General features: G+C 38.9%; 1 non-coding gene across 1 annotated transcript; it reads left to right on the top strand.

Moving 5' to 3' along the window:
- Positions 1 to 42238: 42238 nt before the first annotated feature.
- Positions 42239 to 42357, top strand: LOC118147644 (5S ribosomal RNA). The gene has a single exon (XR_004734085.1). It is a non-coding gene; the product is annotated as a 5S ribosomal RNA (ribosomal RNA).
- Positions 42358 to 72089: the final 29732 nt, after the last annotated feature.

Raw genomic sequence — 72089 nt, forward strand, 5'->3', positions numbered from 1 at the left:
AAAGGATTAGGGTCCAGTGTTTTGCAGTCTTTCTTTCACCATAAAATTCGTTGTTCAAATGAAATTGCTGTTGTTAACATTTGTTTAGCTCGTACTCTAAACCAGCAACTGAGCTCGAAGTTTACACATAAGTCTTCACAAAAACACTAGGAGGTCGGTAGAGTTATTGTTTTCATTTTCCAGATGAGGGAATTGAGGCACGGAGGAGCTTTAAAAGCTTGCCTGAGGTAATACCCGAAGAAATGGTAGAGCTTAGATTGGAGACCTGGCAGCTAGTGTCAGAGCTGCTGTCATGAGCCAGACCTGATGGGGATGTCCTCCAGATATGTGATTTTCACTTCAGTATTCCACTTAGGGAACTAACCAATGAACAGAAAATTAGAGGGCTGCTGTGGTTAAAGCTGGGATGTGCTGTGGCTCAGGCCTGACCAATGCACCTCCACCACCTCACCCCAGGGGAGTTAAGGAGAGTTAAGGGGAGTCAAGCAACTTCTGACCTAGGAGCGTCTTCGCATGTTCTTGGTTGACGAAGCTAAGAATCTGTGTTCGGAAGGTGCCGAGCCTCAAGCCCAGCCATCTGGAGTCTCAGGTCATTGCCAACAAACCAAATTAGAAACAGCAGCACCAAGAAACTTGACTGAACCTGAAATCCTGTTGTACCAATTTCTCAGAGCTAATAATGATCAAGTAGGCCACACCCAAAGAATAACTACAGTGTTATATGTACACAGAATTATAGTAGACCTAGGAAATGATATCGCATCCTTCCAATACCCTCCCAACAGCAGATGCAGCAAGAGTTTTTGTCCAAGGCTGGGTCTCCCAAAACAATGCCCACTAAATGCTTGAGGCTCCATTCTCAGAATTTCTTACACAGTCCCAGATGTAACCAGGGCTGTGTTCTTCAAGATCTCACCTACTGTGTTCTTCCTGCCCTGCTGGCCTTTAAAGTCTGGTTCAGTTACTCTGCTATGCAAACAGCCGAAGAGCTCTTCTAGAAGACCTACTTTAAACATTTTTTTTTTTGAGACAGTCTTGCTCTGTTGCCCAGGCTGGAGTGCAGTGGGATCTCAGCTCCCTGTGACCTCCACCTCCCAGGTTCAACCAATTCTCCTGCCTCGGCCTTCTGAGTAGCTGGGATTACAGGTGCACACCACCACCATGCCTGGCTAATTTTTTTATATTTTTAGTAGAGATGGGGTTTCACGATGTTGGTCAGGCGTGTCTCAAACTCCTGACCTCGTGATCGGCCCACCTTCGTCTTCCAAAGTGCTGGGATTACAGGGGAAGACCTACTTTTTAATAGGACATTTACTTTTCGATTTTCTTCTCTTCTTACTCTGCTTTCTCCTTCTCAAAGCAAAGGACTTAATTGTTTTGTATTTGAACAATCTGCCCTGACGTTAAAAAGGTGTTTACTTAATTAGTTGCCTTCTATGCATGTCCAAAGAGTTAATGCCTCAGTAACTCTTTTCTGTTCCAGGAGAAAGGAGAAAGGGCCCTTCAGAATAAGAAGGGTATAGGTAAGATCTGGAAAAATACTTGGGAAAAGTTTGATTCTCTTTTGTGTCTCCATGCTGTACTCCCATTATGAATGCTGTCTTACCTAAGGCCAGATCTGAGGATACAGGAGTAAAGGCTAAATGGTTGTATATCTTTGAAAGGAAAAATTAATTTTTTTTAACTTTCAAAAGTTCTTTCTTGTAACTAGGGTGGGCTTTCTTGTAACTGGCTGTTTCTTGTACCTAATGTGACCTGTGAAGTTGTACAGGACACCAAGTCCAGAGGACTCTTCACTTGGTTTAATGCTCTGCTGTCACCATCTTGAAATTCTTAATAATTTTAGAACATGGGGCTCTGCATTTGACTCTTGCATTGGGTCCTACAAATCATGTAAGTCATCCAGCCTGCAACGCAATTTGGGATACATGTGTTTGTTTGTGGTGAAAGTGGGTTGGAAAATTTATGTTTGTATGGGAGTTATGACCACTCTGGTGCCAGCCTTGCAATGAAAAAACAAACTGTTGTGGCATAAAAATATGTTTAATTCAGAGTTAAAAACAACTATACTATATGAGAACCATGTGGTTATACTGAATTTGGTATCTCACCTTTATAAGTTGAAAGACTAGTTCCTTCTCAGTGCCCTGTGCTATTTTTGACTTAACAGATCCTGACACTCTAGGGTGTGACCTTTTCTAACCAACGCTTGCCTTGCTGGCAGTGAGGTTACCATGGGTCAGGGCCAAGCTGCTTCATCTGTCATTTTCCCCTTGGGTACAGAATGAGACTTGGTAATGAAGTAAGTCAGGAGTTTCAGTATAGTTTTATCATCCTTCTGGTTGATAATATTTAAAGTAAATGACCAGATTATTCTAAGATATTTCAGGTTATTACGTTCCAAAGACCCAGTGTTATTTTACAAGGCAAATGTTGAAAAATGCCAACATCATAAAAAATTAGTTTATTCACATAATCTTTAGTAAAGTCACAATAAAATATGTTTGAGTTTTTCAATGAAGATATCAGGAAGTTAATGTTTCATAATATGGTTAAAATTATTAGCAAGATTATAAATATCAGATTTATGACAGTATAATGGAGAAATTATAATAAAATGAAAGCATGAGTAGCTAAATTTTTTTAAAAGTATAATATAATCCCTAATCTGATTTGTCAAGTAATGTCAGACGTCAGAAGTTGACTTTGTTTTGTAATTTAAAGTAAGGCAAGGGCCAGTTTGGCTCCATAGCTATTGTTGTTTGTAAGTATATTCTGAGCACTGTGCATGGTGGGTCACTTGGACCCGTCATCTGCCCTCTCAGCCGTCTTAGAGAAGATCAGAAAATGACTCTCATTTTGGGAGATGGTGCTATGTGCTCAGGGGTCCTATGGTTTCTTCAGTGTGGACAACGAAAACTCAAGTATCTACAGGGGCCAAGCAGGCTACCAAGATGGGTGGTGGCCCTGGGTGGGGACTGGGTTGAACCAGAGAGCCATGTCCAGTCTCAAGTGAGCAGCGTGTTCAGCAACTGCCATTAGCGGAGCTGAGCAAATACAGTTGTCAGAGGTTCTGATGTTTCAAAAGTTCTGATTTCTCTTCACTGGAAGATTTAAAAAGCTATCTAGTGAATCAAAATCTGAAAATTTGGCGACCTAAAACCATCTGTGGCTGGTTATCACCATGGATTGCCCACACTCTGCATAAGTGCACTGCTGTGGGCTGGGGCACTGATACAGGAAGAGGGGAGGTTATTTTCAGGACTCACATTATTTTTTTAAACTAGAAGAAACCAATTCCTTTTATATTCAATTACAGGGCAATCCTTTTTCTTGTTCTAATTTAGTTGACACTGGTCTCATTTGATTCCTTCTTTATGGTCTCCATCTTCCTAACTACAAAATAGTAGTGAAAACCTCCTGATTTTTACTTCAGATGGAATATGAGAAAATATAATAATAGATACAGATTTCTGGCTGAGAAGTGTGCAGTGAACAAGATCGCCTAGAGAAGAGAAAAAAAACTTAATTTTTTGGCTGTTAATTGACTTAATAGACATGAAAAATGTGCATATCATTCTGACATGGCTTATGGAATGGGCATATCCTGATGGGAAAATGGTCTAAGTGACTGCACCTTCTCTCATTTTCTTTCAATCCTGACATTTTGTAAAGTCAAATGATTGATTTTTTTTAAAGGATTTATGGGCTATTTTCTTTATTGGTGACCTAGTTAGACCAAGCTAAGAATTTTTAATCAGATTAGTAAATAAAATATCTTTCAAAGTCATTCTCACTTATCTGTGTATGGAATTATAACCATTCCTGTATAAAATTTATAGTTTGAGCTATTAAATTTTATGGTGTCAAATAACTAGAATATTAGAATAGCTTGTGTCTTCCACCAGCAAATTTTATAGATTGCCCATCTTTCTTTGTTCCAAAAAGAGAACCTAAATTGGTTTATTTTGCTAGAAATGTGTATATGTATGTGATGTGGTATGTGTGTGCTGTGGCAGTATGTGTACATGCCATGTGTTTGAGTGTGTATGTGCTGTACATGTGTGGTGTGGTGGTATGTGTGTATGTTTGTGAGGCGGTATGTGTGTGCTGTGTATGCATGTGATGTGCGGGTGTGTGTGTGCTGTCTGTATGTGCTGTATGTTGTGGTGTGGGGGTATGCGTGTATGTATGTGAAGTGGTATGTGTGTAGTGTGTGTGCTGTGGGTGTGGTGTGAGTATATGTGCTGTGTGTAGTGTGTGTGTGTATGAGGTGTGGTGTGTGTGTGTTGTATGCATGTGTGTGATGTGGGTGTGTGTATGCAAGTGCATGTATGTGCTGTGTGTACATGTGTGCATGTGCTGTGTGGGTATGTGTCTGTGATGTGGTGTGTGGGTAGTGTGTCAGTAGGATGTGCATATGTGCTGTGTGTGTGCTGTGTAGGTGTGTATGTATCTATGATGTGTATGTGTAGTATGTGGTGTATGTATATGTATGTGAGGTGGTGTGTGTAGTGTGTGTATGCTGTGTGTGTGGTATGGGTGTGTGAGTGTGTGTGCATATATGTGATGTGGTATGTGTGTAATGTCTGTGTGATATGTATGTGTATACACTGTGTGTGCTGTGTGTGTATGTATGTATGTGAAGTAGTGTATATGTGATGTGTGTATGTATGTGAGGTGGTATGTGTGTGGTGTGTGTATGCTGTGTGTGTTTGTGATGTGTGTGTAGTGTGGGGTGTGTGTATATGTATGTGAGGTGGTGTGTGTAGTGTATGTGTGCTGTGTGTGGTATGGGAGTGTGGTGTGTGCAGTATGTTCACATATAGCATGTGTATAGTGTGCATGTGCTGTGTGTGTGCTGTGTGTACTGTATGTGCTGTGTGTGTCATGGGTGTGTATGTGAGGTCATGGGTGTGGTGTGAGTGTGTGGTATATGTAGTATATTTATATGTGGTGTGTGGGTGTGTGTATGCTGTGCGTGGTGTGTGTCATGTGTATGTGCTGTGTGTGTGGGTGTGTGTGTATTTGAGGTGGTGTGTATATATGTGGTGTGGGTGTGCAGTGTGTATGTAGTCTGTGTATGCTATGTGTGTGGTGTTGTCATGTGTTTATATGTGCTGTGTTTATGTGCTATGTGTGTACTCTGTGTGTGTGTATATGGGGTGGTGTGTGTGTGGTGTGTGTAGTGTGTGTATGTGCTGTGTGTGTGGTGTGTATCTATGTGACCTTCCCTAAAGAGCCACTTTTGGTGTTCACAGGCTCAGTGCTATGGCCCCAGGTCTTCCTCCTTGCTCGCTGTTTTGGTTTCATGCCATGTCTGCTCCTCTATCTCACGAGCTTGGTTTCTTGTCTCCTAGGAACTTCTTCAAAGCCAACTGCAAATCTGCTAATGATTTGCTTCTTTCTCTCTAGCTTTCCCTTTCAACCCTGTGTTCTGAACCACAATGGGCTTCTTCCCACTGTATTTCTCCTGTTTCTTCCCCTTGGCTGCTTCCTTCTTAACTCTATACCTCAGATCTTTCTCCACTTCTCAAAATTAAGTTTACTCCTTCCTTTAACCCCACCTATTCAGAAAATTTCTCTCATTCTTAGATTTTTTTCTTGTTCCCAACGCATTTTTCTTTTTGTTCAGACACATGTTCTTGCTCTTCTAGGCCCTGTTGGCTCCACTGAGAAATTAACTCACAGTTCCTCTCTCCTCCTTTTCTTCCTGCTCTTTAACTCTCTCCTTTTCTTCGTTTTTCTAGCCTTCTTCCTCTTTCAGCTGTTTTCAAAAAGCAGTTAAGATAGCTGGCAAAAGTGTTTACAACAGAGTAAAAGAAAGGAAGAAATTTAAAAGTGAGGCACAAAAAGAATCAGTATGTGACATGAATGAGGAGTGAGGTAAGTACACAAACTCAATCCAAGAGATGGATTCCACAGAGACTCCCTTCTTTTTCCTCCTGCTTGCCTTGCTGATTTTTCTTCCCCGGAAGCATGGCAGAGAAGGCTTCCCAGAGCTCAAAGGTCAGAAGACACAGCGATCACTTAGCCACCAGTTTGTTGGTGCCAGAGATAAAGGACAGGTTGAGAACAACTGGCCTTTGAGAGTATACAAATACCAACCATTTTATTACTGACACACAGCCCTTACTGACAACTGCTTGTCAAAGGGAAATGCCAGTCATGAAGAATGAGCTGAGTGTCACCCCTCATCTGCATTTAGGTCTCATCACATGGTAACCCAAGAGTGGCTCATGCATCATCTGCAATTGATATCATGTCACTTCTGCAGGACTGCGCCTGCCTTTCCTTTTCCAGTTTTGCAACAGCTCCATGAGAAGCTTTCCAAGATCCCTTCTGTCATATCCCTTCAGGCTGGGGACGAGATGCCATTTCTACCCCTGGAGTTTTCTGAGGCTTGGGAACATTGCAATGTCTTGATGGCTGGCTCTGCCATTGATCTTGATCTCCTTAATCATTTCTCCATCCTCCTTCTGAAAATGTATGCCTGTTTCTGGCTTCCGTACTCACTCCCTCACCCCCATCCTTTGTGAACATTCAGAGAATTAATTTAATTTTTTTTTTTTTGCTTCTTCTGGCAATAAATTTTCCAGTGACCTCTACTTAAAAAGTCTGATTTATTTTAACCTCTTATGTAATTTATCTTGTGTTCTTCCTCTACCTTTGCCTGTGTTACTAGTTTTTTATATACTATCTTGAATTTTCTCTGTAATAGTAGAGGCCCTTCTCGACCTAGTATACCTGGTGGAGATGCCCCTCCTTGCCTCTGACAGATCTTTCCACCATCGACTTCTCTGCCCTCATCTCTTCCCTCTCCTGTGCCTTTGGTATTTATTACCACACATTCCCTATTTGCTGGTAATCACTTATCTTGCTTTTCTATTTTTTCTTCTCCCTCCCATTCTATTGCTTTATTTCCACTGTCATTCTTGCCATAATTTTTTTTAGCCAACTAAGCATATTCTGACGAGATGATTTGCTGCTGCTACTACCCTAGGCCCAGTTCTGACACAGAAATCAGGCCCACCCATCTCTTCCTCCTTTCTCCTTGTAGAAAACAGCCAAGTTCATTCAAGTTCCTATCCGTCGTGTAAGAAATCACTCTCCAACCATATGGGATAACTTATGGCTGCAAATAAAAATTTTCCAGTGTTTGGCTCTCGTGAGTTTTCACTTCCCCAGCACAGCTTGGGTAAGCCCCAAGATGTTAACATTCTTAGGGAGTGCATATTTTCATGAAAATCCACTCTCTGCTTCTAGAATGTTTCTTCTACTCATAGAGACTTAATTTTTCAATAACATTATAGAACAGCACACATTTTCTCTTCCACCCCTACTCTGACCCCTGCCTGTCCTTCTTTTTAAAGAAAGGCAATTTTGAGTTATCAACTTCATTTGTTTTCTTTGGTTCATGGGATAGAGGAATTTTTCTATATAAATAAAAGCTTTAACCTCTTTTTTACTCGAACTTATAAATAACAGTTCACATTAAAATTAAAAGGCTCATTTTATTTAAGCTGACTCTGTTTCTGCAGATTTGAGTGATTGTGAATAGGGCTACTTTCTACATGATTTGCAAAGGTAGTGCCTGGCATTACCCCAGACACAGCTGCACATGTAAAAAGCCAGGGCTTAATAGCTGTGGGTGCCATCTGGGGGCATATAGATAATCTGATTTTCTTCCAGAGATGTTATGGAAGTGCTTTGAAATGATAGTTAGGCACAAGATAGACTTTTGTGGTTTATGGATTATCCAGACAACCTCTACGATTCATTCGTCATTCCAGAATCTTTCAGATGATAGATAGGTCTAACCATATAATCTCTTTGACCTAGTCGATGTCTCCACAGTTTGGTAGAACTATTTTTCCAAGGACATGGTCCACACCCATTTGTTAAGTCTTGACTTTATTACTGTTGACTTTTTTGAAAAGAGATTTTCTGAACTGTGATTTCCTGTGTAATAGTTAAAGCATCCATTGCTTGTGGAAGGGAGTCAGTGGGCATGGGTTATACCCTCAGTTCCACTCTTGGGTTACCTCACAGTAAATGACTTAATCCTTGGTGTCTGTTTCAGTGATTCCCTGTGAGTGAAATAACAAGGCCTTAGAAAGCAATAAAAAGGTGGAGCAGGGAATGGGTCATTGCTATTGGTTAAGTAGATTTGTATTTGTGTTAAAAAGTTTAAAACCTAACCTGGTAGATTTCAAGTCACCACTTATATGAAAGCTATGCTCTAAAGTTTTCTGGGGTTGGCAGCATATGGTCATTAGGTTGATAGGGCTTACCTGTCCTGATGTCTTACAGAGTGTTTTAGAAGCTAGGGACTTTTAAATTTTTTGATGGCGGGCCAGGCATGGTGGCTCACGCCTATAATTCCAGCACTTTGGGAGGCCGAGGCGGGTGGATCACGAGGTCAAGAGATCAAGACCATCCTGGTCAACATGGTGAAACCCCATCTCTACTAAAAATAAAAAATTTAGCTGGGCATGGTGGTGCACGCCTGTAGTCTCAGCTACTTGGGAGGCTGTGGCAGGAGAATTGCTTGAACCCAGGAGGCGGAGGCTGTGGTGAGCCAAGATCGTGCCATTACACTCCAGCCTGAGTAACAAGAGAGAAACTCCGTCTCAAAAAAAGAAAAAAATTTTGGTGGCTATCACTTACATTTTTTTCTGTGTCTCAATTACAAACCTTCAAAATGATCTGTTGTAATACATTGCTGAATTATCTATAATCCTTTAAAGGATATCTTGAATATACACAATACAGTGGCATTCCTTTCAATACTTGGATGGTCTTTTAAATGGTAGCACAATGTCTGGGATATGAGAAAATTTTCCGTTTCCTTCCCCAAGAAAATAATTGAAAAACTCTTCCATGTTTGTTGTAGTTCCTGATTATTATTATCATTATTTTGTAGGAAAATATTTTATTCCACAATTAAATATAGGCTTGCTATGAATATATCCCTAGGAGGAATGGAGTAACATAGAATTAAATTTAGACTAGGGCTTAAGTGACTGCCAGTGGATTTTTGTGGGCAGATTTTGGATATGCCTGTGTGGTGGAGAAATATCCTGGTTTCCTGGAAGGTGGGAGAGAGATCTAGAGCAAAGGCAGAGTGTAAACACAGAAAGGGGACCTTGGGAGCTGAGAGAGCTGAAAACAGATTCTTTCACCCTTACTAGTTGGCCTCTGCCCTTGCCAAGATGTTGTTCTGAACATCAAGCCCTCCTTGGTGTAAAATACCCTTCTCTCTTGTCCAAAACCAGAGGAACGAAGCCAGCCCTGGCCCAGGATTAAGAAGGAAGACTGTGAGGGGCTACCTTTCCCTCCAGAGATCATGGCATCGACCATGCCCACTGAACTATTGGATTCCAGTGCTAAGAGGTTACAAGAAGTTAAAAGAAATAGTGATATGAAATTAACATAGTCTTGGATGGGGTACTAAAAAATAAAACAATTCATTACAAAGTTCAGTGTGAGAAGGAATAAAGTATTATGTGGGGAAGGGGTTGCAAATGCAGTTTCCTATGTTAATGTTCTGGTTATGTTTTATAATTTGCTAATATTAGGATGGGGCAGGGAAAGAAACCCAAACCAGATGAAACTGAGATAAACATGCATAATGGAAAAAGCTCTGACCCAGCCACCAGGAGACTGGATTGTTATCCTTTTTCAATCATAAGCAGTTTTGTGGGTTTGGGGACAAGTCACTTTACCTCCCAAGCCTTCACCTTCTCATGTGAAAAGAATTGCAGCAGAGCCTAAACTGCTTATTGTAGAAAGCTGACTTGAGATAAAATATGTAAGAGCATTTTGTAAACTTGAAAGTATTATCTAAATATCAGGGTTTATTATTCTTTCTTAATCATGCCATTCCACTGTCCCGTCCTCTAAAAGAACAGAAAAATATTGGCACAGGACAGTTTTCACAGTTTGGAAGGAGGAGTAAGTTGTTGCCTTTGCACCCTTCACTGCTAACATCTGTCACCCCCCAGCTCTGACAGCTGCTTCGAAGTTTTCACTGTGAAAGTAACAAAACAAGATAGGGTTGGCCCCCAATTCCTACTCTACCATGTTCCAAAGCTTATTAAAAAATTAACATCTCTTTCCCCCCACCACCCATATGCTTGGAAAGAGGCCATGAAAGAAAGCTCTTGGCCATCTTTTTATCCTATTTTTCATCTGGTTTGAGTTTCTTTCCCTCCCCTAACCTGCTATTAGCAAATTATATTTAAAAAAACCCAGAATATCAATATAGGAAGGCACATTTTCAGCCCCTTTCCAAGTAATGCTTCATTCCTTTTCACAGTAAACTGTGCAATGAACTGTTTTGTTTCTCAGTACCCAATCCAAGGAAATTTCTCATTCAATAATATTAATAATAATATATTTTTAAACCTTGACTTAAAATTACAGTAAGTGCCAAGATGCTCTAGTTGCTATTTTGTTGAAATAATATCAGGTTTCCTGTGATGCTTTACATAGCTGTCATCTCTGTGATATAATATGTCCATGATTTATTGACCTACTAAAAGTGCTGTCATTGACTTGTCACAATAAACTTTTCTTAAAATATTAAAGCCTAGAACGTTGAGCAATAGCTCAAACCAGCACAGAGTCTCTATCTGGTTGTGAATTTGGATTCGGTGGCCCGAAGTTTGCCTTTTATGTCTTGAAAATAAGAGCTCTGCCTTGGCCCCTTCCCCTTCTTACTCCTGCTCCTTCTGGACTCTTTGTCAATAAACAGGCTGGCAGAGAGCAGGGGACGGCATGTGAGGAACTCTGAACATGAAAGACTGACCTCAAGCTTCAGTCCGAGGGTCAGTGCCATGTCTGTAAAGACTTTCTGGACTCCGTAGAGAGGAATCTAAACACAGAGATCCTCACCCAACACACCTTTGTGAACAGGCATTGCATCCACTTCATTGCGGGGAGCGGTGAGGGGAGAGAGTGTTGATATTTTTTAGAAAGAGAAAAATGCCTAACCCTGGAATCTGAGTTTATTTTTCTTGGATATGAAAGCAGGAAGGACTTTTGAATCAGGGAACATGCAGACACAATGGAGACACATGGAAGACCTGCAGTCAAGGCTCTGCCTCTCTTTTAGGGACCTGTACCTCTGGCTTTGCCATGCATGTTGGCTGGTCCCCTGACTCTGATACTAAAGGAGGATGATCCTGGTGACCTGGCCACTGTTCATTAAAATATTCATACCCTGGTGCTCATCTCCCCAGGTTGGGCAGGATGTTCTAATAAGCTTGTGAGATGCCCCCTGACATGATACACATGTATTTCAGTTACAGATTTGGGAGGCCTCCCTAGCTAATTTATTTATCATGAAATTAGACCAATGAAAAAAAGGTGCAAGGCTTAGATTCCTAAGATCTAGTATTGAAGTAAAATTGGAAGGTAAGAGAATAAGGGAGATATTGAGAAGGGAGAGGTAAAGGTAAAGAGAATTTAAGATATGTAATACATATCTTTGTACTTCCATTACACTTTAAAGTTATTTTCTCAGGTTAGAAGCATAAATATATAAGCATATTTAAATATATGAAGAAGTTTTAATGTTCACAAAATGATCATGTTTGGTTCATCTGGAGAATGTGAAAGCCCAATCAAGACTCCAACAAAAAATGAGCATGTCTGGAAGAAAGTATGCTCTACCCAGACTTGCCTGCTGACAAGTAAAAGGTCAACGTTTGGAGTAAGAGACATGAAATGTATGTACTTCAGTATCAGAAAGCCAAAAAAGCACTTGAGAAAGATTTCTGATTTTTTCATTATGATTTTACATTTCTAGGATGATTATGAAAGGGTACAAAAATTAACTTTCCTCATTCAGCTAGCTCTTTCACCACAAACGGTTGGTGTTGTAGTACCAACGGATCAAAATTGTCAAGGGTATGTTCTGTCATTTTCATCCAGATTGGGATCCTAAGAAATCAGTCACTAAACCTATATCACAGAATTGCAAAGGGAATGATGTACAAAAAGGATTTTTGGGGGAAGGGGATTTTAAATGACTTTATAAATATAAAAGATAACATTTTTAGTCACTATTACTGGAAGTATGCTGAACATGGTTACCTTCTGACTAATCTAGACCTTAAGCCTTTGAGAATAGGCAGGAGTCAATCAGGCAGTCAATATGATGACTGGGTCAAGGTGATACTAGGCACTGGTAGGAAGCTTTAATTTTTCCTTTCTGTGCAACAAATATCTATTGAGCTTGTATTATCCTCTTGGTCCTCTGTTAAACATAACCAACACAGCAGTAAACAAGTCTTAAGTGTCTTCATAGTATTTGCATTCTAATAGAAAGGACTGATAAGACATATAATATTTTTTAACCTCAAACTGCTTATATGCTGGACTGGAATGAAAAGGAGCATATTTGAAATAGCACGTACAAATGGTACACAACAAAAAAATGCATGTTTGTACACTTGGAACTTCTGAAGAATGGAAATCCACCAGCTAGAGCATTTTTTATATTTTTTTGAGATGGAGTTTCACTCTTGTCACCCAGGCTGGAGTGTAATGACATGATCTCAGCTCACTGCAACCCCTGCCTCCTGGGTTCAAGCAATTCTCCTGTTTCAGCCTCCCAAGTAGCTGAGATTACAGGTGCCACCACCATGCCCAACTAATTTTTGTATTTTTAGTAGGGGCAGGGTTTCACCATGTTGGCCAGGCTGGTCTCGAACTCCTGACCTCGTGATCTACCTGCCTCGGCCTCCCAAAGTGCTGGGATTACAGGCATGAGCCACCACATCCAGCTAGAGTATGCTTAAGAGATGAAGGAGATTGGGAAGGAAAGAGGCAAGGAGTTTTTGACAAGAGGAACCACACTGTGAAGAAATAAGAATGAAGCAGCCTGTGCCATTTTTCTACTCAGCAGGTCTAGTTCAGTGCCAAGGACTTGACAGGTATCATACAGGGGTGGCAGACTCCCCTGCTCCTCCTTGAGCTTCTGCACACTTCTTATTGTTGGCGGAATGAGAAAAAGGCTGGCTTGAAGCACATGTTAGTGTTGGCAATATTCGTGCATGGTGACACACTGGGGATGCCTTTACCCATACTTGAAATCAATGCCTTGTTGACAGAACTTTCTTAGAGCTAGAATGCAGAAGGTCTCATGGGTCTCGTGTTGCTCTCTCCTGGAAAAGCTGGTGAGAATCCAGTGCTGGACTCAAGACTCACAGGGAGCCTGGCATAGGACACAAAACTCATTCAGGGAGCGAATTGAGCATCAGATAAACCAAATATCAAATGCAAATCCCATGCTCTTCTGCAATTACCCACCTCAGTATTCCTCAGGACTGAACTTAAAGGCTTAAGGGGGTCTTTTTTTCCTTAGAGAAGGGTTAGGCAAGGAAGAGATTATGTAGGGGAAAAGATGTCAATTCTTCTTTTTTTTTTCCCCAAGGATTCTCACATGGTGAAAGAATATGTAGGTCCAAATAGAAACAGAGGGAAACATGATTAGTTTAGAAAAAGTCAGTCAAACCCTTTGTTTGCTGTTTTGGAATTAAACAACTGCTGGATTGAATGATACAAATATTATATTTTTATTCTTCAACAGTGTCTTAAAAACATATAGAGATATGGCCTAAGTTTACACAGTCTTAGATTGATTCCATAGCCTATATAATATGTATAAAAAAAGTGAACTGCATTGGAGAAAGTCCTAACACTCTTAAAGGAAATGTCTGGCATCTATACGAACAACACAGAAAAAATAAGCTTTCTATTAAAAAAAAAAATCAAGAAAAAGAAAAGTGAAGATTAAACTACCAATTCGATAACTTACACAGTGGCTTCATGAAGGACAGGCATGTGTCTTCGAAGGAGGTGTGGTGAGTCTTTGCAATACAGCATGAGCTACTGTGTTTGCTATATATACTATGATATAAAATCCAATATATAGAGAGAAGCAGCTAGGAGAAAGTATTTATTAAAAATAGGGACAGGGCCGGGTGCGGTGGCTCACGCCTGTAATTCCAGCACTTTGCAAGGCTGAGGCGGGTGGATGACGAGGTCAAGAGATCGAGACCATCCTGGTCAACATGGTGAAACCCCGTCTCTACTAAAAATAAAAAAAATTAGCTGGGCATGGTGGCATTTGCCTGTAATCCCAGCTACTCAGGAGGCTGAGGCAGGAGAAATTGCCTGAACCCAGGAGGCAGAGGTTGTGGTGAGCCGAGATTACGCCATTGCACTCCAGCCTGGGTAACAAGAGCGAAACTCCGTCACCAAAAAAAAAAAAAAAGGGACGGGAGCCAGGCATGGTGGCTCATGCCTGTAATCCCAGCACTTTGGGAGGTCAAGGCAGGCGGATCACAAGGTCAGCACTTCGAGACCAGCCTGACCAACATGGTGAAACCCTGTGTCTACTAAAAATGCAAAACTTAGCCAGGTGTGGTGGCATGTGTCTGTAATCCCAGCAACTCAGGAGACCGAGGCAGGAGAATCGCTTGAATCCGGGAGGTGAAGGTTGCAGTGAGCCTAGATTGCTTCACTGTACTCCAGCCTGGGCGACAGAGTGAGACTGTGTCTCAAAAAAAAAAAAAAAAAAAAAAAAAAGGAGGAAAGCAACAATTGAATAAATAAATAAAGGGGAGAAGGGCAAATATTTCTTATAGAGGAAATCCAAGTAATATAAGTTGGATAGCCACTCTCTAGGAAACGGAGCTTAATTCTCTTTCTTTCTCCAAAAGAGAGTTGTATGTAGTGACTTGCTTCTGGAGTATAGAATATGAAAAGGGAAAAGTAACTTTACAGTGGAGAAGACTGGCAGTCACCACCTTAACCAAGTGATCAAGGTGAATATCACTAGTAATAAACCACGCTGATATCCTTATAGCTGCTGACATGTTGCAATGACAAGGGTACTTTACCTATGTGGTATTCTTTCCAAAAATCCATAGCCCCACTTTAGTAATAAGAAAGCATCAGACATACTGAGGGACCTTCTACAACCTACCTCCCCAGTATTATACAAAATTGTCAAGGTCTTAGGAAACAAGGCAAGACTCAGAGGCTGTCATAGACCTGAAAAGACAAGGAGGCAGATGACTAAATGCAAAACGGTATATTGGGCTGGGTCCTGGAACAAAAACTGAAAAATACAAAATGCAAAAATAATATTAGTAGAAACAAAGGTAAAATCCAAATGACATCTGGAGGTTAGTTAATAGTCATGTACCAATGTTAGTTTTGCAGTTTTGCAAATGTGTTGTGGTAATGTGAGATGTTAACATTAGGGGAAACTGGGCAAAGGGTATATGAGAATTCTCTATTGTCCTTGCAACTTTTCTTTAAATCTAAAATTGTTCCAAATGATTACTCCTTTTTCTTTTTCCTATCTCTTCTCCACCCTAGACTTTATGAATCTAGGACTTACGCCTTTACCTAATCTCCTTGTTCCATGAGAAGAGAAGTTATTCTTTGCTAAATAAAAGCAGAAAATGGAAATTTGTTCCTCATCTGAAAGCTCTTTTGCTTTTTATTTTCCTGCCTTTCTCTTTGGTGCCATGGAGTCCCAGTATACTCATAAAATCCCTGTTATCTTTATTTGTAAAGTAATGTGAGAGTAAGTTTTTATGAATTTTTTAAAAAGTGATATATCCATTAAAGATGAGATTCAAAGGAATATACATAGCTAGATTCTCAAGTAAATTTTTATTGAAAGTGAAATACCAACTGTATTTTGAAATGCCACCAATCTTGAGGTTCTGTTACAGATTCTTACATTCTGGGCATAATATCCCAGAATATCCAAGCAAAGGACAAAGGATCAAAGATATGCTGTCTTCTTATTCAAAGGTTTTCTTTCATTTTATTGTAGGGCCTTGGGGTGGCCTCTCAGCATAGCCCAGTGTTCACCAATCAGTTGCTAATAACTGGAGCTGAAAGAGGGCTCTGCCCTAATGCCATTATGTTCAAGAGCCATGATTGATTGTGTTATAGTATGTTTTTGAAACCTAATTACTGTCTCAGTGAGTATCTGAACTCATTAATCTTTAGTCCTGTAAATAAGTAAAATTGACTAAATAACTGGATTTCTCTAATGATGGCTTAGTTTATCTTTGGACCTATTGCCTTGCCCTAGCCTCTTCGGGGCAGCAAATTATTTTGCTTAATGGTAATTGCTCCCCAGTTTTGAAATCAATTTGTAAAAATCGGCTTATAAAATAATTTTCCGTGTTGCCCTGTGATTGCTTAGTCCCTACTCTATCTTTGTGGTATAATGAGCACATCTTGTGATGTGCTCACAAACCATTGTGTTCACTGATGACCCTCCTTTGTGGGGCAGGTCACATCACTTAATGAAATAAGAGGCTTAAGAGGGGTGTTGGCTTTGTTTTCACCTTACTGAGCCCTACCTCAGTTTCTACCAAAATAGAAAAGAATTTTATTTAGCATGGCCTATTCTATATACTCCAAAAAACACAGTAAGTAGTAGTGATTATTTTCTTCTCCTTTCTCTGCTAGACAATTCCAGCATAACTAGGGTGTGTTACTTCATAGTACGTTCTTCCTTCTCTGCCTTTTTAAAAATGTTTTTCTTACTACTATTTTATTATCCATTAGAACTGTTCCCCAGATAGTAGCTTGAGGAGCAGTAGGGTTAGGTAATATTTATAAGCACCATGTGACTTCTACTTCCAACCAAGATGGAGTAAAATGAACAGACATGCTCTTCTTCCAAAATTATTAAAAATTTAAAACCAAAACAAAAAAGCCCACTTTCAAGACACTGGACATTAGTGATTGAAAGACAGATTGATTGATTCCTGAGAGACTCAAATGAGTTGAGCCCTGTGATTGCTGCAGCTTACAAGCTTAAGAAAATTTCCAGGCTGTGGCACAGGTGGAGGAGATGAAACTGAGAATCTAGGGACCCCAAGGTGGTTAGAAGTCATGGAGCAGAGTGCCAGGGAGGAATGTGCTGCACACAGAGAGAGTCATATAAATCTGCAGGGAGTCCCTTTGAATATTTGGTTATATATTGATTAGCATATGTGTATGCCAAAACTACCCAGGAAGAAGAAAGAACAGCCTGGAATTATTAGAGGGAATAGTGCCTGGCACTTATACAGGCAAGGAATAGTGCCTGTTCTCATCAGCCAGACTCAAAACCTTCATGATTTCTGGTCACTGGATAGAATCTTCACAAGACACTTGCTTCAGTATAAGGGAATAAATAGTCCTAGACCTAAGAATACCTACTAAGCCTAAAAGCAAGCCAGCAATGAATCAAACTTTCCAAGTAGCTTCTTAGGTCTCAGAACAAAGAATATTTATAGGAACTACAAAATAGCCAGCACCCAACAAGGTGAAATCCACAATGTCTGGCATCCAATAAAAAATGGCTAGGCATGCAAGGAAACAGGAATATATGACCTAATATATGAAATAAAAATAATTTATTAGAATTCACCCCGAGCTAACAATGATGTTAAAATTAGATGGCATGGGCACTAAAAACAGTTATGGTAAAGGTATTCTCTGTGTTCAAGAAGCTAGAGAAAAGGTTGAGCATGTTTGTTAGTAGAGACATGTACTAACTAGATGTAAAGATGACCAAACCATATCAATCTTTAAAAGATGAGAACTACAATGTCTGAGATAAAAAGCAAACTTGACGAGTTTAACAGCATATTAGACATTACGGAGGTAAAAATTAGTGAACTGAAGACAGCTATAGCAGCTATCCAAAAGGAAATGCACAAAGAAAAAATGCTCAAAAAACAGATGAGATTTACCAGTAAAGTGGGAAACAATTTCCATTAGCCCCGCCTACATACTACTGTAGTCGTCAGAGGGTGTTGTTGGCATATAAAACTATGTGAAGAAATAAAGGCCAAAAACCTCCAAATTTAATGAAAACCATAAATCCATGGATCTAAGAAGCTGAAAAACTCCAATAACAAGAAACATTAAGAAAATGCTAAATACATCACAATCAAATTATTCAAACCCAGTGGTAGTGAAAATTTTTAAAACAACAATAGAAAAAATATATGTTGTATACAGAGAAACAAAAGTAAAGGATGATGGCAGATTACTTACTGAAAACAATGTAAGTAAGAAGACAGTGGAGCACTATCTTTAAAATTCTAAAGTAATAAAACCTAGAATTCTATACCCAATGTAAACATCTTTCAAAATGAAAAGAAAATAAAGACTTTTTTAGACATAAAAAGGCTGAAATAATTTTTTATCAGTAGACCTATTCTACAAGAAATGCTTTAAAAGATATTCTTCATGCATAAAGAATGTGATACCAGATAGGGTTCTATGTAACACAATGAAGAGAATTGAAAACAGTAACACATGGATAAATATATGTGTTTTTTTCTTATTATTTGAATCTCTTTAAAAGATAGTGGGTCGTTAAAAATAATAGTAACAAGGCAGTGTGGGCTTTATATGTAGTAGCAAAATGTACAATAACAATAGCACAAAGGCTAAGAGAGGAGAAATGGAAGTTTATGTCTGTGACTCTGTTCATAAATTTACAAGTTCTGTTTAGTAAATGTTGCTAATACTGTTTATTGAGCATCTGCTATGCATTAGACACTGTTCTAGTGGTTACAGAGGCAATGAAGAGCACAAGAAGATATGATGCCTACCCTCATGGATTGTACATTTTCACTGATTTGGTGGATATAGACAAGTAAACAAATTAACAAAATAATTACGGACTGCCGTGCCATAAAAGAGGTAAATAGGATCCTATAATAGAGAAAAACAAGGTGGACAGGAATATTTTCAGTAGGATGACAAGCAGGTTCTCTGTGACAGGAGACATTTGAGCTGAATCCTGAGGGGTGAGAAGAAGCCGGCTGTGCTGAGAATCAAGAAAGAGGATTTTGGGTTGAGCTAACTGTCCAGGCAGAGGCCCTGGAGATGGGTAAGAACTTGGCCATTTTTAGGAGCTGTCCAAGGGCCAGTGTGGCTGGGGTGTAGTGAGAGAGGGGTAGATAGGTGTGAGATGTTACTGGAGATTGGGGCAGAGGTCAGATGATTCAGGGCCTTCAAGCCATGGTCAGGGGTCTGGACTTCATCCCAAGCACAGTGGGAAAACATTAAAGAGTTTTTGGCATGGAAGTAAGATGATCTGATTTACTTTAAACAAAAAGATAATTGTGTTTAGTATAAAGAATGAAGGGGAAGGAGCAAGAATAGAAGCATGAAGCCTAGGTAGAAGGCTGTCTTTCTGGCTGAAGTGAAAGATGCTGGTGATATGAATAAACACAATGGCAGTAAAAAGAAAAGAAATTAGATTGAATATGTATTTTGTAAGGAAAACGGGCAGGGCTTCATGACACATTGGATGTGAGGGCCAGGGACAGGAGGAATCTAGTAAACAGTGGCGATGGGACTTGACCCAATTCTGCCTCAGTCTAGAATTCTCTTTGTATTCTGTATTGCTATGAAGAGGTTGAACACCCATTATGGATGACACATATCACTGATGACAAGAATATAGAAAAACATGAAAACATTCTCTTTGCCATCAAGGACAATAATAGCTGACAATGAAAGAAATATACTCTGGGAATTCAATGACACCGAAAGGATTACAAGAGTTCAAAAGTTAAGGATGATGGCAGATTACTTATTAGAAACAATGTAAGCAAGCAGGAGGAGGATGGGCCAAGGACTGTAGACACACAGGGGTGTGCTTTGATAGGAAGGGGAGAGAGCGTGTGTGGCGGGTAGGTGGTGTGAGCAAAGAGCTAGAGGTGGGGATCCACATCGTGTTTTCAGAGAAGAATTAAATCAGGATGGCTTATTAGCAAATAAACCATGAAGAGAGCTGGGTTTGAATAGGTGGCTGTGGGTGAAGCTGAACAGAGAGAGTGATTGAATGATAGTGCAAAACCTTTAAATGGCAACCTTCAGATAGCCCAATTTGTCATCATCCTGGAGCTATTGATTAAGATTGAAGAACTGATGTCATACATTACATGCACCATAGCAATCATTTTAAGTAAAAGTTAGAGATAGAAGGGTTTTATTGCCAAGTAAATAGACACAGCCTGAGACAAATGGTGAAAACAGAATTTGAAAATTTTTAATTTGAAAATTCTATTTGTTTGCAGTTTTTCCTACCACTTCATATAAATGAAAGCTGTGTTTCTTTTCTTTCCCTCACCCTTTAACTCCTTTCCTTTACCTTATTCTTTTGATAAAAGCAGACTAACTATGGGTTCTTCTGACTGTGGCAGTCACATGTGATCTGTGAGAATTGGAACTTTCTTGAGCACCATCAGAACATACAGATGCTGTAAGAAGCAGTAGCCTAACCACTGAGACTTTTCTGAAATATGTAGCAGACTCCAAGGGCATCAAAGGTTAACACAGTTGGGTGACTCATAATGTTGGCCCTATGAAGGCAACCTCAACCTTGGCCAGTCTTATGGAGTCAGGGAGAGCGTCTACAGGGGAGCGATCCACTGTAATCCCGCTGGTTTGGTTCTGTAATGGAAAGGAAGACATTGGCAATCTTAGGTCTCAACCTCAGGACTGGAGGTCTGAAATTCACAATTTACGAGCTCAATAGCAAATTACTTCCAACTGAACCGTCCACAGTGAAACATTCACTTCTTTCCATGTGTTTCCAGCTGTGCAATAAGAAGAAATGAATCATTTCTGAAAAAATAACAACTGAATAAAGTCCTGTTTTTTTTTTCCCATCAAACTCCAAGCTGTGTTCAAATGAAGGACAGTTGGCATCAGAGAACTTTCTTTTTATCTCTGCTTGCAACCCACTCCTGGTTGTCTGAGCTTGTCTAGGTTCTAAACACTTTCTTATCTATAAATCACTGGGCTAGTGTACTATTCATTAGGCTCTGGCTGTGCACACAAATATACATATACACACACACTTCACAATTCCTGGACAACATTCTCAATCCAATCAAATGATTCCTACTCTGAAAAAAATAAATCAAATCATTTATTTGAAAACATTCATAGTTTGAAAGTTAATTGTATAGGTATTTTCTTTTGAACTTTATGACTGGTTTGGTAATAGCAGATGGAGGTAATGAGATAGCATTTTAGCTTTCAAACTCATGCAATGTCATTAGCTCTATATAACAAAAAGTGTTAGAACACGCGAGTAAAGGAATGTATCACCACAGACTTGTGTTTATTTTATGTAAAAATCTCTCACTTCTTTGTAAAGGATGGATGTTTTAAATTTCTTTCTGTTTTCTTTCTTTTTTTTTTTTTTTATTTTAAAGACAGAGTCTCCCTGTCACCCAGGCTAGAGTGCAGTGGTATGATTTCAGTTCACTGCAATCTCTGCCTCCCAGGTTCAAGTGATACTCCTGCCTCAGCTTCCCTTGTAGCTGGGATTACAGGCATATACCACCACGGCCAGCTAATTTTTTGTATTTTTAGTAGAGACAGCATTTCACCATATTGACCAGGCTGGTCTTGAACTCCTGACTTCAGTAAATTTCTTGCTTACCAGAGATGATAATGCAAATTTCTGACTTCATTCATATTACCTGTCAGGCCACAGTTTCAAGGGAGGTCACGGTACATGAAATCCACTGTATAATACAAGCAGCTTCTCTTTGGGAGGTTTGTTCACTGGTAATTGGTAAGACCCTTCTAAGATCTGTGTGTGTTCAAAGAACGATGACTGAGTCTCTGTATAGACACTGATGAGACAGCCCCCTAAACCTGCTCTGAGTGACATGCATCTGCTCCTGGGTCTTGAGCAGGTCTTGGGTTTTTTCACCTCTGCACATTTGCTGAACCAACTTCACAATTATAAGATCTTCTGCTTCTTTTCATCTCTTCCCATTCTTTCCCCTAAGCCTTCCAGGTCCAGTGAAAATCCCACTTCCTTTGCAAGGCCACCGGACCAGGACAGTCTGACCATTTCACGGTCTCTCCTTTGGCCTTTTGCCGCGCCAGTTGTTATCTCCTCATGTCCATATGTTCAATCTCCCAACTAGATGTAGGTAGGTGATATCAAAAATGTTAAAGCAGGTGGTCATCTACTCCAAGCATCTGTTTTCTGACTCCTAATCCAGTGCTCTTTTGACTGTGCCATGCTATCCCTTTTGAATTTTCTCATGCCCATTAATTTTGGGGGGTGGTAATTTATTCATTTGTTGAGTCATCATTAAGCAAATATTTATTGCGTGTCTACTAGATGTCAGGCTCTATCCTAGGGACTGGAGATACAGTAGTGAACAAGACAGACCTTCTCCACTTTCTTTAGGAGCATGTATTTTAGAGGAGAATACAGAAAATAAAGAAGTCAACATACTAGATAATCTTAGAGAGTAAGAAACACTATGTATAAAATTGAAGAAAATAGATAGGGTGGTAGGCTAGAGAGAGAAGATAGTGAAATGAGCATCCTACTTTAGCGAGGGTGGGCAGCAGAGGCCTCTGAAGAGATGGAACTTGAGCTAAGGTCTGAGTGATGAGTTGGGGGTGATTATGGGGGATCTGGAGAAAAGCAGTGCATGCAGAGTGAAGAGCAGGTGGCAAGTAGCTAGGTCAAAATAAGCTTGATACATTAGAAGAGAAAACTATCAGGGTGGCTGGAGGGGAGTCAGCAAGAGGAAGTGAAGCACAGTGGTGAGTAAAGAGTTTGCCGAGGTAGACAGGGCTCAGGATATGCAGACCAAATGAAGGAGTTCACTTTGCAGGCCAAGTGAAGGGCTTGTAGATCATTCTCAGAGGAAGGAGAAATCCTGGAGGGCTTCATGTAAGGAAGTGACATTGTATGATACACATTTGATGCAGAGGACTCTAGTTTGTAGTGGGAGATTCCTTTTTATTTTTATTTTGCTTTTACTTCTTTTTTTTTTTTTTGTAAAATTGGTGTATACTATACATAAACTAGATACATCTTAACTATCCAGTTGCATAAATTTTTACATATGTATGTACCCATGTGTCTGCAACCCAAGTTAAGATACAGAACAATCCCAGTACACCCCAGAAGAGGAATGACCCCATGCCCTGCCCAGTCATTCCTCCGCTACTGTCTTGATACCATCTATCACCACGGATTAGTTTTGCCTTTATTTGAGCAACATGTAAGTGAAAGCTTATAGTATGTACTCTTTTGTCTTTGGGCAGTATTGCTATGTACTATCCCATCATATGAATATGTCACAGTTTATTCAACCTACTAGTGGTAGACTTTGGGTTGTTTTCAATTCCAGGCTATTATGAGTAAAGACACTATGAATGTCCTTGTACATTGCCTTTGGTGGATGTGTGCACTCATTTAGGTTGGCCAGGAGTAGAATTGCTAGGTCTTAAGGTTTATATATTTAGTAGATACCATGAAACAGTTTTCCAAAGTGGTTGTACTAATTTATACTCCCACTAAAAATGTATGATAATTCTAATTTCTTCTTATCCTTACAAATACTTGGTATTATCAGTCCTTTTAATTTTATCCATTTTGGTAGGATTATAGTGGGTGGGAGTCCCATTGTGGATTTCTTTCTCCCCCAGGGGAAAGAGAGTTTTAAAAAAATACGTACTATTTGTTTACCATTCCTACCTCTCAGGTATCAATAATTGTGGTGTTAATTATGTGGTTTGATTTTAAAAGTTCAGATTTCAGGCTGCCTGGCTTGCATTCCCCATTTCCAACAACACATTGTTTTTTCCTTGCAGTGCCCCCAAAAGCAGTATAAAACCCAAACATGCTGACATGACATCATCAGTTCATTGTCTTTTAAGAATGTAATATTTCATCTTTTATAGGGTGACCTTATTCCAGGATAGAAGGGAAAATAGAAAACAGGACTTAGAACTTGAAAGAGAAAATTTGGGTCAGCCTCCAGCTTAATGCAGTTTCCATTCTTGGAGCCAAAAGGTCGTCTAGTCAATGCACAAAGAGAGTCGCTGGAGGAGTGGGGACTGCTGGTTTCATTACATGCTCATTATACTACTGTATCAGAGTGGCTAGGATTTTGCCCTAATGATGAAATTAAGAGTGTTAGGCTTCATTTCCTGTTTTGGAAAACAGAGTCTTTGACTTAAAAAAGGCTAATTGCATATTGTTTTCAAAAATTGGGTTGATTCATCGTATCATAATTAAACTAATTAGAGTACTATTATTTTCCAACAGCTTTAATAAGTTCTTCTGCTTGGCAGGAAACCCGTGAGAACAAATAATATTGCCATTTGTGAAAAGATGGAGGAACTCTATTCATTTGCGTTTTGGTTAATAAGATTTATGCATTAATCCAGTTATACTTTATTCTCTTGAGTTCGGCAAACTTCTAAAATTTTCCAATTTTTTATCATGTCTCTCCTTCTTCCCCACCTCCCATCTCTTCCTTAGAGAATTCTTGGCCTCTAAGTTGAAATAGGTGGAAACATTCTGTTTCTAGCCCAGGCTCCCCAGCTTGGTTGGAATGCTGGTCTGGTTGTAATAGAGCCTGCTTTTGGCCAGCAGCTCTTAAAATAGCTCCTCAGCTTATAAAGCAGAAAATAGAAGTTTGGGCAGCCCAGTGTTTGCTTGCAGGGTGGTTCTGGCCACTTGCTTTGGGGGGCACTGTTGCTCCAGCGTGAGAATTCCAGCAGGCTGTGGTGAGTGATGGCTCTCTGTTGCACAATTTTGTATCTGCACTCCTTGTCAAGTAATCATTACAAATGTTTCGTGGAGGAATGAGCTGGCTCCTAGCAAAAGTCTGCCTCTCTTAGAAGGGAGGGCCTGAGGGGTAGGGATTGGTCTGTCCGTGGTAAAATTTCCCCCTTTGACAGTGTAATTAAGTGCTAATTAACTAAATGAGTGTAAATGTTGAAGGCTGAGATAAATATCTACATTTCCTTAATCTTATTTTTCCCTCTAAAATTTGATAAAGAAAATTTGGATTTAATGGAGAATATATGTCAAAATTGTTTTTAAAGATTGCAAATCTGTTTAGAAGGAACTCGGTTTGGGTTTCTACAGGAAAAGTTAACAGCATATAAATATAGAAGAGGTACAATAAAATGCGGATGTGATATTGCAATAATTATGTTAAGGAGGCTTAGTGGAGCTACCTTTTTAAAACATCTGGTTTGTTTCTGTTCTTTCCACATCTGCAGATGTTGCTGAACCCATGAAATATACTGACAGGAGAATACATTAGCCTGCGAAGTTATTCCAATGAATAAAGCCAAGGGTAGCCTCTTCACTTTCTAAAAAAAATCTAGTTAGAAAAGAATTCTGCTTTCAGAATTCAGCAGGCAGAGATTAGGCCAATAATTGAGAGGGGCCCAGGGCCTTCTAAAAGTGTCAATAGTGATCTGTTCTTGCCAAAGGGGAAAAGAGAGGCTTTGTGGAGGGGCAGTCAGAGTAATAAATGGGAATCTTTGTAATTCAAGCACTTTCTCATTACCTTCGGTGGTTAGTGATTAAAAGTGGGACTGAAGAAAAGGCAAAGGAAGCCCACGCCTTCCCAGCTTGGTAGCAGAGTGAAAGGATCTTGAGCCGTCTTGAGCCCCATTGCCCTGCCTCTCCTGCTGGCCTCTGGGGCTGGAAGCAAGACCCAGAGCCAGGTAGAGGGCTCACAGACTCGTGGGCAAGCGCTTTGGGAAGGGGATGCATAATTGAGGTGCCATCTGTGGCATCGAGCTGATGACAGCTGCATGATGTCCTAGGGGTCCTGTGTCAACACCCTCCCCAGGCAGGAAACGACAGTGGTAGGCACATGTGTGCTGAGCCTTCGGGAGAGCACACACAGGCATCCTGAAGGAGTGGGCATGGAGAGTTGGAGTTTATTAAATAGGGATTGGTTGCCTATGAGATTAACACCCTGAAATAAATGCAAAGTTGAGAAATATTTTGGCTTCCAGCCCACTTGGCAGGAAGATTTAGGAACCTGGAATGGTTAGAAGGACGAAGCCTTAAAGGGCCAATGTCACGTTTAGTTTCTGGCCAGCCGTGATCTCTAAATTTCCCCACCATTTACATCACTCCTTTGGGTTACAGCGTCATGTATTCAGAAGGCCCCTACTAAAATGTGTAACAGATGTTTTTTCTGGCCACCAGCCTGTCAGACAAGTAGGACATACTCATATAAACCCATCGGTGAAAAACTAGTATTTCTCTGTCTCTGCTAAGTTGACCTCCAGTTGCTGACATCCCTTCTTATCTGCCATCTTCCTCCTGGGCCAAAAAGACAGAGATCTCTGCTATGTTTCACAAAAGACTGTTTCTTGCTAGTTCCCATAGGGCTCCTGGCTTGAGGTTACTAGGGAGGGGTCTCTGCTGCTTGCTGCCCAAGCCTTTCCTTTCGTCAACAGCCTGGCCGCACCATTTACCCTTGTCCCTGGGTTACAGGAGATCACTTATTGAAATTCCACAAGAGCTCTTCCTTCTCAAAGAGTGAGTTTAGTTTCCTGCCAGGTACCTGCCCACCAACCCCACCCCCACCCCCGATACACACAATCCCCCAGGGTTATACCTCTCTTCTCCTTTCTTTTGCAATGACTCATTTCTGTTTTTGATTCTTCAGCTGTAATTCTCAATGCACAATTGACAGATTAAACCCAATATGACCAGTTTTTACTCCCTTTGGGGATGTTTGACACTAATGTAAATGTGTTGCTTAAGAAAAGAGGTTTAGCCTCATTGCCATTGTCATTAATAATGATAGCATAATAATTTTTAACATTTATAACATCTTTTAGAGTGAATGATATCCTTTCTCATCTATTAGTTCTGCTGATTCTCACAGCAATAATGATATAGGAAGGGCAGAAATTAGGATGTGGAGATTATAGGTGAAGAAATTGATGCTTACAGAAAGTAAAGCTATTTCTTCAAGGTCATGTAGCCAGAGAAACTGGGAATCAACTCATGTTAGAATCCACATTCAGTGTTTTTCCAGTGAATCAATTCAGTTAGAATCCACATTCAGACATAGCAAACCCTTCCTAACAGTTTACCATGATAGAAACTTTAAAAGATAGTCAGTCACAGGATGGAAACATTTTTGTAGGGCAGTATAGATACACTAAGGATGGGAGAGTTAGATGGAAATAAAGAAAAAGAATTTGGAGCTGTTTTTTCCTAAAATGTGTTCTGCAAAATTTTAATAGATTAGGGAAAGAGTTCCATAGCAAAATAGGTATTGTTAGGAAAAGAGTTCTACAGCAAAATCGGCTTCATAAATATTAAATTTAACAAAGTCATACAAATTTCTTGATTATAGCACTCTCAGAGCCTTTGATGTACATTATCAATTCCCAAGGCAGGGATCAGTTGTACTATGAGCATTTTGCAAACATGCTTGACATGGGGCCCTTTTGACTAAAGCATCTCCTGAGGACATGCTTTGGGGCAAGCACTATCATTTACTACTTGAGAGACTAGGTGGATGGGTCACAGAGGAGAGGGCTCAGAACTGTTATGATATCAGAAGAGTATCTAGAAGTCAGGTTTATTCTGCAATGTAATTACTGAATCAAATAATTCTATCAACCAATTTAGGAGGCTTTATATTAAGGCCCTATAAAGAGAAAAATGTGTATGTTAGTGTTTCAGATATAAGGATTTATTAGAAGAGAAACTGGCAAGACTGAGGGAGGAGACAGTACAATGAGAAGAGCATGCAAGAAGGAATGTGAGAGTTCTAGTCTCTCACTAATTAATCTTAGCTGTGTGACCATATTCAAGTCACTATATAATCTGGACTTTGGTTTCCTCAACTATGAAGTGAAAAAAATTGATTAAATGGTTCCTGCCAAGTCAAATTTAATGATTATATAAATAAAAGTCATCTGATGTTAAAGATAATAATGGATGTTTAAGGTGGAGACAGATTCGGGGGTTGACTTCTTGCAAGACACTGTAAGATGCTAGTTTAGTCTTCACAGAGGGGAAAGAGAGGAGCCTGGTATAATCAGAGCAATTCACCTTATAGATTCCAGCATGCATGATACACCCAACATCAAAGTCAAAGCACAAAGCTAAATATCCCTAGGATCTCACTCTGAGGTCCAGAGAAGAGTCACTAGATAGCTAATGCTGGCTTTGAGGGGAAACAGAGACAAGCTTACTGATAGCAGCAGAAGGCTGACAAATTCCTGAGTATACAGGGGTGGGTTCCTGGTAAAACCCGACCTTCAAGCCAAAGATAGCTTAAAGCCTGAAAGCTGAGCAGCCAGAGTCCGTGACCAGAGTGAGAACTTCCTTGATGTATTTTAGCCAATCAAATGATGCTTTTTCTAGGCCTGCCCATGGACCAATCAGCATGCTCTCCCCATTCTGAGCCCATAAAACCCACAGACTCAGCCACACATTGGTACTGTCCACCTTCAGGTTCCCTCTCACACCAATGGCTACCTGCTTTGGGTCCCCTGTCCTGCTGAGAGCTGTTCTGTTGCTCAGTAAAACCCTTCTCCACTGTGGTAACTCTCCGTTGTCTGTGTAACCTTATTTTTCTTCAACATGGGACAAGAATCCTCCTGCCCTTCAGCAGTGCAGGGTAGTTGCCCCATGTGACAGGAAGCAATGGCTGTGGGGCTGGGCTGGAGAGGAGTAGTGGGTCTGAATGAGCTGTGACACGTCCCCATTCACTGGAGCATGTGGATGGTGAGAACAAATGAGCTGTAGCACACCCTCCTATTTGCTACACCATGGGTGGTGGGAATGAACATGAGCGGTAACATGAATGGGCTATGTCACACTCTGCTGTTCACTGTGCTGTGGGTGGTTGGAAAGAGAGAGAACTGTAACAGGCTTTGGGGACTCAGACCTTGGGACTCCCCAGGCGAGAGCCATAACACCCCTTGGGGCTCCACAGTTGCTGGCATCTCTGAGTTTTCAGGTGCTACCATGTTCCCCTTGTCCAGACACTGGCACCCAAGGTGGAAGCAGGACATAGCATGCCCAGCCTAGCCACAGGCTGATTCAGAGCCCCAGTGGGTGTAGAATCTGGGTTGGTAGCATGAGCCGAGTGCAGCCTGCCAGGCCAAGTGGGTGGAATGAGTCCAGTGGTGAGCCCAGAGTTCAGTGAGGCCTGGGCAAGATACTGCTGGCTATGGAGATTTTTGGCTGGCAAAGTGTCACCAAAAAACTCCTGTGTCATTATCAGTGAGATAGAAGCTTTAGAGAAAAAGGGCTGAGCCCTTCCTAAGGAGGAGTGAAGAAGGTTAACCAACAAATTACTGAGAAGGAAGATAAAAATCATCCAGAGGCTGGGTGTTTTGTCTCACGCCTGTAATCCCTGCATTTTGGGAGGCTGAGGTGGGTGGATTACCTGAGATTAGGAGTTCGAGACCAGCCTGGCCAACACAGAGAAACCCCATCTCTACTAAAAATACAAAAATTAGCTGGGTGTGGTGGAGCACACCTGTAATCCCAGCTACTAGGGAAGCTGAGGCAGGAGAATCACTTGCACCCAGAAGGCAGAGGTTGCAGTGAGCTGAGATTGCACCATTGTATTCCAGCCTGGGTGACAGAATGAGACTCCATCTCAAAAAAAAAAAAAAATCATCCAAGAGATGAGGAGGCTGAATATCAGGGATTGATGAAGGAGCCAATGAAATCAAGAGTAGTAATTAAACCAAGTACGAGGGGAGCTCTTCAAATGGGGACAAGATACTGGAGGATGGGAGAAATGCCTGAGTGAATGTAGCTTACTGTGAACAGATCTCAACACCCAGGACAAAAAGGAAAAGACTCACTCAAGGCCCAAAAGGTATAAACAGAGAATAGAATTTTATACTTTTTTTTTTAACCACAAGGAGGTACTGGTCAGGAGCATGAGATGCACTGGAATAATAAATAGCTCTGGTCTGAGCATAAAAATATTCTCGTTCAATAGCCCATGAGTCTTAGAGTACAATAATGAGTACAATAATGGTTGTAAATTTGACTTCTATTAATATCCCCCATCTACTCCCTGGATAATGCAGAAGTTATTTCTCCTCCCAGAGAGGTTTGTGTGCACTGGGAAGCAGACAGCAGAGGAATGGAAAAATGGGATGCAAAGTCCAATGCTTTCAGGAGAACAAAGCTAAAGCTCACACACCTTAATATCTGAAGTACTGTGCCTTCTGGAAATTGCAGCCCCCTAGTTTCTCTGTTCTACAAATTGCCACCATCCCCTTGCTGATAAGATATAGATAGCAGGGCAATACAAGGTTATCATAATAACTGTAAGTGTTTGTGGTTACTGAAGATAGGAAAAGAAGGCAATAAGATACAAATGTTATGGCAACTTTACTATGCTCAGCCAAATGCTGCCTGGACGTCTTTTGCTTGTGTAGGGAGGAATAGAGCCTCAGCCAGCACCCGGCTGTTCAATACAGAGATGTTCTTTGTTGCAGTCTTCCTCAATCTCACAGAGCTCTGCTATCTCCAAATGCAATAAGCATTCAGTTGACACGTTAGGAGCTTCCTGTGGTTCAGTCCATGAAGAGTTCTAGAATGCTTCAGCAAGGCTGACGCTTAGAAATGTTCTGCAGCAGCAGAATATACATTTGGGAACTGCAAAACATGGGCACATTATTTAGGAAAAGCATCCTAATACAGCTAACATAAACCAAGAATAATACCACATGTACTCTGCCAGAATCACTCATTGCAAACAGAATGTTATTTGCATGAGCCTGGCACCAGGCTGGACCATGGTGCAAAAAAATGGCACAGATGGGGTCATGCCTACCTCTTAAGGGTTCATGAGAAGCACAACTTTATTTAAATATGGAACAGCATTTTCTTAGGAAGCTCTCTGACCAAAAACACATTTAATTTGACTTATGTAGGAAAAAATCCATCTCAGATTGTTTCTAAGGAATGCCAATATTAAGCTGAAAAAAGAAAAAGTAGGCTAGCCAACTAGACATTTCTAAATATTCAGCTACTTAGCAGCATGTTCGATGAGCATTTGCTTAGCTGGTTGGCACGTTAGTCTTGGAGGAAATTATGATCTGCCCCCATGGGTGCCTGAGTTCCTGCAAGAAAACGGCTGAGAACAACCCACCCAAACTCATCTCACGTGAGCTGGCTGGGAGATCAGGCCTGTCTTGCCCTGAAATTACAAATTTATCCTTGGGCAAATACTGGCTTTTCCTTCCTGCCTCTTGTATGTTCAGTGGCTCAAGAAATATGTGTTGATGCAAAAATGGGCAATGTCAGGCAATTTAGATCTGTTTTTCCTGACCTAGGAGTAGTGCAAAGTTGACTGTTGACTTTCTTCTCTGTAGAGCCTCACTCTTCACCAGCTGCAATGATTCTTTTCCTTCTCCCATGGTGGTCTCTTCTCACTCCCTATGAGATGCTAGCTCTCCAAGGACAGCATCCATTTCCTATTGCCTGCTCTGCAGTACCTACCTTAGTTCTGTGCACTTAGAGGGTGATTTACAGGTTTTGATTGAATGAGTGATGCTCTTGAAGGTAATCATATAGGCTTTTTTATGCTAAGCCACACCAGCCTGCTGCAGGCCTTCTTCTTTATGCCACTTATGTTTTATCTGTTGCCACCATTTTTTACCTCCTGAGGTTCTTTTTCACGTAAACTGGACTGAGGAGCCACAATGTGCCAGCTCCTCTCATCCTTTTTGGCCCTGAAGACAAACCCTCTCTCATTATAAAGCTTTCTCTTCTTATCACTCTAGGAAACCATACAAAACCAACAAGCAATCATGATGTTCAGATGGTCAGGGTCCTGTCCTGCAGCCCTCAATCCCTCTGACGGGGTCAGTGAAAGAACAGGCTATTGAATACTGTAACCTGAATATAGCTAATGTACCACATGGCACTCTCTATGCATAGTATAGATTCAAAGAAAGAGCATCCTGTCAGGGGATAATAAGAGAAGTATGCTTAAATCTTACCAATTTCATAGAACAGGGGTTGGCAAACTATGGGTCATGGGCCAACTGTGTTTAAGGTTTTTTTTTTTTAAATAAAGTTTTATTGAAACATGGCCACATTTGTTTATGTAGTCTATGGCTGCTTTTTAGTGACAATGGCAGAGTTGAGAAGTTGTGATAAACATTGCATAGTGCTTAAAGCTGAAAACCCTTAAGATCTGGCCCTTTATGGGAAAAACTTATCCCTGTCTTAGAAGATCCCACAGTGGAAGAACATTCTTAATGTACGAGAAAACACCATTTTCCCCCTTATTTCTGTTATGCTCAGTGACCTCCACAGGACAGCAGCTTGTGTCTCAAGAAAATAATTCATTTTATTCTCTCAACTTCCTATCAAAAATCCATCTCCCAAATCCAGCCTAGATAGTTCCTAACTCTTCCATCCTCATTTACCGTCTTTTGAATCAAATCCTTCTCTCCAGCTGTTGATTCCCCTGCTTTTAAAAGTCTAAAACTTGACCCTAGCTCTGCTCATTCTCGTTTTCAGCTTTCTCTACTATTTATTGCAAGTAACCTAAGAGAAGGTCCAGGATTCATGCCTGCAGACACAGGGTCTTCCTCAGAAGGGGTGCATAGACAGGATGCTAATAGGCTGATCAAAATTATATCAGTGCTCCTGTTGCATGAATCATTTCAATCCCAGTTGTGCTCCTAAGGCAGGCTCACTAGCCACTTGCCTTCAAGCAGTCCTCGTATTTTTGTCTAAATTCAGAACTCTCCATGGTGTCCTGTCGTCCTACCTGTAACCTTCAGAGGTGACTGTCCACCTCTCTTCACACAAGTCTCTCAGGTGGAGGGTCTCCCTTCCCAGGATTTCTATGAGGGGACACTCATCTTCCAGTTTCTCTGCCCCTCCCAGTCATAATCCTAAAGGACGTTTCCTCATTCCTCTCATGGCCTTCATCTTTGCCATGTGTGTTTGATGCCTGTCTATATACACATGGTTTTTAAAAATTTCTTTTCCTGGTTTCAAATGTGAATTTTGTTCATTGCAGAGGAGCTAAAACAGAAAAATTGTGTAAATAAGAAAAAATACCACCTGTAATCCCATATGCAGAGATAACCAGTATTAACATTTGAATATGTAACTTTATTCTGTGAGTATGTATGTGTGCTTTGTACACGCACATATAATTATTAAATCAAATTTTGGTTCAGAGTGTATATTTAGTTTTGTCTTTCTCTTTAGTGCTATATTCTGTGTCCTTGGTTTTGCCTTATAATTGAATCTTTTTTGTCATTAAGGGAAACCAGGCTTTTTTCTTAATAAGATTAAATTCCCTTAGTGCAGGGATAGTCGCTTTCTTTTTTTTTATTCCCACCTGTTTTCACTTCTATTTTCATTCCCACCAGCCACCAGTGAAACTTAGCAGTGCAGAATGAGTGCTTGATAAGTATTTTCTGAGTACAATTGAACAGAATGAGTTGAGACGCACCCAAAGCAGGAAACCGGAGCACCTGATATTCCTCTTTTGTTCTTGCCACACAGAGAAAGTCACAGCTTGAAACAAGTCATGAACGGTTCTTTGGCGGGATGCACAGTGATGCACCTGCTGAGTTACGAGCCCAGTGAATCATTTGCTGGTTATCTTGCAAGTTATGCTGAACAGAATGCTACTTTTCAAACCAAACAAGTCTAAACCAGGGCTCTATTTTTGCTTTGGTCTTCAGTTAGTGTTTTCTCTGCAAATAGTCTCTCTATCTCTTTTTAAAAATCTGTACTAATGGCCTTACAAAAACAGTATTCAAAGAATACTTCTCCACCACTCCTGTCTCTTCTAATAGGAATTGTATGACATATTGCCATGTAAATTAGATTTGGCTCCTTGTTTTATTTATACAATAAAACCCAGCAAAGATATCAACCACAGGATAAATTAATTACAAGGCATAGAATCCTGCCAGATATTTCCTTTGGGGGACAAACCAAACAAGAAAACCACTCCCCAAAACTTGTTCTTATCTGTTTCATTACATGCTTTGGCAAGTCTCAATGACCTGCTTATTTAACTAACCTAATGGTTTTGTTTTTCTTTTTAATCTACTCCTTTACAAAAGTTAATGTCTTTTTGCTTTAGTATTTAAAAGTCTCCCTTCTTCTGTTCCAGTCTTCTTTATGGACCATCCTCCCCCACGTTCCTTAGATGAGGAATTGCAAAGGTCATTGAAATTAATGAAAAACACAATCCTAACAACATGAAACCAGAGAGCCAACTTAGCCTTCAAGGGGCTCTGCATAGGTGTATAACATTGTGTTAGATGATGTAAAAAACTTCACCTGGGTTAATCAGAATGCAACCCAACCCTTACCTCAAGACGCCTGTTGGATTGCTGTTTGCTTAAGAGGTTGAGTCTGCCTTATGCTGTTGGGTCTATAATGCATTTAGCTTATAACCATGCCTTACATTTTTTGTGTGTGTTGGGGGTATCTTCTACTTTTCAAAGCTTTTTCACTTCTGTTGTTTCATTTGATCCTTACTCAGCCCTGGGGCACATTTTATTTCCCATTTTACAGATGAGGAAATCCAGAAGAAACAGACTTGCTCATGGTCACACCATCAGTCTCTCTCTCCTTCTATCCCTTTCTCTCAACTATTCTAAGTAACTCACTAAAGTTTAAGCATCTTATTAATGTTTCCATTTAACACCATTTAGTATATTTTCTTATTGTTAAAAAAGAAAATACAATCATATTAAAATGTTGCCTATAGTTTTATATGGAAACTTAGTTTTAATTTCCACTGCCATATCTTATGATGTATGACCTGAAGAGACCCAAAGTTGGAAAGAAATCTAAATGTCATCTGGTCCATACCCTGGCTTCTCAGTCTGGCTTTCAAACTGTTGTCAAGTGGGACAACAGATTCTGTTTTTCTTCCCTTTCACCTCCAAATCTGAGCTTTCTGCATGGGACTAAGATATGATCTAAAGAAGTTGGGCATCCTGGAATGTATTCTTCTGATAAAAGTAGAGATTCTCTAACAAAAGACCTGAAGGTATTGGTGACACATCGTAGCCAGAGTAAGAGTGAGTGATGTTCTCGTTGGAGCCATGTTTCTTGAGTGTCCATTTCAGAGACTGCAAAGGCACTTCTTGCTGTGCTAGGAGTAGGGAATAAGTTGGCCTCAGTCACTGCCGGCTTCCCTGCAGTTAAGCTAAGTTGCAGAGCTGTAAACTGTATATACTCTGTTCAATCTCATTTTCTAGTCCCTCTCCGTGTTTGTAGCCCCCTTGTCATCCCCCAGCCTCTAATAAACTCTTGTTTAACTCATCTGAGCTTTGCTACAAGGAATTTAAAAAAATAATAAAGGTCAGGTGTCCATGCTTCAGACAGAGTATGAAAGAGGGAGAAGTTCCTTTTCTTTTCCCAGATGAATGTAATTGAGCCAGATAGCCAAGGGAGAATTGAATTTCAGATGGGAGAAACAAAACTGAATGGTCTAATCATGTTGGAGAGCATCCTTCCACTGTCCATCTTAAAGATTCTATTTTTTATTTTACTAAGGATGATAGCTTGTTTTTCATTTTTCCCAAAATAAAGCACTCTATTGTTAATTCATTTGAGAAATTTATCAAGCATTCAACCTATGCAATATATATAAAGATTCAAAGATTAATAAGGTACATTTTCTATACTCTAAGAACTAACAATAGGTGAATAAAGCCTAAACTTTAATTAATATAATGTTGATGAAAGCAGGGAGGTACAAGGTATTTTGGGTGTCACACAGTAACAGGATTACTTTCAGCTTCAGGTGAGGGGAAATCAAGGCAGGCTGATGGTATGGATGGCATTTGAACTGAGCCTGGGAGGCCAGGCTGAGGAAGTAACCTAGGTAGAAGCAGAGGGGCAAGATGTTTTGAGGGTTCAGAGTTCACCTAGAAGAACTGTGGGAAAGGAAGTTAGATAGCAAGATTGAAGCCAGATCAGGGACAACATAGAAAGCTTTGAATGCCAGTGTTAGTAACTCCCACACCATTCTTCCACTTGCTGGCATAAATTGTGAATTCCAAACATAGTGGCAGATCCAGGGGTATTGTGCTATTGGAAATACAGTAAAAAGGGGACAAATTCTCTAGTTAGGGAGACTGAGGGAAAAATCTTATGCCTGCTGCCTACTGGTGTGTAACCTTAGGCAAGTTATACGAATGTTCTGGACCTCAGTTTACACTTGTGTAAAATAGAAGAAAATTTTAAATACCCTTATATGGCCACTGTGAGGATTAAATGAGGCAACATATGAAAAGTTTGAGATATAACAGGCATGCAAAAAGTTTTAGTTGATTTTAATCCTTTCCCTGGGGGTTAGCATAGTGTTACCTAGAGAGTCCGCAAGCTTTCTCATAGGCACCCCATAGTCCTGGGAAGAAGCAATTCAATCTTCATCCTGTATCTTACTTGCACACTGCATGACTTCTACCTCTTAGCCCACAGGTATATAGTATATCCTGGAGACGGGGTGGGTAAAACACACCCCACAGCCCAAATCCAGCCAAGAATGGTTTTCAATGGTTAAGAAAAAAATCAAAAGAATATTTTATAGCATGGGAGAATTACATGAAGTTCAAATTTCTGTGTCTAAATAAAGTTTTATGGAAACACAGTCACAGACATTTGTCCACATATTGTCTGTGGCTGCTTTCCTGCTACAATGGTAGAATTCAGTATAGACATTGCAATAAAGATCATATGGCTTGCAAAGCCTAAAATATTGAGTATCTTGGCTCTTTACAGAAATATGTGCCAAATCTTGTTTTAGATTACTCCCCTTCTAATTTCTGTTCCAAGAGTTATGATGAATGTATAGAATGTCAACCAAGAATAAACTAAGTAATAATAGGAAATGCTTAATGTTTTCATTTGAGATCTTGTAAATATGTTCGAGGGAATTCTGTGCTGAGTAACATTTTCTTACCTTCCGGAGTGAATTTCTGATGCCCCACACTTGTGTTGCTTATTCTCCCTCACTATAGAAGCATCACAGATGCAACAGAAAAGGTTCTATGACCCACCATGTGATTTGAATCTCAAAGCTTGAGTTTCACTATTAGAGAAAACGTTGTCATGAAGTTTAAATAAGCTGTTTATCTAAACCATTAAAGCAACAAAAGTTAAAAACAGATAAGAAGGAAGGAAATTAAAAAGTCTTTTGCTTTCTAAGTTATATTCATCAAGCTGTGAGACCTAGGGGAATACCAACCAAAAATGCAACTTCTCTTCTGAACAAAGGGTTGGATAAACATCTTCAGTTGCCTGTGGATTTCCCTAATGTAGAAACTGGCTCAGTGAAAATCTCCCCACCGTTTCCTATCCTTGAATTGACTTTAATTTAATAACAACTAAAGGATAAGTTGTGCTACCCATGATATCTGAGAGGCCAAATCTTTCCTCCGTCAGCAGAGTTATTTTAGACCCGAAGAAACCCATGCTGAATGCCCTTCTTCTGTAGCCAAACTGGAGTTTTCATAGCACTCAGTTACTGAAAGGACATCTGAGCAGGTAGGGCTCAGAATATAACCTGTGGACACTGTGAAAACTACTGGAGCCCTTCTCCATTCATTCATGTAAATAATTACCAGGTAAATAATTATCAACAGGAGCTATGTTGAGATCTATGGGAGTTATAAGGTTAAATAATAATGTTATTTACACAAAATGTTTTATTTACTCTTTATTAATAATCCATGAGATAGGCACATTCTCTCTCTCCTTTCCTTCCTTCCTCACTCCCTCCTTCTTCCCTCTTCTACTCCTCCCTCTTCTCTTCCCTTTCCTCCTTGTTTTTCTCTTTTGTTTTTGGATAAGGTGGTCACAAAACTGATCACCTAAATGGTATGGACCATAATAGCTATAGGATTTCAGTAACTTACCATCTATTATCAAGATAAGCACCTTATCTGGGTGCTTTTTAACCCAGAAGAGAAATGCCAGACCCGGGCGGGAGGGACAGAATGGCTTCCTGAAAAGATAACACCTGGGTTGAAACCTTAAGCTTCATTTAGAGTTTTTTCTGTAAAGAATACAAAACAAGACTATCATCCTCAGTGAAGAAAGCCCTGCAGATGAAGACTAAGGGGTGAGCAAACCTTGAGTGTCTGGGCATCCACATGGAGGTGAATGTGGCTGGAGGGATCTGATTTAAAGATGTAAGGTGGAGCTGGTATTAAGGAAAGAGACTAGAGGAGAATAGGAACTGTCTTATCAATGGGTTTGTATATCATTCAGAGGAGCATGAGGGTATGGGGATGCATAATCAGGATAAGATTTTAGAAAGATCATTAACCAGGTGGAAGATACATTTGAGTGGAATAGAATAGAATTGGTTGTTAGAAGGTCAGTTGCAGTAATCCAGACAAGAGAAGCAAAGAAGGATAAACTCTTGTCGAAAACTGGACTCTTGTGATCACTGAACCTTCTCTTTGCATGTATCTACTCACTGCATTCTTATCTATGGATCTATATGGCTGTTTCTCCCACTGGCTTGTGGACTTTGAAGAGGAGGATTATGCTCATGTTGTCACTGAAGATTTCATAGAACATTGGACACACATGAGATACGGTATCAAGTGGCCTAGCAAATACATATTTGAATTAACCTTTCTATTTCAAGAAACTATTCATTCAATAAGTGGTCCTTGGTAAAGCAACAAATAGGTATCATCTTAGTAAGAGTAGTGTCTACGATTGGCTTGGAGCAACAGGTACTATTATGCCCTGACACCACCAAGCCCTTTTGGGGTCTCTTGCTCTGTAGAAACCAGATAATCACTCCAGTAAAATAAAAAATATTAGATTCCTGTTGTTTTGTCTCTTCCAAGCTCCCTAAAGTATCTTTCCTTTCAGAGAGTTGTTTATCTTGCACAAACTAAAGCAGGAAGATATTCTTACAATAAAATAGGAGACTAATATCTAGGACTAGATTCACTTTTATTAAAGTGACAGTTTTGATAACTTTTTTTTTCTGGAGACATGAATCAATCAGTAAATCAATTTAAGCATTGTATAAGGAAAAGCTTTGATTGTTCACTAATATTCATAAATAGAATGACCTATCTAGAAAAAGAGAAGGTTTCCTGGCTCTGAAGCTGAGAAAGATCGGGGGCATCTTCTTGGATGGTACCCAGGATATTCCTGCTTTGGGAAGGCTGAAGGAGATGAAATTTGTGGTTACTTCTGTTCCAATGATTCTGCGGCCCTATTGATTAAAAGTCAACTATTTGATGTTTTTCTTCCCATTGGTTTTAAATATCAACCATGAATCAGAACCCTTTAAGAAGATACATTTAGCAAATGCCAATGCAAGAATGAAGAGAGGTAAAGAGGGAATGGATCTTATCTGACCCTCAGACTTAGAACTGTGGCAGAGACTTATGGAGTCTCATAGAAAAGGCGTATTTGTCTTTTTTGGCCTCTTGAGTCACTGTGAATAAATGCTTTGGTCCTTTGTGAAATGCATGAAAGACTTCTTTTTGATTTCCAGTAGTTCTTAAACAGCATTTTAATTTCCAAGAAACTAGGGATCTAATTAAAAAAAGAAAAATCCTAGCTTAGGGTTTCTCTAGTGTTGACTAAAATGTTTGATTGTGGGGTAGACATAATTCACCTTGGGGTTAATGTCTCACCTCATAGGCTATTTCAAAAATTATAAACAGGATATACCTGATATGAAAAAACGTAGTTGGGCTGCGAGAGAACAACTTGAGGTCTAGTCCCAGTACTGTTATGAAGCAGCAAAGTCTCCTTCAGTGAATCCCTTAATGACACTAGACCTTGGTCTTTTTATCTACCTAATGGGGTGGTAGACTAGGCAATTTGGGAGAGTTCCTCATGTGCCTGCATTGTATGACTCGAAACTCAATTCTTTTGTAAAAAAGTTTTAACAAACATGAAATGCCTTTAAATGGGCCTACCCAGGAATGCTGGACTTCGAGGATGAGAATTCACAGTTCTGTGTTAGCTCTGCCAGATACTCAGTGCCTCATCTTTTGGTTTGCTTTTAAACTTTATCTAAAGACACATAAGACACATTGCTCTTCTGGGAAATGCAATGGCTCAATATATTAGTAATATTTTTGTAAGTTGGGCTGGTGAGACCAAGACGTAGGTTTTAAAGTCATGGAAACACAGCATTTTTGTCGAATTCCTGCATGTGAAGGATAAACATGTCTTTCTCTTCAAGTGGTGCTTATGTTATTCACCAGAAACGTGATTGATAACACACAAGCTGGGAGGTGATGGTATATTTATGTGAGACCCACACAAAGTAATTCCACATGGAGAAATATCCTATAACACAACCATTAGGGATGGCTTCATCAAAGTGTTCCTTTTCCTCCAAGGAAAAATATATCTTTTAATAACTGAATAATTCATCTATTTTGATTCTTTAGACTAGATTACGATCTGAAGTTACTGCAATACTACAGGAAATCAAGTTTGATTTTGTAATATAGTCAAATGAGTACTTTGGAGTGCCATGTCTGAGATCAATAAGGAAGCAGTAACTACATTTGCTGTCATATGATGATATTGATGTAAAAACATAATGGTCAAAATTATAAAATCAATTTCATAATTTAATCAGAAATGTTTATTGATACTGTTAAAGTTGAATTCAATAGCTTCTGGTATATAGTTAATTTCCTACCTGTCAGAAAAATGTATTGAAATGTTCTTTCTTGAAAATGATTGGAGTTAATTTAGTAGAGAAAACAGCAAAGTTTCATGCTAATAGAGATTTCTTCTCTCTCTCTAACCCTTGTTGGAGGCAAATGCTAGAAGTTTTTTGTTTGGTTCTTTTCAATACTACAAAACAAGAGAGTATCTATCAGGCACCCAAGTGGTTGGGAAGGTCATCCCCTAAAATATAATTAACTGTCTCTTTGGGATGAAGAAAGAGTTTTTAGCTTTATCATAAGACTGCAAAGATGAATAAGCAACACAGGTATAGAGGTATGGGATGGCTCAATAGCTTCTTATTAAATGATATCGACCTAAAAATAAATGAGAAGAAAGATTAAGCTCTAAAGACTGAAAGTCTTTGATGCTTTTACTGTGCCACTAGTTACTAATTTTGACCCGTATTCACATTAAGCTGAAAGTATCTTAATTGAAGCAAAAGCCAGTTAAAGACTGTCTGTAAGAATGACTTGTATGTTTGAAATAAAGCTTTCTTGTGTTATGAAATAATACCTGTCCAATCCATTCAATTTAAATGAGATAAAGACCAAATTCTGAAATTTGAGCAGTTCATTCAGATGCATGAAACATCTGTGTTGTGACAAATACAACTTTGAAATCCTGTATGATACTTAGAAATGATCCTTGTTCAGAACTTCACAGTGGTTCCCCACCGCATTGTGAATGAAGTCAAGTTTCCTCATTTAGGCATTCAAGGGTTTTCACTATCTGCTCAAACTCTTTCTGGCTCATCTGCATGGTCTTCTGTCACACTCTCCACTTTGCTTAAATTTGTATTTGAACTCTCCTGCAAACGGTTCCATACTCTTTTCTTTTGTCAGGAATTATTCTCCACCACATTATCTGCTTAGCACTTTTGATATTGATTCAAATCTTATTCTGCCTTATACTTGCATCTTTTTTAGGGGGGAGTCTGTGTCTTGCCTTATCAACTAAACTAAAAAAAATCCATGGTTGATACTACATTCTATATCCTCCAGAATGTTAAGCAATGACACATTGTATCGTAGTTGCTTAAAGAGTATTTGGTCAACTAAATGCTTTGCAAAATTGTTAAGATTAGGGTTTGCAGAGGCAGCATTTGGGAATGCAGCCACATTTAGGCTTTGGGTGTGCTTTAAAATTGCAAGAAATCAGAATGAAAAATATCATTCTTAGTTCGAATCCTACAATTTCTGCACAGGATGAAACTATGGGTCTCACTGGATGAATGAGATAAAGGCCAGGAGAATTCCCAGAGGTATTTAGCATCAGAGTCACCATCAGACTCCTGGTCTCCACTCCTCTTTATACTACATCATGATGACTCCTGAGGAGCTAATTCCAATTATCCACCAATTACAGGAAATGGGAGGCAAGCTGCTTTAAAAATGAACAGAATCCTTTGAGTAGAGGTGATGGTCCAGAGGTTTTGAGAATTGACAACAGAAGATACCAAGAAGCTTTATTTGGGTTGCTAGTTATTAATTGACCTTTGGGTATAAAATGTTCTTATTAAAACAAGTGAGTCCAGCATTCCAGCAAAGAAAAAAGATAAAATACCTGAAAAAACAGGTTGACTATATGGTGAAACATAGAATTAGCTGAATATGTGTTGTGTCCCTAAGCTTGGGTGGAATCTGCCTTTAAGATTGCTCCCCTGTCTACAGCCATACCACCCTGAATGTGCCTGATCTCATCTGATCTGAGAAGCTAAGCAGGGTCGGGCCTGCTTAGTACTTGGATGGGAGACCACCTAGGAATACTGGGTGCTGTAGGCTTATTTTAAAAAAAAAGATTGCTCCCCTTTTCTCTTCAATTGTGCTGCTCCCTGCTCTCCTTGGACCATCGCCTGCTTCTTGGCACTGGCATTTCCACTTGTCTTAATTATCACTGTTAATGTTAGATGCTCGTGTTAAAGATTCAAATCTAAGTTTTGTTAAGTGTCAACTATGACTGTTTTTACACAAAGAAAAAAGGATATATTTAGCATAAAAAATTAACACCTAAGGAAATATAACACTATATTTTATGCTAGTGTGAGTTTGTGTAAATAACTTATATGTTCCAGCAAAAATGACTATGAAACAAATCCTGTGTTTCCATTAACTCTCTTATATGTTTCTGTAGGGAGAAATAGCCAATCATTTGGGTTAAGATGACCAAAGGAGAATATGTTGGGCCATTGATGCATATATGTAATACTATATGACATAAAGACTGTTATAGCACTCTTCAGATATATGATCTACCATTCAGCAAATGCTTATTATGTGTTGAACCTATGATAAATGCTATATATACGTCATTTAATCATTACAATAACCTTACATTATCTATATTACGATCCTTACTGAAAAAAGCTTAAGAGAATGGTATTTGAAGTCAGAGACACCTGAGTTAAATTCCCATCTCCTCCATTTGCTGGCAGGGAGACCTTAAGTAAACCACTTACCTCTTCTAAACTTCAGTTTTCTCAATTGTAAAAATGAGAATAATAATAACACATACTTCTTGGGATTGTTGTAAGTATTGAAATAAAGAATGCATGTAGAGTGTTTGCCAAACCCCAAGCATGTTGTAGATGTTCAATAACCATTAGCATTTTTTCTTTACTATTAATATCGATAAAAACATTGAGCCTTGAAGAAGTTAAACAACTTGCTTTGAGCCACAAAGCAAGTTGGTAGAAGAACTCAAATTTAAAGACAGGTCACTCCCAAGTTTCAGTGTCTGGGAAAATATCACGAGGGCCCATGAACTACTGTGGAGTGATCAAGACAGGGTAACTTAGGATAGAAAAGAAAGAAAATATGTGTATAAGACATAATGGGGAAAAAAAAGATCATTGACGAGCTTTAACAGAGGGAGAATGGTCATAAATAACCTCAAAGTTTTGAACCTGAATTAATGGGAAAAAAGGAAGCTTCTAGTGCCTTTGGAGTGGAGCGCAGGAGCCTAAAACTGTTGCTGCTAAAATTGCCAGCAAGGTGCTGCCTCCACTATAACCAGAGCTATGCATAAGACTCTGTCCAGTCCGGGACTCTAGAGGCCGAACCTTCCCTTCTGCCACCAGAAACTCTTAGCAACCACAGTGCTGTTGAAATCAGAAGCAAAGAAAAACAAAACAAAACAATGCTTTGTCTTTTGTTGCATTCTTTAGTCTTCCAATAGTTTCTCCAATTAGTAGAAAACAGCAAGAACCTAGCGAGCAAGGGGCCCTGGGAAATGTAGTCTGTAGGCTTCTAGCCCCAGCAATAAACAAATAGAAAAGGCCAGGCCGTGGGGCTGAAGAACAAAAGATAAATAACCAGCATAGGAGGAAACATTACAAGAATTAGAATTTTCAGAAGGTAGAAATGGTTTCAGAGAATATAAGTTGTTTTAGTTTTGTTAACTTGTATCACAAGGAAAGGTAAATGCTTTTGCTCTCAGAAATGCAATAAAAAGAGGATACATTATTTGTTAATAGACCCATAAAAGTTAATTAAATTCCATTACATAATCATGTTTTAACATAAAGGAAAAGGTAATTGGAGTAAAACATAATAACTCTAACAAGTAGGTAATATGTACATATCAGCTTCTGCCATATTTCTCCTATCAGGTGCTACTTAAGAGAATTACATCTTCATTCATCTATAGAACCTCTAACAATTGAGACAGAGTCACTTGAATCATGAAGATCCATAGGTGCATAAACTGTAACTCAGTTTCATTTCCTTTTAATAAGATACAGATGGCATTTTTAGGGAATAGAACCCCGATGCTTTGGCAACAAAAGTTCTCAAGCTACCAGATTTTGTCTAAACTTGGTGGTAAAGCCCTTGACTTTTTTCTTGTACCAAAGAAGAAAATATAGAAGAACTACTGATTACTTTCTGAGTATTTATTTTCCCCTAGATTTAGTCCTTCTCATACTATTCATTTTCTTCCCCTTTTCTTTGTTCAGTTAAATCAGAAGGCACCTATATCATGAGACCCTTAGACAGTTCTGTAAGCAGATGAGGGATGCTCTTAGGCAGTTTTTCACATGCCACTTCTTCCTTTACCTGCAAACATAAAAATCTGTACAGTAAAGCTCAGAACCCACAGCTAAAAGGGATATTATTTGAAAAATTTGCCTCTCAAACATTTAAATTGTTTTACATAGAAGGTAATCTTTTCTGTTTTCATCAATATTATTTCCATGCTTAGATGAAAAATTTTAATGATACTCCCTCTTTAATTTCCATTGTCTTCCTCAGTAACTATGGAGCAAATATAGGTAACAGCATATGAACTTCTTAACCTGTATCAATTGTCTAGTTCTTTGCCTACTTAAAAATGTAGATCAAAGTCTTTACTTGCTTTGAAGTCTTTCCTTACTATCCTTTTTGTTGTTGTTGTTAAGACAGGGTCTTACTCCGTTGCTGAGGCTGGAGTGCATTGGTGTGAGTATAGCTTGAACTCCTGGGCTCAAGCTATTCTCCCACCTCAGCCTCCCAAGTAGCTAGGATGACAGGTGCAAGCCACTATGCCTGGATAATTAAATACTCTTTTTTTTTAAGAGATGGGGGGGGTCTCACTATGCTGTTCAGGCTGGTCTAGAACTCCTGATCTCAAGTGCTCCACCCACCTTGGCCTTGCAAAGTGCTGGGATTACAGGTGTGAGCCACCGCATCTGGCTCTTACAACCCCAATGTATTATAATTTCTGTAGTCTTTAAAAAAGTGGCTTTACAAAAACATCCAGGGCTTCATGTCATATTAGTTAGGATTGGACTGAAAAGGGTTTCCTGCATTCAGCTTTCCAGGGAAGCAAAGGATGATGGTGAGCATGCCCACTAAAATGGCTTTATTAATTTCTTGTCAGCTTTCCATCTACAAGAAGTTTCTGTTAAACTCCACTATGGCCTTTGATGCATTGGCTCACATCCTGGGTTTGAGTGTTCAAGACCCTCCATGCCCAGCTCTGCAAAGCCCGGGCAATGGCCAGACCAGATGCAATGCCTTCACAGTGACTCGGGCCAATCATTATACTGCTCACCAATCTCTGGGCTTCCCCTCCTCTTCCTGGGCACATTTCCCATCGAAACAAAGTGAAGTCGTGGGACTGGTTTTGGTCAATGGGCATAAACAGATTCCTGGCCTGTAAAATCTCCCATAAGATTCTCTGCTCTCTTATCTTTTTATTTTCCTGGGCAGATGCAGAAGATTCAATAGAGGGCTTTAAATCAGAACTGTTTGAGTTATAGCCCAAATCTCTGAGTGCCCTGGAGCAGAGCTGGCTGAACTACACAAGTAAGAAATGAACAGTGGTTGGATTAAGAAGCTGAGGTATCATCATCATCGTTATCATCATCACCACAGCCAGCCTCTGTTTCCTGGCTAACAGATACATCTTGAAGAATACCCATTTACTAGATTGCAAATCTGAGCCTTAAAGAGATTAAGTAGTTTGATCACAGCTCCATGGTTAGCAAGTGGCCACCCAGGTCTGTGTTTATAGACTTAATTGAACTCACAGCTTAGGTTGCTAACCACTAATCTGTACTCTGATTGCTACCATGGCTTTGGCAGCAGAATACCTGAAGACGTTTTCGGTCAATTAAAAAGGGCCACTAGTTGAAGAGCAATGCGAAATGAGATGTACCTGATAGGTATCAGGCAGAGGAGGAGGAAACTGTGTAAGAGACCTCTGAGTATTTTCCCAGTCTGCATGTATCATCCTTCAGTTTTAATAACCTCTATTTGAGGGTATCAGTCACATCTTTACAACTTCCACCTGTACTCATCCTAATAAGATCAAGCCCTGCCTCTCATGCCACCATGAAACCCAAAATGAGAGCCCCACTGATATAGGTGAAAAAAAGACCCAGGGCCAGTTCCTAATCTGGGTGCACTGGACAGGGTCAAGAAGAGAGATCAAGGAAGCCAGCCTCCCACTTTAAGAATACACAAATTGAGCCTGACTTTTCCACTGGGTAAATTTAGGAGGCACTGTCATTTTTTCTATGAGATGAAAGAAACATAAAGAAGAGGCAATGCACATTTTTTCCTTTGTTCTTTATAGCATATGACTTTAAGCATCTGTTTTAAACTGCTGTATGAGAGCAAGCAAACGGAAATGGGCATTGTTTAGATCATAGCCCATTGGTTTTAGATCTGTCGCTTTTGATGCGTCAGGGTTTCGACTTCTGGTTCTGGATCTCTATTTGCCTTTCCTGCTTTGGTTCACTTGGCTTTAGTCACTGCTTTGGGGAATGCTTTATGTTCCTTAGATTTTCATTTTTCATCCAACTCTCAGTTTTTCTCAGCCTCTGATTTGTGGAAAAATATTTCTTCCTCTAGACAGTCTCCATGGTATTCCTCTCACTTCCTTGATCCCTCTCCTGAGAAGAAAACTGCAGTCTTCTTTTCAGGGAATGAGGATTAAAACAATGTTTTGGGAAGGACAGGCAATGAGGAGACAATGGAAGATGGTGTAAGGAATTAGAATCTATGCTGCATCCTTTTCCAAGTACTACTAAACCTTACAAAACTCTGTGGCCTTAAACCAGGTTCAGATTTAAGTTCTGCCTTATCTGCCAGAATTTATGTAGTTTGTCACAGACTTAGAGCAAATGGCTACACTCTTCAGATTCCATCAGCAATATGGAATGGGGGCTCAGCCAGAGCCGAGGGCCTTTATCCTTGCACTCTAAGTTGAGCTCACTGTTTACTGACAGTGATATTGGGAACTTGATGGGACACCAGATGTTCCAGCAGCCTTTCCTTAATACAGAGCTTCTATGATCAGAAAGCTGAGTGGCTATATTTGCATATGAAACTGTTTTCTATGGCAGTGCTGGGAATATTAATTGGGGATAGTCCATGGAGCTCTGGAGACTTGAGTCCTTAGCAATGATTTAGGAAGACCTGTTGCAAATGACTACAGTTAAATTAGCAAGCTGTGCAGTGATGGCCTTGATGTGGGCTTTAGGAGTGTCTCTTAGGCCAGCTAGATCTTAAGGCCCTGAATTGTTCTCAGCTTTCCAGGGATGGATTAAAAGAGAATGAAGACCCCCTCCCTAAAGGAACTTTCAGTCTAGTTGTGTAAGTAAGACATGCACACAGGAACATTACAAGGTGACACAGAAACAAGGTGAGAGTGTGGGGCAGACTGTTATGTAAGCACTGAAGCGACTGAAGGTGAAGCAAAAGTCAATTTGCCGTCTTACTTTCCACATACTGGAAAATGTCCCAGTAGACTAAAAAAGTGTCAGCATTATTGGACTACACTTTGACACTTATTTTCAATTTCTGAATGAGTCAGTCTTGATTTTCAAGGCTGACAATAAACCAAATGTGATTGCTTCTAATACAGTAGTCCATTAAGATGAAAAATGAACTATGTCTTATTTGTTAGAAAATTAGAATGGCACATTCTACCCCTCAGAATACTCCATGCTTATTCTACCCCAGAGTTTTAGACGGTTTCTAAGTCTTTAGTGCTTGAAGGCATCTAGGCAACCATTTATTTTATCTTCTTACCTCTATGTACATGTATGCTAATATCTACATTCTTGTTAGGGGTCTTCATTTAGGTGGAAGAATCTGAAGTGATTAAAAGAATTATTCAGGCTACATTTTTATGTTCAGCTTGATTGGACTGACAAATATCAGGCAATCTGAAAATATGAGTTCCAACGAATTATCTGGCTATATGTAATTTTGCCATAATTTCAGAATTTGTTTCATTCAGACATGAATGATATAGAAAGACTCAAGGAATACATGGGTCACAAGCAAAATGTAGACACAGAAATAAAGCATAGTGCAAAGACACTGCTCATGCTCTGAAACAGACAATGAGAGATTCTTTTGAAGGATTTTAGACAATGTGGGGACAGTTACCAAAGCCGCAGGAATGCCAGGTCTAAAGCACCGGCTACAGAATCTAAGTTTAAAGAGATGATGATGGATTACCCAATTCTTTTTTGAGACCTTACTCAGAATCCCATGGTGAATGAAGCCCTGGTCAACACATTTTTCACAAGGTTGCAGTAGTAACTGAGACTGAGCAAAGAGAGGGAATAACGTTGAAACTAGGACTAAAGAGAATGAACTATGAAGATGGGTTCAGTTCCTTAATCTTTTAAAGATATTTTCCAGGTGGTTCGACTGAGCTGTGTAACATTTCCAAACATGCAGATAAATCTCCTCATCTATCATGATGTCACCAGTGACCCTAAAAATCTGCACTCCATGGTTCATCATGAAAACATTTCATGGATGCTTTATTATTTTCTGTGAGGAGGGGAAACTCAGGTTTTTGGAATTTGGGGCTTGCTCTTTATGGGCTTAGGCTGAAGTGCAAAGCGTGTTTGGATTCAACCCTCATCTTGAGGATCTTTGAGTATAATAAAACTACAAGGTCCTTTATTAAATTTAAAGTCATGGGTTGCGTGTTGAGCCGACTGCATTCCATCTCATTGTTTAAATTCATCAAATAGTCACTCTGGAATTATTTCTAACAACTAGGATGACTTCATTTGTGTTTGTTTTCCCTTTCTATTAATCCATGACAAACTGTGAAATTTGCCATTTTTACCATAACGGGGCCATGAAATTTGTCATCTCTCTCTGTAATTTACATGGAGCCTTGGCTGTAGATACATTTCAGGCAGGATGATTGCTTTCTGTCTGATGCAGAGGACAGAACAAAGGAGGGATACACACAGAATAGAATACAAACAAATTCAGAACAGACATCAGGAAGGGCTTTTTTTTTCTCTTTAATACTGTAAAGTCTGCTAAAATGTGCCGACTGCCTTCCTGGGAAAAGGTTGATGGGACAAACTAAGGTAGTATTTTTAAGTCCAATAAACAATGAAATGATACTCCAGGGATAGTGGAATACTTAAAAGTGGAGATGTCTTAACTGGAATGAGTTGGAGAGTTGTGGTGGGAAATTGTATGAGTAATGTGGTTGGGAGGCATTTGAAAGTGGATTTTCAGAGGCAAGCCATCATAACAATGCAAGAACCTTAAAGCTTGTTCACAAGCTATTGTTCATGGGATGCTAAATTTCCCCTTCTCCTTCTATTCTCTCTTCTCAAAAATTGAATATAAATTAAGTTCTTCCATGTCAGATACATGAAAAGTCCTCTGAACAATCTGTGCTGAAAATCAGACTGGACATGTTACAAGAAAGATCTTGTATCTGTTTTTAATGATATTCTTCTTGGTTGGGAAAAGGAAGGCAAGAACAGAGTTTCATTGTCCATTTGCCTAATTTGCAAACTACATAATCTTCTTTGAACTGTGGACTCTGACAAGTTGGCTTATTAAAACTGTGGCAATGGCTAAATGAGCACTAGAAAGGAAGGTCACTAAGCCAAGCAGACATGCTATTTCTCCATGGTGGGCATGGCTTTGTTGTTGTGAGTTTACTCTCAAAGAGAAAGGCTATTTCAACATAGCATTGGAATTTCTGGCCAGTGCAATCGGGCAAGAGAAAGAAATAAAAAGTATTCAAATAGGAAGAAAGGAAGTCAAATTGTCTCTGTTTGCAGATGACATGATTTTATATTTAGAAAAACCACACATGGACACAGGGAGGGGAGCATCACACACTGGGGTCTGTTTTTGGGGGAACTATGAGAGGGACAGTGAGAGGGTAAGGAGTTTGGGGGAGGGGATAACATGGGGAGAAATGCCAGATATAGGTGATGGGGGGATGGAGGCAGCAAACCGCATTGACATGTATGTACCTTGGCAACAATCCTGCATGATCTGCACATGTACCCCAGAACCTAAAATACAATATATATATATAAAAGAAAAAAGAAAAACCCATCTTCTTAGCCCCAAAACTCCTTAAACTGATAAGCAACTTCAGCAAAGTCTCAGGATACAAAATCAATGTGCAAAAATCACAAACATTCTTTTACACCAACAATAGGCAAGCAGAGAGCCAAATTAGGAATGAACTCCCATTTACAATTGCTAAAAAGAAAATCAAATACCTAGGAATACAGCTAACAAGGAATGTGAAGGACCTCTTCAAGGAGAACTACAAACCACTGCTCAGGGAAATAAGGGAGGACACAAACAAATGGAAAAACATTCCATCTTCATGGATAGGAAGAATCAATATAGTGAAAATGGCCATACTGCCCAAAGTAATTTATAGATTTAATGCTATTCCCATCAAACTGCTATTGACATTCTTCAGAGAATTAGAAAAAAAAATTTTTAATTTCATATGAAATCAAAGAAGAACCCATATAACCAAGACAATCCTAAGCAAAAAGAACAAAGCTAGAGGCATCATGCTACCTGACTTCAAACTATACTTCAATGCTACAGTAAGCAAAACAGCCTGGTACTGGTACCAAAACAGACATATAGAACAATAGAGCATAACAGAGACCTTAGAAATAACACCACACATCTACAACCATCTGATCTTCAATCTATCTGACAAAAACAAGCAATGGGGAAAGGATCTTCTATTCAGTAAATGGTGCTGGGAAAACTGGCTAGCCATATGCAGAAAACTGAAACTGGACCCCTTCCTTACATCTTATATAAAGATTAACTCAAGATGGATTAAAGACTTAAACATAAAACCCCAAACCATAAAAACCCTAGAGGAAAACCTAGGCAATACCCTTCAGGACATAGGCATGGGCAAAGACTTCATGACAAAAATGCCAAAAGCAATTTCAACAAAAGCCAAAATTGACAAATGGGATCTAATTAAACTAAAGAGCTCCTGCAGAGCAAAAGAAAGTATCATCAGAGTAAACAGGCAACATACAGAATGGGAGAAAATTTTTGCAGTCTATCCATCTGACAAAGGTCTAATATCCAGAATTTACAAGGAACTTAAACATATTTACAAGAAAGAAAAAACCTCATCACAAGGTAGGCAAAGGATATGAATAGACACTTCACAAAGAAGACATTTACATGGCCAACAAACATATGAAAAAAAGCTCAACATCACTGATCATTAGAGAAATGCAAATCAAAACCATAATGAGATACCATCTAATGCCAGTCAGAATGGTGATTATTAAAAAGTCAGCAACAATAGATGCTGGTGAGACATGTAGAGATAGGAACACTTTTACACTGTTGGTGGGAATGTCAATTAGTTCAACTATGTGGAAGACAGTATGGTGATTCCTCAAGGATCTAGAACCAGAAATCCCATTTGGCCCAGCAATTCTATTACTGGGTATATACCCAAAGGATTATAAATCATTCTACACTAAAGACACATGTATACGTATGTTTATTACAGCACTATTTACAATAGCAATGAAATGGAATGAACCCATATGCCCATACATGATAGACTGGATAAAGAAAATGTGGTACATATACACCATGGAATACTATGCAGCCAGAAAAAGGAGTGAGATCATGTCCTTTGCAGGGATGTGGATGAAGCTGGAAGCCATAATCCTCAGCCAACTAACACAGGAACAGAAAACCAAACATTGCATATTCTTACTCTTAGGTGGGAGTTGAACACTGGGAACACATGGACAGAGAGTGAAACACCATATACCAGGGCCTGTGGGGAATGCGGGGGGTGAGGGGAAGAAACTTAGAGGACAGGTCAATAGATTTGGCAAACCACCATGGCACACATATGCCTATGTAACAAACCTGCACATTCTGCACATGTATCCCATTTTTAGAAGAAATGAAGAAACAATAAAAATAGTTAACTTTATTAATTTTATCATGTTTCCCTGTAACATTTTAATCTCTTCCAAAGTATGATTTTTGATAGCTTTATCTTATCCTATTAAGTAAATGTATCAATATTTCCTTTATGTTACCTTATGATTAAACTGTTCTTTTTGGTTGCATCTATTTTTTATGACTATAAATAGTGTAATGATTATCTTTGTGCATATATCCTTGTATGCATTTCTGACTGTTTTCTAGGATATATTCCTAAATAACCAATTATTGGGTCAAAGCACATAGTTATTTTATAAAACACATTTTTGCAAAATTGCATTCCAGAATGGTTGTACCAATTTGCATTAATAACAGCTTGTTGATTTCATCCTCCTCAGCATTGAATATCTCTATTTTAAAGAATTCTTTGAAAATTTTATAAGCCAAAAACCATATGTTGTCTTATATTGCACTTCTGTGTTTGTGAGTTTGCAATTACACTTTTGTGAAGCTGAACTTTCAGTATTTCCTTTATTGTAAATCATCTTCTATCCATTTATCTTTTATGGTATTGTGGCAGCCAAGAGGAAACAGCTTCTAGACTGTTGACTACAGGAATGGCATTGATTGAGGCCTCCAACTGCAGCACTTTGAAATCCACCACCCTATTTATGCCCAAGCCATGCCACTGACACACTGTCCCTCACCAAGGACTGAGTGTAGTGAGGATATTAAAGCATTTGTAAGAGACAGAACACCTTTGTCAGTTGACTTTGTCTCAAGGATTTCTCTGTGACTTTTCAACACCTCTTTAGACTGTAAGACAGTCTGCAACCTCTACCCCTATCTCCAAAGGCTCTCGCAATCTGCATGTCTTCCTTTTTACTTCCTTTTATGTGGGCATTTCCCCTAAGGTTATGAGTTGAATTGTTTTCCCTCAAAACGCATATATTGAAATCCTACCCCAGGACCTCAGAATGTGTCCTTATTTGAAAATTGGGTTGTTGTAGATACAATTAGTTGAAATGAGGTCATACTGGAGTAGGATGGGCCCTTAATCTATACAGTCAAGAACAGCGGGTGAAAAGACTGATGCTTATAAAGAAGAGAAAAAGTGAAGACACAGGAAGAACACCATTCACAAGCCAATGAATTACCACCAGAAGCCAGAGAAAAGGCATGGAGCAGATTCTCCCTCACGGCCCCTAGAAGGCATCAACCCAGCTAACACCTTATTTCCAACTGCTAGCCTCCACATCTGTGAGACCATAAATTTCTGCTGTTTAAGTTACCGAGCTTGTGGTATTTTGTTGTGGGAGCTCTGGGAAACTACTATGTCCAATAAAATTATTCCACTTTTAATTCTGTCTTATTGTCTGCTTCTTTGGCGCCTGGACTAAGAAAAGCTTTATGTGATTTTTTATACTTTGAATACTAAGCCTCTGTCATATTCTTGAAAATATTCTAGTTTATATGCATTTTAATTTAGTTTATATTATTTTAAAATTACAAGTAACATAAATTTTTGTGTGCTTAAATAGTCAATATTCTCATGGGATTTTTTCACTTTCTTTCTTTTTGTAAGTCCTTCCCTCACTAGAAGGATGACAAATGATCATTCTCCTCTTTCTCCTTCCCCCACTTTCTGCACTTTTTTCCTAGATTTTAAGGCTTAGACTTTACATTTAGTTCTTAAGTACATTGGAGACTTAGTTTGCGCGTATAGTGAAATATAAAGTCTATGGTATTGTATCCAGTCTTTTAACTATTCTTCCGTATGTACTCTTTCATATAAACTTTTGAAATGTTTTTCTATGCTAACAGACAGAAAAAAAATGCTATTGGGAATTTTATTGGATATGCTTTAAACAAACAAGTCAATTTGTCAGGAATTAATATGATTGCATTTAGTTTTGCCATCTGAGAACATTATGTCTCCAATTATTCAACAATTAGTTTCTATTTCTCAGGAACAATTTGAAGTTTTCTTTATACAGGTCTCTTGCATGTCTTGCTAAAATTACTTTAAAGTATTTTATGGATTTAGCTTTTATAAACATCATACTTTTTTGTGATATTTTCTAACTAGTACAAAGAAAAGTTATGGATTTCCACATGGTCATATCATAGTCAACCACTTTTACTGAAATTTCTTATTAATTTCAATTTTAGAGCTTTAGCACTTTTTTTTTAATATTCTCTGTGGTGGGAAATCTCATAGAAACATTGGCTATAAGAGCTGAAAGAATGTAAAGGTCATTCTATCCTCTCATTTTATAGATGATACATCAGGGAGCCTCAGAACCATGCTCTAAACATTATGAAAGGAAGACACTAGAAAGGCCCTACACCATCTTCCTTAAACCAAAGATCAGACAGCTCAATATATAGAAATGATTTAATATTTGCTAGTAATTATAGCAATAAAATAATAGCAACCATTTTATCAAGGTATAGGCACTCTGTTAGGTGCTTTACCTGTTCTATCTTGTTTTATTCCTAAAACAATCATTTAAAATGCTGTTGTTCAAGGTCACTGGCAAAGTTGCTGGCAAGAAGACAAATGTCTGTTTTTTTCGCACTCCACCAGATGTGAAGGAGTAAACCTTCTTCTTCATCCAGTCCTTTTTAGGACCAGAAGAGATTCATCAAGTGACTTCTTAGAGTTCTATGTTGTCCTTGGTTAACATGATCCTTTGTCTATTATTAATGATTGATAGAGTTGACCTACGCTTTTGTTCAGAGAATAGATTCCTCATCCCCACCTCTACACAAAATATAAAATAATTTTTAAAAAAATCTAACAACTATTTAAAAGGTTCTATTAGCTAGGTATGAATGCCTAGTAAAAAAAGATTGGATTGCTAGGTATATTTTAATCCTCAACTATCTACCCTTTTGTAGACTTAAAAAACTTATCAAAATGTTTTCTACCTAGAAAGAGTTAGCATCTAGAGTCACCAAACCCCCATTATGGATGGGACTTGGATATCATCCCATCCAATACATTATTTGATGCACATCTCTAAAGAGTGCCTGGCTAGTCTCTCTGGGACAGATTTCTAATTAATAGAAAGTACCTTATTTCTGAAGTCTCCCTCCTGTCTTCTACCCACCTCTACTGAGTTCCTTTTGGAGTCACACAGGACATGTTACATATCTTTAAATATTTGAAGACAACTACCATATGATGCATTCATCTCTCTCAGAGCCATCTCTTCTCTTCTCTAGTCCTCAGTTTCTTCAAGCATTTTTGTCATGTGAACTCCTTGTCCTTCCTAAACTCCATCCTCTGAACATTGTTCTCTTTGTCAGTATCCTTAAAATGTAGGGTGTAGTACCTAACAGATGGGGTTAGGACGTGGTAAACAGTGCACAGGAGAGAGAATGTGTTGTGTTTTTTGATCTGGATGACTAAACTTCTATCAATATACTTAAAGATCTGATTAGCTTTTTAATCAATTGCACTACATAGTAGTTAATTGCACTACTTTACTTCATAAATGAGTTAAATAAAATAGACTAATTTTCCATGGAACTTTTGATTCTCTACCCTGCTCCCAATTTTGCTCCTTCATCAATCTTTACCATTTTAGTAAACAGCCCATGATTTATTCAGTTGCTTTGGCTGACATCTGGATCTCATCCTTGACTTTTTCCCATTAAGCTATCCATTGTCATGTCCCATCTACTTTTCTTTCCAATGGTATTACCACCTCCATAACTATCACCCCAGTCCAAGTCACTGTCATCTCTCTCCTGGACAGATGGAATTGCCTCTTCATTTGTCTCAGAATTTCCTCTCTAGAATACTATTTAATATATTTTCCTACAGAAGACAGAACAATTTTCTTAAATTGTAAATCAGATTATGACACTTCCCTACTCAAAACTCTTTAAGATCCTCCAATTCACACTCTGAAAAAATCCAGGCTTCTCTACTGTAGCCCACAAATCTCTCCATGATCTGACCCTTTCCTACCTTTCCCATGTCACTGGGTCTTTTTTTAAAAAATAAATTATTATAAATATCTATGGTATACAACACAATGTATGGGATATGTGAAGATAGTAAAAAGATTACTCAAGTGAAGCCAATTAATATAGCTGTCATCTTTCCTTCTGTTTCCTGAACACATTAACTTTCTCACTTACTTGAGGCTCTTGTACATACTGTCTCCTATGCCAGGAATGTTCTCTCTCTCCTTGCTTGCTTGGTTGTTCCCTCAACTCATTTATGCTCAAACATCACCTCCTTAAAAAAGTAAATCCTTGACGAATCTATCTAAAACTTAATCCCCTCATCTTTCCATAGTCACATTCTATTTCTTCACTCTTTTGTTTTTCTTCCTGGCACTTATCACAAGCTGCCACTATATATTTATTTGTTCATTTGTTTAATTTCTGTCTCTACCTCTAGAATGTCAGCTCCAACAGAATAGAAATTTTATCTGTCTTGTTTTCTGCATAGAGATGCCTAAAACAATTCCAGATATATACTAGGTACTTCCAGACACGAGTAAGCTCCTGACACATATTTGTTAATGATGAATTATTAAATAATGGACAGTATTGAGTTTGTAGTCAGATAAACTCTGTAGTCCTCTTGTTGCTAAGATATCCTGTATGCATTGTGGTTTTCTAAAGAGTTTGGTAATTTTATCTTGAGTGCATAATTTCTTCTGAGCTGCAGTATTGAATTCATTCTTCCTGGCTTCCTAGTCTTATATTTCCCTTTCTCAACTTAGGCTCTTCTTTCTCCTACTTAATCTTGTTCGTGCCCTCCTTTCTAGACTAGTATCTTTCTGTTTGAAAGATAAGATGAAATCTGGGATATTCTACTTAATTCTAAAATTAACAGTTAATCAACTCAGTAGGCTTTGTCTGCCTTCCCACTCTTGTTTTAAAATAACAAATTAAGAAAAAATAGCTTTCCTCCTAAGCATTTTCCCTAAATTTCAACTCTTTCTGAGTGTACTTCACTTGGGAAAACAAGTCTAATATATGTGAAACAATGAGAGAAGAGTGTAAAATGTTTTGCTACTAGGTGATATGGCACATAGACTTTAAAGTTTTCATAAAATGAAATGATCACAGAGAGTGCAGAATTGAGAAGAGTTTTATGTAGGATGCTTCTCAAGTTTTAAACATGCTAGCATATGTTAAAGAGTAAAGTAATGGCTTTTTAGGAAGAATATAATGTTATGGACAGTTTCTAAGAATTTAGCAGAGCTAGGTAATTCTGTCAGATTGCATGTCTTAACTGTGCATGACTTTTATCATCAGCCAAAAAGACATCAAGGTCTATGTGAGGTCAAGGGTAGTGTCGCAGAGTGTTCAAAGTTTTCAGGTCAGCAGACAGCCTTGGATGTACTCTTAGAGCTTGAGGTCAATAACATCACAACAGCAAGCAAAAGCTAACCATCTTAAGAGATTAATGATTTACTGCTCTCCTAGCCCAGAGACTCAGCAACAATTTCCCCAAAATAACTTCATATTTAAAGGGTAGAAACAATTGTGTGTTTGTGCTCAGGCATGTATATGTGTGAGGTTGTGATTATGTGCATACTATGAACATACGTGTCTGTTTGTACCATAAGGGAAGAGGCTTGCTCTTTTATTACTAAGGAATTCATTTTTTTTCTGTCTTGTTTTATAGATCAATGTGGCCTGTCTAGTCTTCAAAGGCCTTGCGAAGTTCATTATAACGGCATTAAACAGTATAGAAAAAAGTAAGATTTTGCAGTTGAAGCATTTGAATGAAATGACCCTTTAGATCTAGTGATTTATTGATTCAGAGCACAGAAAGAAACTTAAGAAGACTATCTGTGGTAGGAAAGGGGTCTGCTGGACACCTTTGAAGGATTTCTTTTTTCTTCATAGTGACAGTCCAACCCATTGGTATAGTTGGCTGATAGGTGATAAATATGAAGCATGAAAATTATACCACATGGCTAAGTTTTGCTTTTTCAACAACTGTGCTGTTGGGCTGACCTAACTCTCATTTCCTGTTTCCATTATGGTTGTTAGTCCCAATTCCTCCCACATCTGTACCCAGACATATCTTGTTCTGCAGCCTGTCTGCCCATGTGGGCTCTGTGGTGACTTCATGCTTGAGAAGAGGACTGTGAGCTGTGCTCAGGATGGACAGCCCCTGACAAATGGGTGTGTGTGCCCTGAGTGCACAGCTGGAGACTGCTCCAGCCATCCTGGGCTCACTGTGCTGCGGTGGGGCTTTATAAAAGGTTTTCAGCATATGTTTGTCTGGATATTTTCAACACTCCCACATGGCTCTGTTTTAAATATTTAACCTTATATGAGGATGTCTGAGGCTTATTGAAGTTATTCCTGTGATTTATAAAAGAGAAGAAATCTGATCATATGAATAGTAATAGAATGATCAGAAGGCCAAATGGTAATCCACTCATTTGCTGTTTTTTCGCTTTTTGTTTTTTTGCTTTGGGACTTTATAGATAGAGAATTTAGCTCTCAGCTGTTGCCCTGCTTGCCAATCAATCTGTCAATATGTCTTTATTGAACATCATATGTACTAAGCACAAAGGTAAATACAGAAAGTGAGTATTAGAAACCCTGCTTTCTGGTGTTCAGCTTAATTAGAAAATAGTGTTGACTAGTGTGAAGTAGCATTATATAATGTTATAGCCGGGCGAGTTAGATGGAACAGCCCAATGCTCTGAGTTTGAATCATGAGTCCTTTATTAATTAGCTGGCAACCGAGAGACAGCTAACTTTCAAAATTCTCTCAGCCATGAGGAACGAGCTGGAGTCTTTTTTATACCTTGCTTAAGGTAGGGGAGGGGGAACCTAGCTGGAGCAGAGTTTATAGAAGCAGAACAAGCAAGTTAGATAAGGAGACTGGTAACTAGGAGGCAGGAGGTTCTCATAATTGTTGATTTTCAAGGAGGTTATACACAAGTGGTTCCCATGATTGCCAGTTACCAAGGTGGGTATTCAGTACTTGTCATATAATCAATCAAAGGGGAGGCATTCACAATGGCAAGTGGGCTTGCCAAGCAGGCTGTGGTTACATAGGTTATATGTTTCTGTAGTTTTAAGTGCAGCATGACCCAGCACAGTAGCAAGACCCAGGTATTCACTTAAGGGAATCAAGATGGAGTCTGTCTGGCTCTCAGCAAAATGGAGTCTGTCTGGCTAACACAGGGTAGGTTAACACAGTAGGACTAACAGAAAACAGTTTTTTGAGTGTTTGCTATGTGCCAAGGCTTCACGCTGTCTTTAAGTGTATCATGTCATTTCCATTCTGTCATAACAATCCTATTAGGTAGGTTGTATTTTTCTCCCTATTACTTTGATAAGAAACCTGAAGTTAGTGAGCCTGAGGAACTTGCAAGACCACTCTTCCAGGAAAGCCAGGATTCACACTTAGTTCTTTCTGAGTTCCCAGCTGAATGAGGCTCCAGAGGTCAACATGGTAACCACATGCTGCAGCATGCCTCTAGCACTGGTCTCTGTAGTGAACAAAGTCAATACGGTTGGAGTGAAGAAGAAAGGGCCTCTGAGCATCAGAATCTTCAGTGGTCTTCCCCCACTCGACACATGGAAGTGGGACTTAGACCCTCATCTGGGTTATTGGGAATGACCCCACATCAGAAGCACCTCACATTGGCCCAAGGTTAAAAATTCTTTAATCTTTTAAAATCAACATAATCGTATTAGTACAAATTAATGTATAAAAGGATGGAGGCTTGGGTTTTGTCATTGTTGTTGTTTTTAACCCTATTCCTGCCACCAAATCTGTTTTAGATCATGTGGATAATTACTTGACTTCAGTTTACAAGTTAACTCCATGTAGGAGATAAAGACTCTGTGAGTAACTCTTCACATTCTTTGTTATTTTTTGTAATTTCTTCTTAATTCTTTAATATGGTATAGTGGTTAAGAGGAATGCTTTGGAGTCATACTGTCTGTATTTGAACCCTAGCTCCTCCACTTATTGGTGGTAAGTGTACCCTCTCTGAGCCTCAGTTTCCTTATCTGTACCTACCTTCTTGGATTATTGAGAGGATTAGTAAAATATATAAAATATTTGAAGAGTGACTGGTGCAAAGTAAATACTTAATGTATGCTAACACTTCTGTGAGGTAATAGTTGTCGATTATTAATGATGAGGATAATTGGATATATCCTTTACCCAATGACTATCTTTCCCAGCATAACAGATATTCTCTAAATATTTGTTGAGGCCAGGTGTTGTGGCTCATAACTGTAATTCCAGCATTTTGAGAGGCTGAGGTGAGTGGATCACAAGGTCAGGAGTTCAAGACCAGCCTGGCCAACAGGCTGTTGAAACCCCATCTCTACTAAAAATACAAAAATTAGCCAGGCACGGTGGCAGGTGCCTGTAATCCCAGCTACCGGGGAGGCTGAGGCAGGAGAATGTCTTGAACCCAAGAGGCGGAGGTTGTAGTGAGCTGAGGAGATTGCACCACTGGACTCCAGCCTGGGAGACAGAGGGATACTCTGTCTCAAAAAAAAATTGTTGAATAAAAGACATAAAGATTATATTTATTATGTGAGTTGAGCCTTTGATGCTAAGGGTGATAATCATAACATGTGTCTGAGTTCTGAGAATTCTTTCTATTACAGATTTATACAATGTCAGAACTGTAAGAGGTCCATAGCGGTCTCTGGGTTTAGCCCTCTGGGCTCACAGATAAGCAAACAGAGGCCAGAGATTCACAGCACCCCAGTGGGGAAGCCTGTGCCGGATTTTTATCCCCATCTGAGAGAAACTTGTAGCAGGGATCCTCAGACTTGTAATATCACAAGGGACCTTTACTCAGTTAATTAGATGGCATGTAAAATTCCCAAACACACTCAAAGAACAATTTATCTCAATTCTCTTTAGCTTAGAAGTAAGATTGGACATACATCATTTCTTGAGTTGTTGATGATTACCAGTAAAACCAACTGGGGTTGCCACACTGCCTAGTTCTAGGGGCCATAATTCCCATAGTCATTGTCATCTATAAAAATGGTACCCAGTGTGTGCACAGTGTAACTCTGGTCCTGATAAATCAACTGATACAATGTAGATCATCAGAGCTGGGAATTGTGACAATGGACAATTCTCAGATCTTTTTATTGGTTACAATATGGCAGCAGGTATAGCCACACTATGACTTAGGTGTAGTTCCTATTCGTTTTTTTTATTTAACTAAATGAGCATCTATTCAGCAAATATTTACTGAGGACCATGATCCAAAACTACTCTGGAAACTATAGATGCCTGGAGCTTACCTTATTTTGGAGATGCATAAACAGATCAGAAGCAAGATGTTTTCTGTTTACTAAAATGCACTTGTGGATGGTTTGGCTTGACAGAAACGATCAATTTAAATTATGTGATGCAAAAAACTATTTGAGTGGCTAATTAATTTTCTCGACAACACCTTCTTTGTGTATGTCATGGAGAGCGCACAATGTAGATAGAGCTCGTTTCTGAGAATATACCATGGAAGAAATCTATTTTTTTCATAGCTACTTGGCTTCATTTTTCTTCTGAAGATGAAGGTCAGTATTATTTTGTATTAATATTATGAGGCAGTCAACAGAATAATTTGAGGTCTTGGGTGAAAGAAATTGGAATGAAAAATTTGAGATTGCCAAACAATGCGTTAGATTTCAGCAGCACCTCTATAAAATACTCAAAATTCTCAATTTTATGCAATATGTAATATTGAGTGATTAAGTCAGATTAAATAATATTGAAGACTATAATATTTTTATTATAGAACTCATTTGTGTTCCTCACTCAAAATGGTCCCCCATCTGTTCATCACATTTGGTAAATTTGTAGCCTTTACTCCACAAGTGCATTTTAGTAAACAGAAAACATTTTCTTTTTCCTGAAAATGAGTTACTTATCTCCTTATTTTCCAACAAAAAATTAGAAAGAAAAGTTTGTACTGTATCTGTGGTACCATTTTCATAGCTCGGTTGGCCAGGACTTTTTTTTTTTTTAAAGGTACATTTGAATCCACATGAACATTTTGATTGTTAAACTTCAAATATGTCTTGGTGGATTAAGATTTTGGAAAAAAGACATGCCCAAGGTGACAATGTGTAGACCAAGCTTCAGCCCAGAGCCATCTGAGCTGTCAGAGATATTAAAGCTCATTAACAGGCTTCTTGTAAGAAACACTCACAGTCATGAATTACTAAGTCATGTGAGCCTCTCACCCACAGTCTCGCACTTCACAGTTCTTAGAAAAATCTTCTCATTGATGTTGGAGTGTTGCACTGAAGCTGAGAGCCTGAGGCCTTTAACTGAAAGGCAAACATATTGGTTTTATATCTTGTCCTTTCTGGAAGGTGTAGTTTTTTGTTTGTTTTGTTTTGTTTTTGTTTTAAAGTGACAGTAGTGAGAAAGTGGAAGGGGGAAATCCACTCACCTGTGACTATATTAAACCGCCCACCAGCTGATCATAACATAGCACATTATTCCATCCTGTAAGAAGTCTTTAATATATGAAAAGAAAGTCCTCACCAGGAGACTAACAAGCAGAATGGGGTGAAATGCTACACTTGCTTTTGATGATGTCGGAGTTACCTTTTGCAAGCTATTGATACTATTTTCTACTGTTTTCTTAAAGATTAGCCTTAGGGAATTTAAATAATTAGGCATAAAATCTCTGGCACGATATTTAACCCATCACATCTTGGTTGTCAGTGGTGGGAAGGGCTGCGTCAGCTGTGGGAGGGCAGATCTGACTGAACTGCTCTCTTTACCTGGTGGGTGGACGTGTCCTCAAGAGGATCAGAATAGTCCCGAACAAGCTGTATTCTAGAGTAATCTGGTCACATTGCTGATGTTTCTGTGTTTGTTGTAGTATGGTCTAAAGGTCTTTGCAGGCAAACAATGCTTATAAAAAGGTAAGGGCAAACCAATGAAACATCAGAAGGTTGCCTCTTTGGGAAAAACTGGCGGATTATGTAACTCTTGTAGTTCCAGGAAGAATGGAGAGGAATGATGATGACATTGGTGTAGGCTGGTGAAATTCCTGTGAACCAGGCCAGGGCTTGACATTTCAGTTAATAAATATGTTGGTCAAGGTTCTGCAGAGAAACAGAACCAATAGGACATATATAAATACATATAGAAATGTAAAGATTGGTCTCATGTAATCATGTGAAGATATTGGGTCCAAAATCTGCAGGGTGGGCTGACAGGTTGGGAACCCAGAAGGGAACTGATGTCACAGTTCAGGTCCAAAGGCCAACTTCTGGCAGAATTCCTTCTTTCTCAGGGGAGGTCAGTCTTCATTCTATTTGGGCCTTCAACTGATCAGAGAAGGTCCACTCACATTAGAAGGGCAATCTGCTTTACTGAAAGTCCACTGGTTTAAATGTTAATTTCATCAGAAAAACACCCTCACAGAGATATCCTGAATATCTCTGACCAACTCTCTAGGTACTATGGCCCAGATAAGTTGACATATGAAATTAACCATTGTAGCAGATTACTTGTCTACTAGAGTAAATATTATACATTTGCATCTTGTCAAATTCCAAAGTATTTCAGAAAGACAAGCCAAGAAAAGACTATGAATAAGAATCTTTAAGATAGTATGTAAAAACCTAGTGGATAAAAAGTAGGATAATATGGATTGAGTATTGCTTATCCAAAATGTTTGGGACAAGCAGTATTTCAAATTTTGGAATTTTTAGATATTGGAATATTTATGTTATATGTACTTCTTGGTTCAGGATCTCTAATCTGAAAATCCAAAATCTCAAATGCACCAATGAGCATTTCCATTGAGTTTCCCATCAGTGCTCAAAAAGTTTCAGAAATTGGTGCATTTCAGATTTTACATTTTTGGATGAAGATACTCAACCTGTAATAGTAGAATGATAAATAATAATAAATAGTAGCTAACATTTATTTGATACTATGTATCAGGAATCCTTAAAAACTCTGTGAGGTAGTCAGTACCCTGGAATCAATAACTGGGTTCAAGTCCCAGCTCTACGATTTACTGTCTATGTGACTTTGGCAAGTCCTCCAGCCTCTCTGTACTTTAGTTTTCTTACTCAGGGAATGGGAACAATAATAGCCCGAGAGCTAAGGATTACTTGGAAGATCAAATGAGTGTTTTTGTAGCAAGTGTTAAAAATAGTACCTGACACACCAGAAGCACTCAGTTAAAGCTATTCTTCTTTTTTTTTTTGACAGAATTTCACTCTTGTTGCCCAGGCTGGAGTGCAATGGCATGATTTTGGCTCACTGCAACCTCCATCTCCTAGGTTCAATTGATTCTCCTGCCTCAGCCTCCCAAGTAGCTGGGATTCTAGGCACCGGCTATTATGCCTGGCTAATTTTTTATTTTTTGTATTTTTAGTAGAGACAGGGCTTCACCATGCTGACCAGGTTAGTCCCGAACTTCTGACCTCAGGTGATTCACCCACCTCAGGCTCCCAAAGTGCCGGGATTATAAATGTTGAGCCATTGTGCCCAGCAAAAGCCATTATTCTTATATATGACAATAAAACAGAGAGATAATGGGAATAGAGGCATGAGATCCATCCAAAACCTAGAAATGATGTATCTGTTGGGTTGTTGGGTATACCAGCATGTTTACAGATTGATAAATGAACATATCCTTCCACTGAAGTTTTAGGAACCTGAAGTTCAACTGAATAACACCACATTCTTGTCTCCCTTGGTAAACCCAGTGACCTATTTTTCTGAAGGAGAATATTAGGGGAAGCCCAGCACATATCGTGTGTCTTCCTTAATATTGAGACTTTTGGTTATCTTTATTGAGTTGGGATTAAATAAACCATCTTATGCATGGCGTTTCCTCTAGAGATGATAACAGAATGAAGCATAAATGATACCCAGACTGAGCAACCCAATATAATTTAGGTTGGACCAGTGTGAGAGACTTCATAGGCTTAAAAGCCTCCCTAGGACTTTTATTATATCTCAACCTACAGGAATTGTCTTGGGGAAATACTTTTTGACTTAACAGTAATACTGTTATCTCCATCCTGAAAATCAATGTGTATTTTGTTTCACTTTAGAGAATCTTAACAAGAGTGGCCTAAAACACACTTTGGTATGCTCATTGTGCTATTAGAAGTCAGACAGACCTTAGTTTTCCTGTAACTTAGTCAAGGACATTTTGGAGCTGTCATGGCCCAAGTCACATGGGAACTCTTGGTGATATCTTTAGGTTTAAGTGACTTCTTGATTTAACGTCTTATTGTTGAGTTTCTCAGCTTTTCCTGCCCTTATTTGTGAAGTGTAACTCATCTCTGGGTTTTCATGCCACATTTAACTGTTTGATTTCTTTTTCTTGTCTGACTTTGACTATTGTTCAGTGCACTTAGAAGTTTCTTTTTGCTAGGGCTTTGATTTATAAGGGGTTTCAAAACCCTCGCACAATTGTTTCCTCATCAGGATACAGTCCTGATTAAGAGAACTCTTCCTATCCTGAAAACCCATGATGTCATAGGCCCAACCTAGTTGTTTTCTTCTGTGGCTTCAGTCTTTTAACTCTAAGTATGGAAACCAGTAATCAACAACAAACAATTTTAGGCTAAGTAACTTGAAACAGATTCTGCAGTCCACCATTAAAAAGAAAGAAAAATAGTCAGATCATCACAAAAGCTAGTAAATTATTAGATAACCAGAGTTGTTTACAAATATTTTGACCACTCCACTTGGGATAAAGGTGAGGTGAATGGCAAAAGGGTGACCACATAAGCCCCCAGATGATGTTGTATTTGCTTAGATGATTTATAAATCCTGTATCCATGAGATAATTGGCAACTCATTTTATTATAGATGTGGATTATGCAATTGCAGTGGGAAAAGGATTCACTGAAGCTGACCTACTAGAAATCTTTACTTTAAATCTATAAAACGTAATGTGGTTGAGAATACAAATGTGAAGCCAAATGAGTGTTTGCAAAGTAATAGACAAATGTAAAGCAATAAGTGTTATCAAGATATATTGATCTATCAACCTATCTATGTATCTTTCTATCTGTGTATCTTATACCTATCTATCCTGACATTCTAAACCTGAAGACTCTGATAAGTGTTAAAATAATCAGTATTATCATTCATTTTTTATGCTAATAGCCCTCCAGATCATAGTGGAGTCTAACTTCAGCTTCAAACACTGTATTTTAGGATTTTTTTTCAGTGAGTAGTTTTCTTCCCCTTACCCATTCTTTATGTGATGCTGGATATTATAGATCAATGGCTACTATTAATCATCTGGAGGAATAAACAAAGTCAACATCATAGACACATCAAGGGTCAGTTTTGCTGGCAAGAACTGTAAAAGGTGGAGTATGTGTGTTAGTGTCATAAATGGCTCTGCATGATGATGTAGTTGTTGTTATTTGCAGAAAACTATATTTTTGTTAGGTCAAGAAGCCTGTAATTCTTCAAATGATCCCTGAACCTTATTTAATGCAGTAAACCACAAAAGGAGCGGGGTTGAACTTTGGTGTCTGCAAGTTAGAAAGTAATAACTTTCCTCATCTCTTCTGTAAGTGACTTGTGCCATGTGATGAATGCAGACCCTTTCCTCACAAGGGTTTCCTGATATTATACACTTGTAGCAAATAAGGTTAGAACCTTTAAAATATAGCATTTAGTAATGTGCTGGAAATAGCTTCTTCTCGATTCTTTTAAAGGTCACTGCATTTGCTTTCCAAGCGTTGTTTTAGCTTGAGCCTCTACGGAGTGGAACTGAGAACATGCTTGCTTTTGTGTCTTCAATTTTCCTAAGCTTGAGAGTAAAATGGCAGGGTCTTTCACATAAAGTGGGGTGTGTGTGTGTGCTCCTTTGAGTTTCAATGTATAACTGCATCCTCAACATAATATTAATGTTGGTTATACATATGCACCCTGCTTTTTCAATTGGCAGTGATGTTAGACTTTTGTTATTGGTCTGAAAACCAAGATTATAGGAGTGCAACTTGGGGACCAGCAACTAATAGAAAACAAACTCCAAGGAATTCACTCAATTATTTGTATGTTGCCTCTGAGCTGCATGGATTAGGCTTCAACAGCCAAAATATATTGACAAGAGTCTAGCTGGATCAAATTAACATCAGTCCACAAGCTTTGCTGCTGTTACACTGAAAAAAATGAATTAATTATGCCATTGATATAAAGCAAGAAAAATATAGTCAACCACAGCATTGCTACTGAAATTAGCATTAGGATGATAGAAAATATTTTACAGTAATGGATAGAAATCAAGGCCAGGCTAGTAACAAAAATGGCTTCATTTATAAAGCATATTTTTTTGTTGTATATGTCATTTGTCAGCACCAACAATATCACAATCTTCCTCACATCACCATCATTAGAACTGTCATTAACATCATTTTCACCATATTTAGAGTCAGCAGTTGTACTACTGTGTGGAAACCTACTGCAGTGAACTAAATGTTTATGTTTCCCTAAAATTTGTATGTTGAAATTCTAACCCTTAAGATGATAGTAATAGGAGGTGGGGCTTTGCAAAGTGATTAGGTCATGAAAGTAGAGCCCTCATGAATGAGAACTAGTGTCTTTATAAGAGCGATTCCCGAGAGCTTGTTCTCTCTGTTTACCATGTGAGAACACAGCACGAAGGCACCATCTATGAACCAGAAAGTGGGCCTTCAGCAGACATTGAATCTGCCAATGCCTTGAACTTGGAGTTTTACCAGAATGTGAAAAATAAATTTCTGTTGTTTATATGCTGCCAAGTTTAAGGTTTTTCAAAACAGCAGCCCAAAATGGACTGAGACACACAGTAAAGATTGAAAGTGATTCATATCTTCTAATAACTTGTACTCTATGTTCATGCCCTAGCGAATTCTGACCCCTTCTCTATTCCTTAAACATTCTACCTGGAACTCCAAGCCCCAAGGACTAAATTCTCCTCCTCCATCCATGATCTTCCTTTTTCTGAGTTCCCCATAGTAGTCACTGTCTGGTTATTAATAATTTTTCATTTGCAATTATTTTTTTGGCTTTTAGCTATCTTTACAAATATGTACATTTTGTTTTTTCACTAGAATATAATGGTCTTCAAGGTAAAGATTGTGTTTTGTACATTGATGTAAATACCATGTTATTTAAAATAGTGTCTCAATATAGTATTAGTATTTAATAAATATTCGACAAATATTAATCAATAGATTATAATTTATGGGAAGTTGGATAATTTTTTCACAGTAAAAATGTTTCTATAAGAGGTGCTAATTTAGCCAGGTAAGCTTGTATGTGGAGACCATACCATATGCACTTATCACAGGGTTTTTCATGAGTGCCTGGCTGGGTCTGGGGGGTTGGATCAATCAAGAAAGTTGGAATTTGCATTTCAAGTGGAGAATATTTCTCAGAAGAAAGAAGACTTGGTCGAGTTTGTAAAATGCTCTCTGCATGTGATATGTAGGTTCAGGAAACTCTGTTAAGAGGGTTGGAGAAAAATTCTATGAGAAGGAAGTAAAAGTATAGTCAAAAGGTTAACCCAGTAGCACAAAGAGTGAGATTATTATGGGAGACTGAACTAATGAAAATCAGGGTCAAGAGTTTGCAGTTGGACTGGACTGTTGGTAGTTGTCTTTAGAAGGTTATGAATAACTGAAGTCTGTCCTTCATACAAGCACATGTAAAGGATTGTTTTGGTAGCAATAAGAAGTGAGCAAGGAGAACTCATGGATAGAATAATGTAGACCTGAGCAGGGCTTTGAGCAAAAAAGGAGGAAAATAAATGATGTACAGAGGGGACTGCTTGACCTGCAACAGTATAAGAAGCAAGAGTGAGAGGATAACACTGTCACTTCTGCTGGAGCCTCAGGGGAAGAGAAAGACTGCCTTTCCCCCTTCCAGAGAGGAAGAGTGAGCAGTAGCCACAGTTAATAATGAGAGTAGGAGTGTGGAAGATCATTCTCTGCCTAATTCCAAAGAGATCTCTCCTTGGGGTCCAGTTCATGGACAGTGATGGGAAGGCTTAAGGTCACATAGATTTGGGGCTGTTGAGTTGAGATATTGTTAACCTTTAAGTAGAGAGATGGTGCAGGAAGACACTGATTGAAATTAGGAAACTGGGTTTTACATTTGGTTGTGTCTTAATTGGAGGCTGCTAACTTTTTTGAGCTTTTGAAAAACAAGAGGAACAGATCAAATCTCTAAGAAAGCTTTCATAGTCTGTGCTTTATTCTGTGTTTTGGCACACCATTGCTTAAGATTTGACAGCATGGTGCTGGTAAAATTTCTTGGGATTCAGCCTAAAAAGTAGCAAGGAGCTCCTATAGTGAGAGGCCATCTTTTCCAATATCTTCATTTTGTAATATATATTGATTTAAATTGAATTTTATTCAAGGGTGTGTCTTCCAAGATTGTTTGTAGTTGAGTTTGCTGCAGGGGAGCTATGTCAGGTATGACAAGTATGAGAAAATGAGTGTCCCAGAAGATAAGGAATAAAGAAGACTCTTCTTTAAAGAAGAGTCACATTTTTAGCCTGCTTTGTTCAAGTGGAACTTTCAAGAGTGTGGGATGAAGAATGTTGATCAAGGAAGCATCCAGGAACCTGTCTGCATTCTTACAATTGAGGGCATGTGCTTGTAGATCCACATTTGTGCATTTTATTTTCTTCAACTTGGAAATGTTAGCTCATGTGAATTTTAGAAAACATCCTGCCATGTGAACTCACTTTGTTTAGGTTATTTATTTGTTTATTTGTATAAATGAAATGGAACCTCTCTGCAGGTTGGGATTTCCCAGGCACTTTTAAATATATATATCTAAGATGTGAGAAGATACATGAATATACTTCCTTGACTGATGGTTCAAATGCCATTGACACCTAAATCTGCTGAAGCTTCTTGATCCAGCTACCAATTTGCAAGAGAGAAGAGAGGAGGAAAGTATTAAACTATTCCACAGAGTTACAATCAGCAACATCCAGATTGTGAAAAAATCTACAGGGCATATTACCTGGTTACTTCAATACAAATGTTGTAAGAAAGAAAAAAAAGAGATGAGATGAAATGTATAGATTAAAAGAGACTAAAATATTTATGAATGTATTGAATGAATTGATTACGTGGATACCATTTGCATCCTACTTCAAAGAAACAATTTTTTAAATTATGACATTTATGAGACAATTGCAAATGTGAGTACTAAATAGATAGTTGATAGTTGCTTATGAAATATTGTTAATTTTAAGCCACGATAATAATGTTTTTAAGATTCATATCTTCTTGAGATATATGAAATGCATATAGGAGGAGGAAATGGCTTGAACTGAAATTTCCAAAATGAGTTGCTTCAAAATAATATAGGAGAAAGAAGTGGCTGGAACTGGAATTAGCCATGATGTGGTTATAGTTTAAGCTGGACAATGGACACATGGCAGTTCACTGTATTATTTTTTGCTTAAAATTTTACAATAAGAAACAGTTTTTAAACAAACCTGTATGTTCTGCACATGTACCCTAAACTTAAAGTATAATAATATTTTAAATACCATCAATTTGCATGGAACATTTTCTTTGATTCTTGGAGCTTTATTGGCACTTCCTCAAGTGACAGGATAGAGATTCCCCAGAAGAATGGGATGTAGATATTATTGGCCTTTGGGTAGAAGGTGTTACTAATGCTGAAGTGGGGGAAGAATTGCTAACCAGAAGGAAGTATAACTTTTATTGTGTTAATGGATTTTCCCTCCAGTTTTTAAACTAGGATCAGGAAGAGAAGAGAACCTTAATTTTTCCAGTATTGCTGTTTCTCTTGGGCAGTCCTTTTGGCGTTTTTGTAGAGGCTGAGAGAGACTGCTATGCACTAACAAGTCACAGCAGTTAGACTTAATTCTTATGGATTTCATGTATTTTTCAAGCAATAAATATGCTTTAGAGAGAGATTTAGGACATTGGAAATCCAAGCATCCATAGTAATGGCTTTTCTACCCTTCACTTTCTAGAGCCCGTGGAAAGAGCAGTCCTCTTCAGCACTCACATTCTTCCCTGTCATGGTACCTGTAGTGGGCGTTTGTTGTTCAGAGTAACCTGATTTTCATTGGTGAATTCTCTTCTTTCCTCCTCTATTCTACCAGTAGACTTTAGAGTAACCTGATCCCACTTCCAGCTCTAGGTGTGGGCCCAGATTGGCTTAACCTACCTAATCAGCACATTCCACCAGTTATGGCTGTTGTTTCTGGAGGAGACATATACCCCATGCCAGTCTGATCAGCGCATATCTCAGTGCTATTGTAATACTGGGGCAAAGGAATGTCTTCTACTGAACAAAGATACTTGCATTCCTGACTATGTTAGAAATTTATCATACTACCACAAGGAGAGCAGATGTGAGGATGGAGCTCATATTCATGTTTACTGAACAGGAAGATAAAAAGAAATTGGGTCTCTGGAGATATGACTGAGATGCTGGATCAAGGAACCAGGAAGCTGCCTTTTCTTAAGACTGTTCAGCATTTTTTCATGTTTGTTGGCCTCATGTATGTCTTCTTTTGTAAAGTGTCTGTTCATATCCTTTGCCCACTTTTGAATGGACTTGTTTGTTTTGTTCTTGTAAATCTGTTTTAGTTCTTTGTAAATTCTGGATATCAGCCCTTTGTCAGATGGGTAAACTGCAAAAATTTTTTCCCATCCTGTTGGTTGCCAATTCACTCTAATGACTGTTTCTTTTGCCGTGCAGAAGCCGTGGAGTTTGATTAGGTCCCATTTGTCTATTTTGGCTTTTGTTGCCAGTGCTTTTGGTGTTTTGGTCATGAAGTCCTTGCCTACTCCTATGTCCTGAATGGTTTTGCCTAGATTTT

Source organism: Callithrix jacchus, chromosome 14 (assembly GCF_049354715.1).
Source record: "Callithrix jacchus isolate 240 chromosome 14, calJac240_pri, whole genome shotgun sequence".
NCBI lineage: Eukaryota > Metazoa > Chordata > Mammalia > Primates > Cebidae > Callithrix > Callithrix jacchus.